Raw genomic sequence first — 70,645 nt, 5'->3', positions numbered from 1 at the left:
TAAATGACCTCTACTGTCTATGAATCCATTACAGTAATTTAATGCCATCGATTTTCTACATTCATTTTCCCCACCAATTAGTTTACATCACTAAATATAATGTATTTTCATAAGAGCAAAGTTCAACTCTGTCTGGAGTATCAAAACACTTTGTGCCTCACTTTAAACATATCATATTTGAACCGAGAGCTGCTAAGGTTCAGCTCAACTATGGAGTGGAGTTGGTTTTATTTAGGTGTAACACACAACAATCTGTTTCTAGCAGATAATGGCTTGCCTGATTACATTCCATTATTAAAATCAAAGTAAACTTTATTCTCATCTCTGCTACATAAAGTAGAGTATATAGAGAGATGAGACGACGAGGCTCCAGCTACATTCAGTGCAAAAAAAAACAACAATAAATATAAGAAGAGTAAGAAATAAATATACACTGTAAGACTAAGGGAAAAGTAAAAGGTATAAATATACACTTTAAATTAAAGTTAAAAGGATCAATAACAATCTAAATTTACAATTTACAGTTGAATGATTTAAAGTGACCTTGAAGTGGTTTAAAATGACCAGCGTAGCAGCGTCACAGTTTACTGTTATTATGAAAGGACACAGTTCAGACCACTTAAAGTTACCGAGCGAGGTCTTAGACTACATGAAGTCATCAACTCTCTGCAGAGTTGCAAACCTCCTCTGGCATTAACATCAGCACCAAAACTGTGAGCTGGGAGCTTCGTGGCGTGGGTTCCATGGCTGAGCAGCTTTTGTAGGTGGCCCACTAGATCTGCCCATATGGGGTAGTTTAGTATGCCATATCTGTTATAAAAGGATAGAAGGATGGACCCACATGCTGAGCACTGAAAGGTTTTTATGGGTTTATCTTCAGCTTAGGGAATGAGAAACAGGTTAGGACGGACGGACGGAACAGACTGCGGGCAAGCATGTTACCTGGCTGATGCAAGGATTTTTTGATAACTGAAGTCTGTGCTTCACTCTTAAATACTCTGCTTCCAGAGCTACTGATGAGTTTCAGGTGAGTTGACTACTGAATGCCGACAGGTGAGCGACTGACTGAGTGGCAGGGAAACCACGAGGAGCCGCCTTGGAAAAATTAGTAAATGACAAAGTGGGAAAGAGAGCAAACTATGATTGGCTTCACAGTGTTCATCTTTATATACAGTCTAAAGTTGATCTGCATTTTAAGTGTATTGAAAACCTTCATGAGCCATAATGTTGTTGTTATAAATTGACTGAGATGACAGGACATAACATGTCATATTTAAATAATCCTGTATTTATATGATCTCACGTTGGTAGTGATATTCGTGCTGTTTAACATTCATGTGAATTTGTGCTAACAAGCTCCAGTCTGGCTGTCATTACAAACCCACTGTGTGTGTGTGTGTGAGTGTCAGAGAGAGAGCGAGGGTGTTCACATGCTGAGGGATGAGCCTGGAGCACAGAGTGATGATGATGATAAAAGGAACTGGAAGGAAAAGACTAACATCTTAACATGTTTTTTTCTGGACACTATTGACATATTAGTGCCCATTTGAGCATAAAGGCCTTGAGTGTCCGTGTGTGTTTGTGTACGTATCATGGCTTCAATAAACCAGCTCCAACTTTCTCACCCTTGTTTTTGTTCTAGTTGTCATGGCAACCTCTTGGCCTTTTTTTAGCATAAGTTACATCGGGGGTCTCCGATGATGCTCATCGCCATAGTTACTGGAGCTTTGTTAATGAGATTCAAAGCTTCGGGCATTATGTAAGATGTGTGACATTACCTCTGATTACTCAGCTGCAGTGTGTATTCACTAATATATCGATGTGTATTGACGCACACAAAGAAGGGAGGAAATAACACCAACCTCATTGATTTCAAATATCAACAGTAGTGCGGCTGCCAGGAAAAGCCTCATGGGCTTGAGATGGATTAGGCTTCTGCATCAAGGTGTTACGGCGCTCTCTTTATGTGAACCCCTCCGGCACTGGAATTGATTTGCAGCGTGGCACAGGATTTAACTTGGCGACTGTCATATTACCACAATATTTAAATTTCAAATCATACTACCAAGTAAGGAGTAAGGAACAGGTTACTGAGCCTCTGACTTCTGAGTTCACAAATGACTTAACAGCACAAATGTGTCACTGAGAGATTTTCGCAGTGCTTTTTGTCTGATTGTGTCTTTGGGGGCACTACTGATGAGCAGAATTTTTTTTTTTTTTTTTTTTTTGCATCAACATGATGCAATGCCTTGGTTTGTCAGCTTTCTGACTAAGCTAAAAAAAGACCTCCCTGACAGTTATTTTGACACATACTCGACATATTTTTCTGAGTCACACTGCATATTATTTTCAAAGATTAATTTAAGTATATCTTTATGGGATCTCCACTGGCATTATTCACATTTTGAGAACACACAAGCCACCTCCACAGTCCAGTCTCAGTATTTGTGGCTTTTCGCTTGTTGCCTCAGTATCGCCGACAAACTGTGATTACAGTTTTGAGGCAGTGAACATCAGTTCCTGTGGAGCTGCAGAGGATTAAATTGCTCCTGCGTTGTGTATTAAAGACGCTGTTATGGAGGTGAAGCAAGGAAATGAACTGAGTGCAGTTTTCTTGTTGCCGACCATAAAACTGCACCGCGCTTTCACAAAGCGATATGTTTATGTAAAGACAAATTAGAAGTAAACCCTGAATACTTGACCCATTTAGTAAGGAGATCCAGTAACTCTGTCATGCAGTGGTTGGGATTTTATAACAACTTATTAAACCCTGTCACCTGTACCCTGATTTTATTATTTTGCATCGTGTCCTTCTGGTTGCAGACACTGTTATAACTTCCTTCCTTCTTTGATAAGAAAAATCCCCCAAATTACATCACCAAGCACTGTGGAGACAGCCGTTCATCAAAGCCCTTCTTTGATCTGTTTCAATTTTTGGTGTAGCTCCACTTTGTTATTTTCTTGCACTGATCAAACAGCTTTCCCATCCCGAACTTGATTATCCATGTTTTAGCGATGGAAACAGATGAAATCACATCGCTCAAATCATCCAGGCGTCGTCTTACCTGCCAGAGTGGAACATACATAGTCGGAGACTGTTACAACTTTGAGTCATGCAAGCTGAGCAGTCACCACTTTAGAAATACAGTGTAACAAAATCCAAAATACAAGCTCAGCCATTAGTTCGATGTTTACAACAATAATATTTGCTTTTACTGAAATGTCCGAGGGGGAGATTAATTCATGTCCAGTACTACACCACCGCTCACTACGACCTTGGTAACACCTCATGCACTGTATGCATGTACCTAATGGAGTCACCAGGGAGTGTACATTTGTTGTTTTTAATTTAAATCTCACACCGTACTGTACACACAGTCTGCTTTGCCTCTGGTTATTGATGACTGTTTTTCAGCCGAGTGTGAAAGAAGAAAAGAGCAGAGGCGAGCGGAGCAGGGTTTCGGAATTGAAAAGAGTGAAAGAAAATTGAGGCGAGTCAGCAGCAGTCAGACAAATAAAAAATAGTAAGAGCAAAGTCATGCAGGGTGATGGTTTTTCCGACAAATAACAGATACTGCAGCTATTCCTGCCAACGTGCACACACACACACCTACAGTCCAGGTCATTTCATTACTGCTCGGTCGCTCTTTTGTGTTTTGATGCTTCAATGTAACGGTGGCATGAAGGTATATTTCATAAGAATTAGTCTGCAGTTGGACAGACAGGTCCAAGGGAAATGCAAAAAAGAAGAACACGCTGAAAATTATTTCTTTTTTTTTTTAATATGGCAATGACCAGTAATGGGAAAGAGGATTGAGGAAGTGTGTCCAGAGAGATTAGATGTGCAGCACAGACTAATAGCAAGAAGAAAAAAAACCAAGAGGCGATGGTGGGTGGAAGTGTGAGACAGAGTGAGAGGAAGAAGTGATGGAAGTGAAAGAGGATGAAATGAACGACATGGAGAGAATATTTGGCATTTTATCTTCTGCTAATTTAATTTATTGCTTTGTCAGGCAGAGACGCTGAGAGACAAACACACAGTCATGGGGTGGGGGAACGAGAGAGAGACAGAAAACTGATGGAGGTAATTAATGTGTTTATTAGGCTGTTTTTTAAAAAGGGAAGTGATTGACAAGAGGAGAGACAGGAGGAGGAGTCAGAACAGGCTGGACCAGACAGCGAGGAAAGACTGGGAATGCGAGTGTTAGAGAGACTCGGTGGGTGGATGCAGGAGAGATGTGATGAAATAGACCCAAGGGAAAAAGAATTGGAGGAGGTAGGGGTGAGAGAAAACAATTGGAAGTGAGGAAAGTAGACTAGAGAGGAGGAGATGAGGCTGAGAGTGTACTCTCATACATCTTTTTAGTTTAGGGGAGCTCATTTAGATTGAATTAAAAGTGAGGAGAGAACAAAGGTGAGGACAGAGAGTAATAAAACAGAAGGAAAGCTCAAGAGAGGCTGACACCAACGACGGAAGCAGGAAGAGAAAACCATTGTATCAGCTAATCCTCACTACTGTTGATAATTTAGCATCAGGAGCAGCTTGAAAGTAACTAGTGTCCTTTATTATATTTACATGCGCAAACATGGAGGCGGTGACGCTCCTTATCAGCTCATTACCATTGTATTTCAACACACAAACACAAAAACACCTCAGAGCTGAGATAAAGTTAGAACTTCATATTTCCGACTTAATCCTATAAGCTTCACTTCGTAGACACAGAGCTGCAGCCTTCTAATCGCTGTGATTAATTACAGTTGTGGCGCAGATAAACGGATATAATATACCAGCTGGAAATGTGAAACAAAGGAAATATTGCCTCCGGGAGAGATGTGGAGGAGATATGTGTGTGTCTTAAATGGATCAACATGAGCTGACATGAGAAACTGCCCAATTGTGCTGCTGATCCATTGTTCCGTGTCCCTTCGATTGCTGAATTTATAAAAGTATTTTTACTGTATGAATAAGTATTAATGGCTCCTTTGTCACGTAAAGGTAACATGTATTACTCATTACTCGTTACCTTTTTTAATAGTAATACAGGACGTTCTGTTGAATGACCGGGATGTAACGTAATTATCAGTTAAGAATATAAACTTACAAGCTGCAGTTCCAAACACCAACACAAATCTCTATCCTAATAAGGACACAAATAGATATTTCTTTTAGTACTTACTTATGAATACAACGTGAACGTGAAATGAGACTTTAAAACTATCTCCATGGTGATGCTACTTAAAATCATGAACAGATAGAAACAGGCTGGAACCTGACCTCCCAACACTGCCTTTGTTACCTGATGAAGTTCAGGCTCTGGCTGCTGGGCTGGGATCTGCATACACTCAGCTTTAACATCACTCTGGGTTCTTTGCTTACTTTGCGTTAGCATGCTGTCTCTGCAGGTGCTTGTAATAAAGTTGTGTCATTAGTATAATGCAGCTGCTTTCATCCTGAATGGAGTTTGCACTTTAACCATTCCTCTCTTGTCTTTTTCTGTATGAAAAATAAAAGTCATGGTCATGCTTTAGACAGCTTCACCATTTTCCTCCTTCCGCGCACAAACCAAAATCAGCTGACTGTAGCACAGCCTTTGTAACGTGAGCAACACATAATTGTAACTGTACAGGGATTAGTTGTGTTACAGTTACAGTTACTGCAACTGTAAGTCTGCTAACGTCTGCTTGAGTCAAACTATGTGGTCAGTATTTTAATGGTGAGTTGCTGAGAAAGCTGAAGTACAGATTAGTTTTAATAAACGTTTTAGTTGATGAAAGGTGAACCTAATCTGATGGGCTGGGTTTAAGAATCTGATCAGGTGTCCTTAGTTAGCCACTGGGCAATCATGTACCTCCGTGTAATCCTAACATCCGCCCATACATTGTTGCACCACTACAGAGGCCTGTAATATGAAGGAGGTAACTTCAGGATAAACCCTTGGTTTTCAGTATCACAGTGGCGTTTCATTCTTACTGGGGTACATTGCCATGGTAACTCATGCTGCAGACCTATCCTGCTCCAGAGAAGGGTATGTTTGAGATTTTCGTTAAAAGATATGAAAACACTGCCTTCTGACCAATCAGTTCTCTGGAAAATGGCATCACCATCCCTAGAAAATCCCCTGACCTCAGTGCTGAGAAAGTAATAAGGTTTTAAGTGCATCTAAAATGTTTTTTTCTTTCCTGAAATAGCAATGAACATAGATTCTTAAACACAACTTTATTCCTTGATTTTGGTCCGTGGGCCACAAATAACTGCAACGTGTTTATTGTTACATAAGGATTAAAAAATTATTTCAAAACAGGAAATCTATCTGTGCTTGTGAACCTTATATTAAATTTGCATGTAGACTAAGCCTGGTGTTGAATTTTGTTTTTATATTGATTTTTTCACTTGCTTTCAGACTGTGAAACACCGCCATGGCTGCTGCTGAAAGAAGGCGTTGTGAGCTAAACATTAATTTAATGAAATAAGGATTGCAATCTATGAGATTGCCTTGTTTGTAAATCATAGTGCTGTTATAGATAAGTGTCACAGTTGACACCCCTTTCATAAACTGTACGCATGAAGCTAGATTTAGGGAAACCCTGGCCTGACTTCTCATGGTTTCCTAAATTTAGAAAGTTATTCTTTTCATATATTAAGTGGCAGCATGTGGAGAGTAATTGCAGGAGAACAAAGTTGTGCATAAATGGGTGTGTGTGCCCCTGTGAGACTTGAAAGGTTAACAAGGCATTTAGGTGTAAAGCAAAACGACTCGTGCTGCTTGCCAGAAACAAAGAAACAATAAGCTGCATTAAGGATTGCAGTAACTTTGATCTTTTTTTCTGACACAGCCACATTGACTGCCAAGAAGCCAAGAAGGCTCTTTATGGAGGAGAGGGAGGACACGGGTGAGATAGTGAGAGAAAAAACTTTTACTTACAAATTTTATGTAATATGCACGATCATTAATTCACCTCAGACAGCGAGAGAGCAGAGGTGCGTTGTAATTGAATTCTGTTGTATTAGTTACTCTGACATTTGAGTCTGCTGTACATTTATGCACACGCAGTGGGGCAGGAAGTGGATATACTGACTGAGAAGCGTGAGGGGGGTGGATGGAAACAGAAATACATAGACAAAGAGAGGATATGTGTGAGAGAGATTAAAAGGATGGACTAAAAGGTTATCTCATCCCCCTGATGATGCTCTTGTACTGAGTGGGGTCATTGAACCTCAGACAAAAGGGGGGGAGCGAGGGGTATTATGGGAGAGGAGGGAAGAGTTTCCCAGCTGAAGTGAGGAAGTTACAATGGTAGCAAGGAGAGATAAAGAGGGTGAGGAAAATGGAAATGGGTTTAGCGCGCAACTGTTTCAGTTTCACTTTCATTTGTTTCCCTGTCTCTTCTTATCCACCATTTGAGTCCCTGTTGTCCTTTTACCCCCTGCCTGTTTTACACTATGTTCATATTTGAAATTCATTTTATGCAACAACCACTGCAGGCGAGAACAGCTAGGGGGGCTGTGGAGCAATGGTTAGCACTGACTCGCAGCTTGTGGTGGATTGGCAATTTGTCCAGCATGACTTTGCCTTTGACACCATGTAAGCTTTGCTACGTTGAAGACTCAACGACAAGATGTTGGATAACGAGTTATGGATGATGTGGCAGCTATGCTTCCTTATTTTTTGTCATGTATATGCTATTAAACATGGTTAAAGTTTAAAACAAAAACTCTGGCTTCATACTGAATTACACACTTAGTTTCAGACAGTTTAATTATTCCTGGATCTGTATGATGTCAGTGAGAGTGGATATCTTTCATGTAGTCATCTCAGGGACACAGCTACGGGAAAGACCACAGAAGCCCGACCAGCCTGTTGTTAAAAGCCTGCTTACAAGAGGCAGCCAATCAGAAGATTGTTGGCTTAAAGGGAGGGGGGAAGAGAGCTAAAATGTCTTGACAAAGAGACTGGGTCAAGGCCCTGGAAAAGATAAATATGGATTATTCTGGACTATGAATATGCAAAGCTAGTGTACGGGAGGAAGATGGGAAATGTGGAGTTAGACATTAACATAACAGGCCCACTCTAAGATCAGTATGCTTACATGATCACAGCGATGATCGTGCTTTAAAAAAAGAGTTTATTGTTGTGTACAGCAAAATCAGGGTTCACAGACACCAGGAGAGAAGAAAAAGCTGGCATAAACAGGATGGAGCCATTTGAATCACTCCTGAACATATAACTTCCATCCATCCATCCATCCATCCATCCATCCATCCATCCATTTTCTACTGTTTATCTGAGTTCGAGTTGTGGGATGTAGCAATCTGAGCAGAAGCTCAATAGTTGTCAGCACATTTAATTAAAAACCAAAAATGTTAGCAGCTGACAGAAAGAGGCAAAAAGAGAGATTACTAAAATCATCAGGATCCATCCTCACCTAAACTATTTCAGGGGCAGGTTTAGATAATAATAGACAAAAGGTCTGTCTGTAGTGTCATGCATGTTTTAGCTGCTAAAATATAACTTATATGCAGTGGAGATGGGTAGGTTGATAGATAACGTCAGGCAGGAATCTTCCATGCACTATGATGTTTGCAGATGACACTGTGGTGAGTTAGGGAGCAGGTGGAAGACAGCCTGGAGAGTTGGAGGTATGCACTGGAGAGAAAGTGAATGAAAGTCTGTTTAAGTAAGAGAGAAAAGATGTGTGTGAATGAGAGAGAGAGATAGGTGAAAAGTTGAAGTTGCAAGGAGAACATGTAATAATGGTTGATGAGTTTAAATATCTGGGATTATCCAGAGATCAAAGCAACAGAAAGTGCACAAGAGAGGTTAAGAAATGAGTGGAGGGAGGGTTGATAGGGTGGAGATGAGTACCTGGGGAGGTCTATGAATGAAAGAGAAAACAGCAAAAGTGAAAGGGAAGGTTTATAAGACAGTACAGAGACTTGCTATGATGTGAGATTTTTATTGGGAGTGACCAGAATGAACTGGATTTGAAATGAGGACATCAGAGAGACAGTCAGGTTCAGTGATTTGGAGACAAAGTGAGAGAGGCAAGGTAGAGATGGTTTGGATGTGTACAAGAAAGAGATGGTGGATAATTTGGGAAAATGATGTTGAAGATGGAGCTGCCGACAGAAGGAAAAAAGGAAGACTACAAAGGGGGTTTATAGATTTAATGAAGGAGGACATGAGGAGGATTGGTGTGACAGAAGAAGATAAGAAAAAGGTGAAATGAAAGCAGATGATCTGCTGTAATGATCTTATAAAGGAAGAAGCTAAAAAACAAGAAGAAGTTTAAAGAAAAGTGCAAAAGACATGTGTGGACAAACATGAGTCTCTGTAGCTCATACATTCTGGAACTGCCCAAACATTTCAAGCTTTTGGACTAATTCATACTAGTTCAACATTTGAGACCTTTTCTGAGGTTCTTTAGAAGCAGATTGTTTTGGACCTGGTCCTGGCCCTATTTGGGGTAAAAGCAGCCACACAAAAATTGTCAAACAATCAGTACATGTTGGTCTGATTTGTGTTAATGCTGGCACGATGACTCATTTTGTTGAACTGGAAACAAAAGAAACCACCAGCTCATCGAGTGAATAAACCACTTACAGAAAAGATCAAATTCTCATCAAGAAGAAATAAAATTGATTTATTTTATGCAAGATGGGAACCCTTTATTGATTATTATAATAGATCCAAGTCAGGAAAGACTCCTATCTACAGTGGGACATCTTCGTTTCCTTTCTTCCTCCTTGTCATTTCATGTTTGAGTTGCTATATTTCACCAAAAATAAATGAATAAATACAAAACATTAAAACATTATGGGAGTCTACTATTGTACATTAAGTATCATGAAACTTTGCACATGTAAGGGCCATAAACAGATGTTAACAGATGTTAGATGTTCCTGTTTGAACTTATTTGGATGTTAAACAGATGAGTTATGTTGTTATTGTTTTAGTAATGATGTCTTTTAATCATAGGATGACATCATGTTTGTTGATACTATGGTAAGACATATGTTTCTCTGCTGAGGTCCACGACGTGCTGAGACGATGAGGCCAACGAGTGAAATATCAACAACTTTCCACGCACGCATTATTTTAATGAATCACGGCTTCTTTGAAAGCGTACAATCGCTCTTTTTGCGTGTACGCGTCATTACTCCTCTCATTGCTTACATCCCCTTGGTATCGTTAAGTCAGTAGAAACCAGGTGGTTTTCCAAGTAGCTGTCTCTGATTTCTCTTTGGAAACGTGCGTGAAATGTGGCTTTGTGTAGCTGTAACTGCAAACACTTAAATGATGAAGCATCCGGTGAACCGCTGTGGTTGAATTTAAACCATATTGTGCAAGTTCAAAAACACACACGCACCTCAGTTGTCCTTCATTTTTTTCCCCTCTTTTTTTTTGAAAACTGATTTCTTACGTTTAACCTTTGAAATGGAAAGCTTTGGAAACATCCCCCTAATGAAGGTACCCCTTTAAGAATAAATTGAGGATTAAACAGAGGATCACAGTGTCTCTAATCCTCTGTTTCAGTTATTACTAATTTGGGAGAGGATTTACAGAGGGGTGCTAGAGGATTTTTAGGAATAAAGGAGATGAGAGAGAAGGAAGGACGCTTAAATGCAGAGACCAGAGAAGCAGACGGAGTGGGAAGATGAAGCGGGTGAAAAGGAGAGCAGCAAAAACAAGGAAGCTCTTCTTTGAACGTTGTGATCATCTGTGAAGATGAAAGGCCAAGATGATGTATAAGTAACAAGGTAGAGCGACAGATATGAGAATGGAGAATCTGTTATGAGTCTCATCTGAGTTTAGCATGTTAGCATATTAACTCTCCAATCTAAGCTACTGAAAACATTACAGCAGTGAATATATGTCATCTACTATTGTTTAGCACAGCCTCACACAGCATCCAGCATGGCTATAAACTCCTTGTCTTGTTACAAATTTCAGTCTGGTGAAAATGGATCATATGTGGCGTACGCTTCATGTCCATAGGTTGTATGTATGAATTTTACTCAACAGCTGCTTCAACCATTTAGCAGTTTTATATTGGGGAACATTTTGTTCAATGTTCAAATTAAAACTAAGATGCATGTTTTTGTATGTTAAAATTTCACCATTAATTGTTTGGGTCAATAATATGAATTCAGTTATTCCCTTTATCTGTGTCTGAGAAATCTGACCCCTATGAAACACTATAATTCAGCAACAGTTTGCCCCAAAGCTGCGAAACCAACGCAAAACGATTTCCCTCGTTTTGGTGGGGAGATTTTTAAATATAGTATGTATCGAGTTTCTTCTTCCCTTCAATAATTTGTCTTTGTCTGCACAAACCTTTACTTTTACTAAAAAGTAAACGTTTTTTAAACACAAGTTGATTAAGGTCATGAGATGACATGTTAGTACCTAGCAGTTAACACAATGGTCTAAAATATCTGTTACCTGGCAACCCTGTAAAAGTTGGGTAACAGGGTTGCCAGTGTGTTTCAGGGTTTAGGCCTGTTATCATAGATTATACATACATTGTTTTTAATTAAAAACATTAACTATTATTATTATTATCATCATAATTTGTAGTATTATCATTATACAAAAAGTATATGGTAAACTATCCAAAAGCACACTTGCATAGTATTAAATAAAAGCGTGTGATTCACATGATACGTTTAGAAAGGATTGATGGAGCTGATATAAACACCATTATATTGTCTAGGCACCGTAGAGATTCTACTGAATAGATAAATCCATTCATACTAGACTTTCCTACCTCATTAAGGAGCATTTGCTTTCAACATCATCTGTATTACCTTAAGCAATACTTGTATCAATGAAACAGCGATTTTGATATAAGTCAGATGTTTTGAAAGGATGGGTTCCTGCTGATATTTGCGTAATTCGATCCACAAAAAAATGCTTGAAAACCGCAGAGCGCTCATTTAAATCGTTACATTCACCCGTAGTGCTCTGTACACTATTAAACAAAGTGTTTTATGTTTTAGGGAGATGAGGTTATGCTTTACTGAGAAGCAGCACCAGATCTTGATTCTGAGCACGAAGAGGAAATAAAATGTGTTTATCTTAAATAAAGGTTTCTTTTTTTCCGCCTAGCGACTCTGTTACCTGTTATCTTTGTGTCATGATTCTTTAAAAAATATTAGCTCAACTGCAGTGAATAATGTTGTATTTCTTGAGAGGGAAGTGTCAGATAAAGGTGTTGAACATCACTGTAATGTGGATTTTTTTTTGTTGAAGAAATATCCAGCATGATGATATCAGCCCACAGAAAATCTATTGCTGAGCTCAGATGTCTTATTTTAAAAGCAGTTAGACAGAAAACCTCCAAGCCCCTTATGAATAGACCAAAGAACGTTCAAAAAACATACTTTTTAAAATATGTATTTCATGTATTTCACAAAATCATGACGTCACCATTTGTTTTCATTTAAACGTTTAAAAAATCATTTACCATTATAGCTTAAGCTCAGCCATAAATTGAGTTCTCTCGTTATTGGGACATGTTTTAGGAATTTTTATTTTTATTTATTGTTTTTTACTTTGGTTGATGTGAATTGTAGCCCTAATGACGGAATCACATATGCTTCATCTTGGATTTTCAAATTGAGCCATATGTTTAATGAAATTGGGTTTTAATGGTGAACATACTTCATACTTCAAATAATTTACCTTCAGATAATGTATTTTAAATACGCTGTCTTCTTTTTTTTTTTTTTTTTTTTTTGCTGTTGGTGAGTAAAAATATGGAGAAAAAGAACAAAATGATCAACAGACATTTTTTAACAAGAGATTTTAAGTTTTAAAGTTTGCTGTACTGAGCATGCTTATGGTTGGTTTCTACTCGCTATTCTCACCTTTGCGATGCTCATCAAAAGCAGATTTAGGTCAATTAATCAAAAACATCACACATTACGTGTTAGTTTTCTGTATGAACATTGCCTGGCTGGGTACAAATGTACAACTCTGTTGGTTTTTATCACCATTTCAATGAGTCAGTGCAGAAGCTCAGATTTTACAGATTATATGCATGGAAAATGATGACACTTTCTGGAAAGAACTGTACTGTGATGGGGGTCTATGTATACTTTTGACCCTGTGTACATTAGAGAAAATCCATGATAAATGATCAAATTCAAAATTGTGCATCTAATCCTTGTTTTTATTCACTAAAGATGTTTGCTATACTAATTAACTCAATTCAGTTCAGTTTTATTTATATAACGTCCAATCACAACAAGAGTTGCCTCGAGGTGCTTTATATTGTAAGGTAAAGACCCCACAGAAAAAACCCCAACAATCATATGCCCTCTTTTGGTGACAGCGGGAACTAAAACCTCCTTTTACAAGGAAAAAACGTCTGGCAGAAGCACACTCAGGGAAGGGCCGCCATCTACCACAACGGGTTGAGGTGAGGGAGGAAGATAGGATGCAATCATTCCACCCTGGAAAACTGTTCAAAGAAATCGTTAAAAGCCCAAACTTACCACGACATTCATGGCCATGATGTGTGGATATAAACTTCTGACCCCAGCTGGATTTCAGTTGCGATTATACTTTGCGCGTCTGTGAATCCACAAGGGTCTGCTGGTGTCTGCTTGGTTCTGAGTGGTGTCTAAGTCATTAGACAATGAGCACAAGGGTCTGTGTGGAAATGCCTGCTAATTATTGAAATTGTTCAGGCTTGTCTCAGATACTTCATAATACGCTGCATCAACTGTGCAGCAGATTTCAAAGAAGTATAACAGCAATGTTACCTTGTTTCCACAGTAACATCCAGGGTAGTACTTTTTTAATTGTTATCGTCATTGCCTCAGCTTGCTGCTATCACTACGTTTCTTTATAGTGGTTATTAATAATAGTGTGTTGTTGTAACCTCACTCTATTTGTGCAAAGTGCTTTCTCTATTCTCACATGTAATTTTATTGTGATCATTTTGCTCACGGCTGTCTTATGTACAAATCAAGTTATCCTTCGTGATCGTGTGCATTGCATGTTCACTCATTTTCCTGTTATTGCTTTTAATGAAAAGCCAGCAGAGGCAGGAAAAGAAGCAGAACAAGATCGAATAATGAGTCAGCTTAAGGGAGGATTATAGAGTCGAGTTCATTAAAAAAAAGAAAATTTGGATTTATGTCTTTGTGAAATATTTTAATATAAGTGTCATATCTATTTTTTTTTAAATTAATAAGCAAGTAAATGAATAGAAATAACATTTTTAACACAAATGACATTTAATCTAACGATTAATGTGCACTTTTCTCTGCGCAAACACAGAATATTTTGGAGCATATTGTCAGAGGAGCATATTGCAGAGACAGAACATACGTCTGATTACTATACCAACCAGTGAATATACATGTGTTTCAAAGTTGTGCTGGCTGGAACAAATATGTAATACTAACATAACAAAAATCATTCATTTTTGGTCCTATTTTGTCTCACTGACAAGCAGCAGTTTTAAGAATGTCTTATGTGCACATGTGTGAACAGTTTTTTTTAAACTGATCCACAGTCTGTAGATTTAACAGCCCCTTTCTACCTCAGAGTACTATTAGCATCTGTGTATCTATCTGAATGTCTTCACATCTGTATGGAACCTTTGGGCGAATTTTCGTTATAATTTGAGACAAAGGGTGGTGTGGCAGTATGCTGATTGAAAATGATACACCTGGGCTGTTGATCCTGCCAGTTAGAGCAATTTTCCTCGCCAAAACCCTGCACGTGCTTTTATTCCTGCTGTTGTATTTTAAGACATGATGTGATTTGAACTTGGATGTTGTCCTTGGATGAACTTAACCTGGATTGGCTGAGCTGACAGGAGGCTTACACCCAGAATCAAAGACTTGATCCTGCTGCGTGTGTATATGTCAGTTTCTCTCTTTATTCCTGTCTCCCAAACACACACACACACACACACACACACACACACACACACACACACACACACACACACACACACACAGAGCGCAGCTTTTAAGTTCTTTGTAGGTTGACGTGTGTATAATTCATAACTCAAAGTGGACTCGTGTGTGTTTATCAGAGAGAGACATGCAGACAAGAAAGGGGAAAAACGTTGATGTTAGCATGTTTGTATGCATCACACACGAGGAGTGAAGTACTTTTTCTTTTTATATTGACCTTTTACGTCTTTCCAACTGTTCTTTTTTTTTGCGTGTTTTTGTTTTTTACTTTGCAGGTAAATGCACTTTATCTACTTTAGTCATACCCACATAAGCTGTGACATAATTATCAACATTTCTCAACAGTGTTGTGTGGAGAGATCGCTAAATCTATCTGAATTATATATTAATAATTTATCAAGGAAAATGCACTACAGATATGTCTGTGAAGGTTCTCAGTCATCCAGGTCATCGTAGTCTAAGGAGCTTGGAAAGAAAAGCGTCTGGGCTTCTTTGAGTTGCTTGAAGACGTTTCACCTCTCATCCGAGAAGCTTCTTTCTAATTACATTACTGGTACTTTCCCGTAAGCACAATTTTTTTTTTCAGTAGTAATCCTTTACTTTACTTGAAAAAGTAATCGGTTTACAGTAACGCGTTACTTCTGATCTCTGCTCCTAATTCTCCTCCATCAATTATGCCAAGTTGTCCAAATCCTGAAGTAGTAAATCAGCCCCAGGCCATCACACTATCACCACCATGACTGTTGGTATGAGATTATCTTTATCAAAGGGTGTGTATTAGTTTTATACCAGACATAATGGGACTCAAACCTTCCAAAAAGTTCAGCTTTTGTCTCATCAGACCACAGAATATTTTCCCAAAAGTCTTGGGGATCATCAAGATGTTTTTTTGGTGAATGTGAGACGAGCCTTATGTGTTGTTTTTGGTCAGCAGTGGTTTTCTCCTTGTTCTCTAACATAGAAGACATTTTTTCCTTCTTATTGTTAAATTATGACCTTAACTGAGGCAAGTGAGGCCTGCAGTTATTTAGTTGTTGTTCTGGGTTCTTCTGTGACCTCCTGGATTAGTTGTTTATGTGCTCTTGGAGTAATTTGGGTAGAGTGGCCACTCCAGAGAAGCTTCACCGCTGCTCCAATTTGTGGATAGTGGCTTTAACTGAGGTTCGCTGAAGTCGGCAAACCTTAAAATTGGCCCTTTAACCCTTTCTAGAGCGACAGATGTCAGTGATTTTGTTTCTCGGGTGTTTCTTGAGATTGTGGCATAATGTCTTGCTTTTTCAGATCTTTTAGCTGCTTCACTTTGAGACATGTTCTATTTATGTGATTTCTCGATTCGACAGATCTGGCAGTAATCAGGCCACCATGTGGCTACTGAAGTTGAACTCAACTTTCCAATAATGTGGTTAATCACAGTTAATTCATGATTTAACAGTGCGGGCAAATACTTTTTCACGCAGTGTCAGTATGGTTTGCACAGCCTTTTTTCCCGAATAAATGAAACCATCATTTAAAAACTGCATTTTGTATATATTTATGTTATCTTTGTCTAATATTAGAGTTTGTTAATGATCTGAAAGATTTAACAAAATACAAAAAGACTAAACGTAAACAGGAAGGGGGTAAATAGTTTTTCACAGGACTATATGCGCATTGATTGATCCTCTTTGTGACTTTTCCTTTAAGAGTTTTTCCAGTCTAATAGATCATCCTGTTTTCATGCAATCAACAGCGCTGGTATCCCAAAGTATGCACAAGGTGTCCTTTGGTGTCAGTAGAGGATTTGTGACAATAAGAGAAGGGCTGGTGAAGTGAAAAGTACGTCTTGTAACCCAAGCCATGTTCCTTCCATGTAGACTTGGTTATAGAGACTTTTTGGCCTTTTATAAACACACTGTTATCTCTTGGGGTCCAATACTGCTGCAAACAGTGTGTCAAGACCCTGAAGCTCCGGGACCTTTTGTACATATCTCTGTCACGCCAGCAGCATCTGACAAAAAAAAACATACTCATAACCGTGAGGCAAGGATGCATTTGAAAGATTGCATTTACTGCTATATTGTGCACAAACTGCTTTGTAACATTTTCCCCATTGCATTTGTCTCCATGTTAAACATGTGTTTTGTATTTTGGTTTTAATGTCACATCTGCCTCTAGTATTATTGCCCTCTCATGGTTCTGTTGTTGTTTTGTCGGTTATCATGGATTCCACCTCTCACTGTAAACACTTAACATGCCATTGTGTGTGATTTTTAGTAATTTTGTCCTGTAGATAAGTGGTAACTGTGGCAACTAAACGACTACAGAGAACACACCGGCGTACATGCAGCGTGCACCGTGCCTGTGTATATGAGGCATATCTTACAAAGCCAATTGTTGCTTTCAACAACAGTGGACATTTCTGTTAACTGTTAGAGCCAATTGTCGTAATGGTAATATGTGTGTGTGTGTGTGTGTGTGTGTGTGTGTGTGCACGCACAGTATCTGCAGCATCATTGTCCCAAGTGAAGCAATTATCCCAGGCAACTGGAAACAATACTGATCTCTCCTCTGTCTCTATCTCTGACAAATTGAGACAATTTGTATCCAATTTCTGTTTGTACAAAGACAAACGTAGTTTTGGTCCTCCAGCTATCCTAAATCATATCACATATGCATTATTCATATTTCCACACATAATAGAAACAAGATTGTCACGCTCTAATCACAAAATATTACATTTCTCTGTGATCTTTTGAGGAAAGAAACGACACCATATGAGCTCACCCACCTCTTACTTTCTAACTTTGGTCAAAAGAGGGTAACAGTGTTTTATTGTAGCAGCGTGCACATTTCTAACAAGTGGAAGATCCCTGCTTTGTTTCCAGGAGGAGACACAAATCCCATGGCGACTGTGTCAGAAAAGGTCCTCCTGGTGTAAAAATCTGCAGAGCAAATCGAACATGCAGAGCTGCTATGGGTAGAGATGGCACGATACCACTTTTTTATGTCCGATACCGATACCGATATCATAAATTTGGATATCTGCCGATACCGATATGAATCCGATATAGTGTTTTTTAATCAACAAAACTGTTTTTTAAATATCTTGCTGCATTTTGTATAAGTTCATACTCAAGTTTAAAACAACAACTACACTAAAGCTATTCTGTTATACCTGTATGCAAAAAAAAAAATTTCATAGTTCAGCAATACTGATCAATCTAATAAACTTAAACCTACACCATCCTCCCTATTCTGGTATTTTAAAGAGTACTTAGCGTAAATATTAAGCAACCTAACTAATAGGGTTCCAACTCCCAGCAACAACAAAAATAAATAAATAAAAAATAGGGAACCACCCTCCACCTCATGATGCTTAATCGACGTAATCAACTTTAATTTGATGCAGTGTGAAAAAAAATGCACAGAAATCAATTCTTTTTCAAGAAATATTAAATAGATTCAACATCTTTCTTCAACAAAATTGCAGACTGCACAGATGGTACCTCCCCAAAGGAAAAAGTACTATAGCTTACTAGGGTATATTAGACTGAATAGTCACTATATACAGTAATTGACTTCTATTCATTTTACATCAAATTAAAACTTTGGGTGTAAGATTTGGATAATTATTTATTAAAAGCTAGACATTTTAAATGAGAATAAGAAAGAAAAGTATGTCTTTGTGCCCCCTTTTCCCTGTTCATGCCCTATCGGCCCCCCTAGCTAAACTTTGCTAGATCCGCCCCTGCACAGTTACCAGCCGTCAGCTACATAGAAAAAGATCCTCGAGTAGAAAGTAATATTAAATACATTCTAACAACAGCTGATCAAGCTTAAACGTGCTGCGGTTGTTCAGCCGCTGGTTTCCTCTTTCTGGTGCAAAGTGGGCCAAAAACAAAGAAGAGAGACGGAGTCCCGACAGAAAAGCCGATCAGCTGATCATTAATCAGTTTCATGATTGAAGTAGCAGCGAGAAGAGGCAGTCGCTTGTTAAGCTTAACGCAGGAATGCTTTACAAACATTCAGAGATGGACTTACACACTTGCTTTACTTCTCTCGGGGATAACTTTGTCGGAGATGAAATGCCGGGTTGCTAGCGAAGCTCCAAATGCTATCCAGACCACTGACAGGTCCCGCATGCCACAGCCGCTCTATCACGTGATGCATACTGCTCCAACGTGCTAACGTTCTGAGGTGAGTTACGGCGTGTTGCAAGTTTTGTGAGGTGCTTTCGTGATATTTAATGGATCGGATTACATTTTTTATTTTTCTCCGATATCTGATCCAGTAATTTAGGTCAGTATCGGACCGATACCGATACGTAATATCGGATCGGTCCATCTCTACTATGGTGACCCTTTGAACACAGTTCAACCCATTAACTGCATATTCATGCATATTTATGTTTAAAGGTGAGATTTTCTTAGGTCTGCATTCTTCCCTGAGAGAAAAGTCAAACTTACTACAGATTACTCATCTGATTTGTGACCTTAATAGACACATTCCTGGTGAGTGTAGTTTCTCAGTTGTTAGTTGAATAAAACACCATTTTTGTTTTATAAGCATGGCCCATTTGGAAAAAAAGAGAAAACAAATAAATGAGGGTATGCTGACAATTCAATACCATAAGAACTCGCAGTGTACTGAAGTTTCTAAGTCAGATCCATGCCAACATCTTCACATTGAGTCTGAAAACACAATGATGCGATGGCTAAAATGCTCAGGATGGCACATCACTAACCACTGTGTGACAAAACACTGGTTTTTATTTATGTAAAAAGGCCAATGAGGCATTCAGATTACTTCAGTTTAAATACACACATTGGTTCTCAGATCTATGGCACAACATTTCATCTGGATACCTGTTATGGGATTAGAGCAAATTTGATATCTTGCTTGTGTGTGTTTTTTTTATGTGGTTTATATTTATAGACTTTGGTTGTTTTGTATTTTGTATTGTTGTATGTGCATGCTCATGTTCCTATTCATGACTTGCCAGTCGAGGAAATTATAAACACCTGATCAGACATCCAGTATAGAAGAAGGAAGATCAGGAGCTTCAGAAACACTACAGATGCTTTTTTGCATGTTGAAGGGGAATTAATTTAGCAGCAGATTTCTTGGAAATTCTTCAATCTGTTTGATGAGTATAAACATAGGAAGGACACCATCATCATCATAGGGATTGTGTTTTTTTAAGCTGCAAACTCTACCAGGAATTCTTCAAGCTCTTCCAACATCATTTTTCTACTTTGATCTATTTCCCATCTGTAGGCTATAACTCATACACGATTGATTACTTCATTCTCCCTTTTTTAAACTTTCAGGTTTTTTTTAACTTTAGCTGAAACTTCTTGGACAACAGTGTGAACTCGCCAATACTGTAATATAGTAAGTAGGTTGAATGCAGTGACTTGAATGGTCACATGAGGCTGTTTTTATGTGCATGCTCATGTTCCTATCCATGTCTTGGCAGTCGAGGAAATTATAAACACCTGATCAGACATCCAGTATAGAAGAAGGAAGATCAGGAGCTTCAGAAACACTACAGATGCTTTTTCGCATGTTGAAGGGGAATTAATTTAGCAGCAGATTTCTTGGAAATTCTCCAATCGTAGTTATTTAAACAAAACCATTTAAATATCTATAAAACCACTATGGACTAAAGGTCAATAATAGGTTGTTTCAAAAGCATCTTAGACACACTCCCACTTAGTTTCTATCAGGAGAACTCCACAACTCCTCGATTGTTAACAGCGTGCGATGTTCACCCAACTCACAGCAGATTTTTGGTTGTGGTTATTTATGCCAATTTCTCAACCCACCATCAGCATGTGAGAACAGAAACCAGGATTCATTAGTCAGCATGGACCTTCAGTCATCTGACTGTGATGGTCATTTTTTTGTTGTTGTCTCATTACTGCATTTTATCCCGTGCTTGGTCTTCTGTTGCGTTCCATCTGCTTCAGTGTTGGAAGAGCTGTTTGCTCTGAGTTGCAAGCATGAAGCAATACATGAAACACAAACTGTAAATGTCCTGTATATCATGCTAAGTCGTTAAAGTACAAAGCAGGTTACAGCTGTTTATGAATATAATTATCAATACACAAAGCATGAAAGCTCACCAAATGTTTGATGAATATAAACATAGGTTCACCAGGGTTTTATTGAACTCTGCAAACTCTACCAGGAATTCTTCAAGCTCTTCCAACATCATTTTTCTACTTTGATCTATTTCCCATCTGTAGGCTATAACTCATACACGATTGATTACTTCATTCTCCCTTTTTTAAACTTTCAGGTTTTTTTAACTTTAGCTGAAACTTCTTGGACAACAGTGTGAACTCGCCAATACTGTAATATAGTAAGTAGGTTGAATGCAGAGTGAATGCAATGTCTAAGTATCAGAAAGTGCAGTGACTTGAATGGTCACATGAGGCTGACTCCAAAAGCAAGTAAATCTCTGGAAAGTTAAAATAACTTCACTTTGCAACATATTTATAGCCACAAATATAGACAAAAACCCTATTTCGATCCACTGATTACATGTTTGACGCTTAGCACAGCTAATAGGTAGATGACCTATACTTAGCGCTGTGTGCCCTGAATGCACACTGTGCGGACACAGCCACAATTGCACTGTTTGTATTTCCTGTGGCCAATTTAGCAGCTCTGTAACAAGGTACATGACTGATAACTACAATTAGGCGAGTAGTAAGAACAGACAAACGAGGACAATAGCTGGCATTAGAACGGAGGGGAACGTGGGGCCAGAAAGAGAGAAGTGCATAGAAGAATATAGAAAGAAGCAAAAATGATGAATGAAGGAAATAAGAGAAACAGCGAGGGGGCTGCAGTGGGGAAGATGCTGGAGAGAGGGAATAGCAATTAAGATAGAGAAAGAGAGAGAGAAAGCTGGAAGAGGAGAAAACAAGAGGAGCATCAGGAGGAGGGGGTGTGAGAGCCCCGAGGCTGTTCCTTTCAGTAGCACTAATTTAATCGCCTCGTTAAGACAGATGTGGGTTGCTTCCTCTTGATTGGTTGATTAGGCAGATCAAGCCTGGAAAGAAAGGAAATACAGGGGTTTCACAGTGTAAGCACACACACACTGACCTCTGCACACATATTCACTTCCACATAAACGTATGAATGTGTGTGCATTTTTGTAAAAGCGTAAGTCAGTATAGGATGGTCTCATACATGCTCATGAATGCATGTGTAAAAGTACTTTTAACAGCCTCATTCACAGACATGTACGCTTACACACACAGATTAGCTCATTCATGCATCCACTGTAGGTTATTAATGAGAACAGAGACTGCAAATCCTCCTGCAACAGCTGGGCGTCCCTGTGTGTGTGTGTGTGTGTGTGTGTGTGTGTGTGTGTGTGTGTGTGTGTGTGTGTGTGTGTGTGTGTGTGTGTGTGTGTTTTGCATGCAGTGTACACTAACAGTACACTGCATGTCTTATGTAGACGTAGAGGTGAGCATTGCGTGGCAAAGCTTTTAGTTTGCTGACTTGTAAGAGTCATTCCAGTCCCTCACGGAGACCACAAACATTCACACAAAGAACAAAACACACACACTCACAAGAACGGTTAGTTATGTGACCTCTCTGTCAGTCCACCCACACTGGCTCACTCTATACCCATGGATGTGTCCATTACAAACCTTCACAAAGCATTAATTTCCCACGAGTCTCTTTCTCTCTGCTCCTTGTGTCCACTACTGTTCATCGACTTCAGACACTTAAAAAGCGAGTCCAATCAAATATATTGCGCTGTATCCCTCATTACCCATTTAATATTCGTACTGATGTTTGCTTGATTAAAACTGAAATGTGAGTACAAGCTACTTCAGGGAAACCTCATTAAAAGAAATACACTGTACCTAAACATTTATGTTTAGCAGGAAAACCTGACGTGATTATCTCAAAATGTCATGTAATGATATCACATCCTGTTGTTTGGAATAAGAGACAGCAGACGGGACTGTCCAGAGCAACAAATAACTGAGATAGTGGCACTCGGGCAGATTTATCTATTTCTCTCATTTGTACCATTATAGTCTCAAAGGTTTTCTCATTAGTGGCTCTCTCCACCTGCCTGTCTGAGTAGCACTCACTGAAGAGTGTGTGAAATATTACCACACTCAGGCCCTTAGTCAACAGCTTATGTTGGAGCTCTCTGCTAGTTTCTGCTGTCATGTCCATGGAAAGGAGAGAGAGTACAGTGAGAACGGAGGACAGCGGTGGAAAGCAGGGGATCAGAGACATACAGTAGAGGCAGAAGGCGGGAAGTGGAGGGAGTATGGGAGAATACAAGAACAGGGGAGGGAGAAGGAATAATTGAAAGGCAGGTAGGAAGAGAGGAGAAGCGATGGTGAAGGTGGCGGGTGAGTGTGGGGGAAATGAGGAGGTAAGAAACAGGAAACCACAAGAGAGAGAAGAAACAGATGGGAGGAGAACTAGAAAGGCAGAGACTGTATTTAGAAAGTAATATGAAACAGATGCAAAGCCCACTAGTGACTCACCTGGTATTGGCACAGTGTGTGTGTGTGTGTGTGTGTGTGTGTGCGTGCGTGTTCTCTCTAATGAGCTTTGCTGCAGAGGCATCAAAGTATTTTTAGATATCCTTATATCACTGTCAAATTAATTTGATTCTCGGGCATAGCTGATGTGTAGATGTGGACCATACACAGCTGTTTGTCTTTGTCTCACTCCAGAGGTATTGTCCTGATGCACAGTTTAGTTTAAATGTTTTACTGGAAGCAACAACATGTGACTGAATTTTTGGTTCTTAGCATTTGCACAGGATAGAAACGACTTCCTTCCCTCCCGGTACCAACCAACACGTGTTTATTTGGGTTGAAAAGGTGAATAGAAAACTAATACTAAGCAGTAAAAAACAGCATTTTCAATCCAAGAAAATCAGATTTTGAAGATATTATGCTGGATTTTGATTAATAATCATGAGCATGCTAATAGAGTAGGTTATTTTACTCTTTAGCTCATCTGCTTTCAGAAAAATGCACCAAACGTCACCAAAGGTGAGCGTAACCTTGGTAGTTATTCACGCTGACACAGAATGACAGCAGCTATAAATATGCTATATGGACAAAAGTATTGGGCCACACCTCCAAATCTTTAAATTCAAGTGTTGCCAGTCCCATTGCCACAGGTGTAAAAAACAAACAAACCAAACAAAACATGCACTTAGCCCTACACTGAGGTCGAGTGCTGAGGTGCATTAACATCAAAAAAGTATATGGTTCAGCATTTTTAGGTATATAGATTTTTCTTAAACGTCTTAACTACAATTCTCTCACACAAGCTGAGAAATGACATCAACAAGCTCCAAAGTAACACCACTGTAACGTAGTTCCTCTTAGTTTTAATCTTGCATAAGTTAGACATCATGTACGTGTCACTGGGAGCTTTTTTATAAAGCTTTCTTGGTCCAAGATACATAAAATATACATGTTGTGGGTTTTCTTTGTACCCGAAATCCTCCTGAATGATGAACAACCCTCCACCAAAACGAACTGCATTTAGCTCCCTTCATTGTGACACATAAAAAAGCAAAATGTCATAAACCCTTTCTAACTTTAGACGCTAAAACAACATGTGAGGATGAAGCTGGAAAGGTCAAAGCCAGTTTTAGAAGTTGAAAGCCATAATGCTGCTATTAGTAAATTTTGATCTCTGCTGCAGTAAAGAGGGGTGCGCACCCCTGCAGCTTTTCAGAACAGCTCCTCTTGAGACTTTTGGCTTACCAAAGCAGCACTGGAACAGATATGGGAATAAGGGGGCTTGTCTCTGCCTATATTTAGAATGCATTTCTTTCATTTATTTATAAAGTGTACTTCATCGGTTTACTCTATCAGCTGTGCTTCGACACATTCAGGTCAAGCACACGTAAACCTTTCAGGCCTTACCTGATCTGCCTGTTATCACTGTGGGACAGTACAGGAGCCTATTGGATCGAGCCACAGGATTAAAACTCTATTTAACTCTTATAATTTATATTTTGGCTTCATTAAATGACTGGTTGTTGGGGGGTTATTATGTTTTTATAAAAAGCTCAGTTTGCGTTCATTTCTGTGAGTGAGTTTACTCCTCAGGCAGGGGTCCAGAGCACATCTTGGGCTGCTATGGCAACAAGGCTGGCACCCCTACTGCTGCTTCGTGGCAAGCGCACAAACCCACAGAAAGACGCACAAACACACACTAGCACACTGGAACTGTAGCCACAAGGCTCTTTCAATGACACGCGGCAGGGAAACTCCGTTTTCTGTCTAATTACTCGGGATTCGGCGCAAAGGGATCGGGAACAACTGGAAGAGGCTTCAGCGTGATATAATGACAACACGCAGTGAGGTTTCTTTAAACACCGTGACAGCCACCAAAACATGTGGCCGTATTTAGGGAAGGAACTGGCCTTTGATATTCTTCAAACACATAAAGGCACCATTATAAAGCTGCATCTGAAAGTGAAAATCTGCAACATCCAGTTTAGGATTTTGTCTGGATAAAAAAACAATTTTAAAAAAAGTCCTTTGCTTTTTTTTAACCTTATAAAAAAAAAATCCAGTCCGGTATTCACCGCTCCAGAAACCAACATGCTTCTGAACGGATGAGTCACTTCCATTACTAATTCAGCATGGCTCATCCCAATACACGATGCGTTGCTATTATCCGTGACAGCTGTGTTAACGCTGTTCACCCTCCTGGCAGCCGTTCCTACTCTGCTAATCTGCAAACCATTCAATTTACCCTCCAGATGTGTCGTGGTAATTAGTCTGTTTATTAGATGATTATGTCAGTAAACTGCCCACATCACTGCTGTTGTTGCTGGCAAAAACACAAGAGAGTAGCACTGAGCGGACATGCTGCTAATGTCTGATTTTTAATGCAATAAAATACACAGAAACGCCCCCAAATTAAGCCCTGTTGAAATGGGGTTAATCTGTTGACGTGGATACATGTGAATAAAGCAGATTAAGTAATTGATGATCTGTATGTGTTTGTGCAGCCCTATCTGCACGTTAGTTCCACATTGATACCTTTATTACAGAGTTATACCTTCTGTCAATCACTGTTCAAGCGAACATGACAAAGAAAAAGAGATTAATATGTTTTACTTCCTTGTCTGTACTTTTTATGAAGTATGAACTTCAGTTCTATTTGCCTCCACTCTGTCATTTGTGCAGCTTTGGTGGCTTTTTTTTCAATTTTTTATTCCGTGTATTGCAAAATGCCATTGCTGCTCTGGGGACCTTGGAAAGTTTACAGACGGGTCTGAAAGTACAGAGTGACAGAATATGACTAACAATGTGTTAATCTTTCAGTGCTTTCAGACCATAGCGCATATAAGCTCAGTCTTTTATACATATTAATCCTTAAAAATATAGGTATAGCCATGCCCTCAGTTCATCGCTTCATTTTGACACTTGTATCTTTGAGTTCTGTAGGTTGCAAATTTCCATTTCTATCCTTTCATTCCATTCCTAACAGATCACCCCAGTCCATATCAGTATAGTATAAATATAGATCTGTTTCATTGTTTCCCCCAATGAGTTCTGATGTGTTTTCATAGTGTTCCTTTCATTGTTTTGAACAGTATATATTGATACTCGTGAAGTCTAGTACAGTTATTGTTCAGCCTGCACTATAATAGCCACCCATCAATCCACCCATTCATTCTCTTCCACTTATCTAATTTAGGAGGGCTGGAACTTATCCCAGCTACCATTAGGCGAGAGGCAGGGCTACACCAATGTTTTTGATCTGGGTTTATTTCATTATGCATCAGTAACCATGCAGCTACTCAAGAAATCACTTAAGTTCAGTCCAGCAATTGAAGTAAACTGCTGCAAAGTAAGCAAAGCTATAGCAGTACATAAATCGACTGAAACGTTGAAAGGCTGGGAGATTAAAAGCCCGAGCTCCTCAGCAAGCTGAAGTGTGTGGCACAGCCGAGGAGGTGAGAAGGCGCGAGCTGTCTCGCTCCGTAACACATCAGCTGCACAGCTGATGAGGGATCGCACGTGTGCCCTGCTCTGGTTGATCACAGTTACACACACAGAAAAAAAAGGGATTTGGCCACACGACCTGTTGATGCACTAAGGATTTATTTCTATATCTATGTGAAACAGTTGGAGCACTTCTTGAGCAACTTTCACCAGTCAACCATCTGGCTTAAGGGGCAAGGTAAATGTTGCTGTTAGCAACTAAAACACATTTAGTGGAAGTTTGGTTTACCTGTGTGCCACTACGTTGACACTACTTTCGGAGAAACATGACTTGTTTTTTATTTAAACCGTAAGGTAAGGAGGGACATGCAGGTCTAAATATTAGGGATAGTTACTGGACCACAGTCTTACAAAGCCAGTACGTGGCCTAACTGGCTATATCTACGCTGAAACAGCCAAGTGCCCCGAGGTGTATCAACTCAACTCAGTGGAAAAAACAGAAATTGCAAAATAATCTTATAGTGCCTGATCGAAATAAGATGATATTTAGATATTTACCAATATTTGGTGATACTTTTTTGTCTTTCAGATACACGAAATTGAAACATATTTCCTTAACATTTGTTATATGTAGGTGTTTATTTACTTATTTGTTTGTTTATGCTCTTCCCAACTCTTCTAGGAGCAGCTGATTGTGTTTGTGGCTTCCAAACATGTGTTGCCAAAAGGGAAATTGCAAAGTGCCCTCAGGGTGACAAACTATATTTAAGTTTTAGTTATAAATGTCAATACTGATAGTACAGCAAAAAGTTAATATAGTGGTCGCCCCATGATCGGAAGGCCAGGGGTTCGAATCCACTGAACGGCTACCCTGAGGTACCCCCGAGCAAGGTACTGTCCCAACATACTGCTCCCCGGGTGCTGGATTGGTGGCAGCCCACTGCTTCACTGAGTAAATGGGTTAAATGCAGAGGACTCATTTCCCTAAGGGGATTAATACAAGTATACATTATATTACGTTGTTAGCGGTTAAACTGTTAAAATAGCTAGATAACATGATAAACAAGAAGCACTCCAAGAATGCAGACCTCTGCCAATGCAGCTGACTCTCTGTGTGAATTACCTTTTTAAGGAATAGTATCATTGTTTTTTGTATACACTGATTTTGTACCCCATGCCAACATGTTCTCATTAAACATACTTTATAGTGCAGTAAAAACAAGCACAAAGGGCAGGATTTTGTTATTTGCCCTGTTGAATCCATTTTAACATACCTGACACAGTTTTGAGTATAATTATTTTGTATGAAATGTGCAGCATTTATTTCATTTTTTAAAAATGAAAAAAAGTCTTTAAATGCTTAGTAATGAATATCAAATGATATATTAAATATTTTAGCTTATTTATAATATTTTCTTAGTTTAGTAAATTATTCAAGAACATTGTAAATGTATTCAAATTGCTATGTATTTAAACTTCAAAATTCATAATAAAATTAATCAACTATTCTCAAATAGTATCCCAAGACAACTTGTTCTTGACAAATCAGTCTATTGACCTTGAAGGAGAGGTCAGAGGTCACGTGTGTCATGATATTTTAAATCTCACAATATTTTTATATGTTGACAATATATCAGTTTCTAAGTTATAAGGCTTTTTGTCTATTTTTGACCGATAAATTATTACGTTGACCTTGAAGACCTCGGTGGATATGGGTCAAATTTTAATGGATTGTTAACATGACCCCACTCTACACCCCTACAAGTTTTATTAGAATTAATTCTAAACCTTTCGAGGTATTGTGTTTACAAACAGGCTGACACAGGCATCTGCTACCAAAAACATAAGCTATAATGAAACGTTCGCTAAAATGAAAGGAGAAAGAAGGGTATTATTGACTGAAATTGCAAGCTACTAGTTGTGAATAAACAGCTGAGGCATTTATTAAACATAATTGATGAATGTTATTTAAATGCTAAGCATGCACAATAACCTGAACTTTGTCCAGGTTCAGTTTAAAATGAGCTCAAATGACATTATTAGAATGTAGTAAGTTGTACCGACAAATGGTTTCTTGAGTCCATCTGATCAGATTTTGGTACAGGCAGCGAACCCACAACAAGATGCTTAGCTTAGATTTAGCTTTAGTTGACTTTTTGACGTATTTGGGCTAAAATGACATCGTCATCATCCTTCTGCTTTTGAATTCCATTGTAAATGCATTTACATTTGCGTGTGCTCATGTGTCTGCGTGCTTTGCTTGATGCATTTTAGAAAAAATATGTTTGCATGCTCTGATGTAAATAGTCCTTGGTCCTTGCGAGGGTGTTGCGCAAGTTTGTGTGTGTTATCCCACAGAGCCACAGACTGATAATTGGTGATGACTCATCCAGACCTTTGTTTGTTATTTTGCATGCAGCGAAGGAGAAGGAGTGAGTGAAAGAGGCAGAGAATGGAAATTAGAGGTATATTTGGACAGCTTAAGTGAGGGGGGGGTCAGATGGTATGTTGGTGCACGGTGTGTGTGCACGTGTGTGTTTGTGTGCTGGCCTAAGCGACGTTTTTGCCTCCCACAATCCATGAAAAAGGCGACAGAAGAGCTATTATGTGTAAATCCATGCATAATTGGAATTGCTTTAAATACATCCAATAGGACAAAACAGATATCAGTAAAAATACAGTTTATTTAGTGAAGCTAAAATTCGACAGTGACCCATAGACTGTGGGGGACCATTAAAGCTCTCTGAAAAGATTTCTGCACTTTTAAAAGGGGTTCCTCTTTAACACTCATACAGTATGTGGCACTGAGTGGGAGGGTACATCATGTTAGATCTCAAAATAAGGTGTGTTACTCATTACACACATTACAAGTTTCCTAAAAAGATTTACACAAGTGTTCAGAGGGATCAAAGGTCACTAACAAACCAAAACCATTGAACAATATGAATGCAAATTCATGTAAACTCAATTAGATATCCAAGAACAGGAATTCCTCAAAACAAACCATCATAAAAATGTGATCAAATAAAAGGAAACAACACTTGAATGATACAGATCTCTGGTTTTATAAAGACAGCACAAGATAAATAAATGTGGGTTCAAGTTTCTAATACTCAGAACTATTTTTTATACAGGTTCAAACATTTATTCAATAATAAATCAGATACAGAAAGAGTCAAATTGTCTCTGTTATCCTAATTAGAGATTTTTAGATATAGACAAACACTAACTTATTTTTGATTGTTGATCAGAAATAACTAATGGTTGTTATAAATATACCTTCTGTTTTGACTAAAAAAAATACTGTGGCTGATGCACCAGATGAACCATGGTTTTCTCATACACTCAGTTTTATGATAGTACACAGAAAGATAACTGTATGACTGAATATCCTGAATGATATCCATTACATTAATTTTGTAAAAATAACCTTGAAATGCCTGTAGCAGAGCCATAGACTGAGGTTTTTATTTCTAGTTTAGAGATGGACTGTAATACTGCAGGACATCATGACTTCTTTGTTGTATTTCCCAGGCTACTATCTTTATTTGATTTATATCTCTGTTGCAGAGCCCACTGGCATTGTAGTAACTTCCTTCGTCTTATGGGACCCTTTGTGCAACAGGTGATTTATATGTAAAAAACCTTATGTAGCAGTGCTGGTTATATTGTCTCAGTGATGGTAAAACTTCAGAAATGATTTCTGAATATGATATTAAGCAGACTGATGTGATGTATTTTATTAGAATAAACCTTTATTATCCCACGGATGAGAAATTTGGGTGTTAAACAGCTCTTATAGCAAGGGGAATATAAAATATATAAAAAAATTATTAATCCCTTGAGGAGGACTTTGTAATTAATAAGTGGTCATGAGCAATTCTCATTTCTTTGGACATTGGCTGCTTTTTATTTTTTAGTCCAGTCCTTGTACCTGACCATTACTTCTTGGTTGTAAGTTAAGCTGCTTAACACCGACCTATGAATAATTTAAGCATAAAAAAGGCACCTAACTCAAGGGAGTAGTCAGTGTTGTTTCCATACATAACAAACAACTTAGCAAAGAACCAATTTCACATTGTATCGCTAGCACCCTGTCACACAAACGCATCATTTGTTCCCATTCCTTTAGTCTATGAGGAATGTCAAAGATATCACAGTTTGACAGGCATAAAATAGTATTTGTGCAGAAATATTAATAGTATTAGCTAGAAACTCGGCATATCTCAGCATGGTGTGCAGTATATCTTTAAAGAATTCTTGGAAACTGGACAAGAGGAAGACAAATCAATGGTAACAGGTCTTATGGAGTAGTTAAGACATATGTAAAATGTGCTGCTTCAAATTGTCATCAGCATGCAGAACAGTGAACGTCTACAGCCATCTGTACACAATTGAGGGTCTGTTTTGGTTTGGGGCTGCATTTCTGCCAGTGGAGTTGGGATCTCGTCAACACTGATTGATTTAAGAATTCAGAAAAGTATGATCCGATTTAGATCCACCATGCAATGCCTTCGGGAAAGCATCTGATTGGCAACAGCTTAAGTTTTCAGCATGACAATGACCCCAAACACACTGCCAATGCAGTGCTCTTAAAGCATATATGGATGGAAAAATACACAGTGAAACACTATCAGTCATGGATTGGCCTCCCCAGAGCCCGGACATCAACATTATTGAAACAGAGCGGGATCATCTTGACAAAGAGCACAATGAAAGGCAGCCAACATCCAAAGAAGATCTTTGAATATCCCTAAAGGAGCCTGGAGAACTATTCCTGAACACAACTTAAAGATATAATAACAAAACATGCCTAAAAGAGTTCAGGCTGTGTGATGAATAATGGTGCTCATACCAAATATAGACTTTCAAGCTCATTAATGCAAATGAGCTTTTTTCATTTATCCAACCTTTTTCATCTTACATATCCCAACAGTCCTGAGGAGTATACTACACAGGATGTTCAACCCAGTCAGGCTTTCTTTGCCTTAGCTGTCCTAACAAAACAAAATAAGTTTTGTGTTCAGCATAAGTAACCATGGTGATTTAGCACAAGTAACCATGGTGATTTATCCAGGTAAAAGTCATGACACAGAATACTCTGACTTTTATCTTAACATCGCTTGCTAACCCATTAATCTCACATTGTAGTTCACCCCTCTGGACTGAAAAAACTCTTCCTTGGTTAAACCCTTCATGTTCAAATTTCTCAATGATTAGTCCAGGACTATTAGATGACTATTTTAATCATTTATCCAGTATTTTCACAGACAATTGACCAATTTCCCCTATTTATTTATATGGCTAGCAATCTTACTTTTATGTTAAGGTAACAATTCAAATTCTTTCAGCCTACTTTTGTATTGATATTTCATTGGATTAATCAATACTGAAAGATGAGAATTTAGTAGCATCAGCAAAATAATTGACAACATTTATGAATTTAGCTAGCTACTGTACAGTATTTCAGCTTGTTATCCATCCTGTTTAGCTCATAACATCATTTCTTTGTGCATGCTGTCGGCTAATAGTTCCAACTATTAGTTATACACTTAGCGAGTTATCCACTTTCAATCACTTTTAACCATTTTATCTTTTGTAAACATTTCTGCTTATCCGAAGTTTTCACTTCACTGCCTAAAGTTCCTCAGGTCCACTAATTCTTTTATTTAATGGTAACAGCTGAGCTAGTCTTTTCATATACTCCTTGGCTAACCTACCGCAGATGTGCCCTGGATTAGGAATCACTGTCGTAGATCAACTAATGTCACCCTAATGCAGTAGACCCATTGTGTCTGACTGACAATAGACCTGAACTCTTTCACAGTGCAAGTTGTTCCATTACTCTACAACCTGCTGCTCATAAAAACAGGCTTTCTTGAAACTGCTTGAGTTTCCTCTCTGCACAGTGTAGCCATTAAACTTGTCAGTTTCCTCCAGCACAAGCTGTACATTCATACTGTGTGGAGGGCAATTTACAGAACAGGACAGAACTGTCATCAACCTCTAGTTCAGTGCGATCAGAACCGAGTCTCAGAGCTGCCTCTCTTCAGTGTGCTGCTATTAAACTCATCATGCTCAAAGCTCAGGTTATTATGCGACCTGGATATCATTAGCAGCTTCTCGCGCTTACTATAGTCGCGCCTCTCTGCCACAGACTGTGACACCTCCAAGATCCGATCTCCTTGTTCTTCTCTGTCCTCCAGCCGCTTGTAGCCTTTGGTGCTGCCCCGACTGCCGCTGTTACTACGGCTGCTGTTGCTGCGGTCAAGTCGGGGCCAGCTGGGGTGCTTCCGCTGCTCTGGGTTTACGCTAAGCATACTCGGTCTGCGCTCCAAGTCCAGAGATTTGGAATGGCTGTTGAGCATGTGCAGAGAGGAGTTGGAGCCAAAGTCACTCTTTGCTGCTCCCGGGGAAAGCCAGCAGCCTGAGGTAGAGGAGGGAGCAGGGGAGAGGGAGGACGAGGATAAGGAGGAGCAGCGGGATGAGGAGGAGGCGGAGTTACTCCTGTGTAGGCCCGGTGGTTTGGAGGCCTTGGCAACGGATGCCACGGGAACCACCAGAGACTCCACAGAGGTCAGAGGCTGCGACCTCTCTCCTTCTCTTCTCTCTCCTCCTCTGTCCTCTTCAGTTATTGCCTCCATCTCCGGCTCATCAATAACACAGTTGTTGAGTTTTATAACAGGGAGTGTAAATGCAGAGATAGAGGAGGAGACAATAGAGCGTGCATGGTGTCCTCCCCTCTCTCCATCTCCATCCGCTGACCACTGGTGACGCATGGAATCCGAATGAACCAGCCCGACCCCGGGGCCACAAAATGGGCGATCCTTATAGAGGGGTGCCAATAGCCCTGCAAAGTTACAATCCATCTTAGCCTGTTCTCTACGTCTGTGATACTCCTCATCCCCTAACAACACCTCCTCCTCTTCTGTAGAACCTCTCCCTCCTCCGGCAATGCTTCCAGCACGAGAGAAAGCTAGGAGAGAGTTGCTGGCTAACCGTGCGGCAGTATCGCAGCCGAAGACTCGAAGATCTCCGACTTCTCTCACACAGGTGCTGTTCCGGTGTTGGTGTTGCTTTTGCTCTTTCTGCCTGAGGCGGTGGATATCGATGACTGTGGAGTACATGTCTCTCATATGGATGATCTACAGCAAATGAAAATCGTATTAGCAGAAGTAGCAGCAGCAGCATTTATTTTAGATTACCTGAAAATATTTGAAGCGTTTCATTAAAACACATTATCTCCCTGTAGTTTTAAATTTGTGCACGTTGCCACCGTGTGGCCTTGGGGGACATGTTTCTCACAAGGATTACCAGTAAAGGGAAGGGAGAAGGAGAGGGATAATTGAATCAAAGGAGAGAAGAAGAGAGCATGGAAACAGAGTGAATTTAATCAGAGGGAAAATTGCAGAGCTAAAGGTGGAAGGAGACTGGGAGAAGTCTGATTTGCATGTTATGGAGATGATGAATATGGATGACTAGAGTGTACATGCCCTTTATTTTGTAGAGAGTGGAGGAGGGACAGAAACAAGAATCAGTGACAGGGAAGAAATATTAACTACAAGTTCTGGCTTTTAAATTTAGAAACATTTGATGGAAATATTGCTAAAGAACCTACTTTTGAAGCAGATTATGCAAAAACTAAAGTTGCATTACCCACAAAAACCTTCCAACTTCTTTGTTTCCCATACAGTGTTTGAGTATTTCGACTGTGCGCATCCTGAAGCGATGATTTCAGCCTTACCTTGGTTTCCCTGTCTCTGTTTTCGTGAAGTATTGCATTAGCACAGATGAAAATAAAAATCCCAATGCCCATGGTGAAGGGCCCAAGCATCTTCATCCTCTCAGAGTGAAGATGCTGTTCTAGGAATCGCATCAGAGCGCTCTCAGTCTCCTTGGAAGGCGTACCTAAAACCACAAAACAGCGAGATGAGCCATGAGAGGAACAAACTTTTGCCAGCAGGTTTCTAGTCACCCTTCTTCACCTTGCCCATTGTGGCTCGCATTGGCTGCATCCTTTTCTGTCTTGACTCCAGTTCCTCCTCCAGCGAGTATGGCTTTACTGTGAGGCCAGTAACCTAGCGTCGCCATGCCAATCCCTATGGCCAAGATGATTAGTCCCAGAAGGAGGAAAAACCCAGATGCAGAGTAGAGACGGAGTCTACCTCGCACCACTACGACATCGGTGCGCCTCTTCCTCTTCCTAAATGAAAAAGGATGGCAAGAAAACAAACGGATTTTTGGAGGTAACAGTTTAACAGCAATGGGTAACAAATACAGCAAATTTTCAGAGACTGCAGAAGCAATTTCACCAACACACATAAGCTTTTGTGACAATATCCTCTTTCCTGCTGCAGAGGCAGCAATTTAAAAGGCTAATTTATAGTTCTGTCTACTGTGTTAAAATGAATGCACATGACAATCACCTAGGAGCGGCCTCGGGGGCGGCGTGTCCCAGGCCCGGCGATGTCGGTGGTACGGGCCGATGCTGAGAGCGAGCAGAGTCCTGGCGCTTTAGTTTGGCCAAGCCTGTTAGCACACCTGCCGCTGCAGTCATTCTTCACCTGCAGACACAAATTAGGAGTTAATGACTTTTAAATTCTACTGCCTAATCAGCATCCACATTACTGGTTTACAGTTTGTTGCTAAGAGATTGTTAGGGCCTTGGTGCATACAATTACAAGATGCTGCTGCTAAAAAAAGATGTATTTGGCATAGGTATGCACAGTCACAGTGAGGAAAAAACACAACTGTATCAAAACACAGATGCACATGTGTTTCAGCATAGTCACAGTCTCCCAGGTAGTCCTAATATATGATGTGTAAGACACGTAATAGTCAGTAGCACACCGTCTCCCACAGTTGTGCAGATCACAGCTGTGTTTGTGTGATTTAAAGCTGATGTGTCACCTCATGCACTTTTTCAAAGCTGTTTTATTTATTTTTTTGCTAACGGGGAAAGTGTGTCATGACGAAAGCGTGTTTTAGCATCTTTCCAAGTCCCAGAAATACTCTTTAGAGCCAAGCAGTGATACAGATGTAAGCACACCAAGCAGCACAACAGCCTGCTCTGCTCATGTTTTGTTCGGCTGCCTGTTGTCAGTCTTCAGGACGATCATGGGGACAAGTGTGCATGCACATGAAGCTGTACATTCAGGCCTGCAGGATGCTTGTAGGATGTAAAGGAAACAAACCCCAAAAGCATACTTGGCTTGTGATTTGAGTCTTGGGTAGTGTGTTTCATTCTGATTCACATCCTGTATTTATTGCTTTTGCATGTTTATTGTTTTTTCTCCTGTCGTTATTTGCATTTTTTTAAAAAGCTGTTATAGATTTTAATAAAATACATCGCCTCAATTCTGTCATAACATTCGAATGAATCATGGTCTCTGGGCTCACCAGCTGCTCATACATCTATTATTGTTATTAAAGGAAGGGGGCTTAAACAAACACAGGTTTATTTTGAAAGCACTCATTTGGGTCTAAATGACTGTTAATCTGACCTCACATGAACATTAGCATTGTCCTGTTGCGCATGAAGAGGATTACACTGACTGAATTTGTTGCTGAGTGACCTTGGTACTGAATTTAAATGCAAATTTCAGATGAAAATGTGAAAACAGCTCAGCAGTTCAGAGCGAGCCCTGTAAAAATTAGCAGCGAACAACCGCTGGTTTTCTCCTGCTAATTTTATTTGTGATGTTTATAGGGTTTTCTATCAGACTACAGCCCCCAAAGGTAATCAGTAGATCAATCACCCAGTTTATGTGAAGTATGATCAAAGTTCTGAGTATCATCCTGCCCTCTCAAGCGCCTCCAGACTGCTTTCAGGAACTCACATCCTCAAACTTGCACAGAGAAAAAAAAAAAGCATCAACTTCTCTTTCAAACTGACCCATGCTTAGTATGGAGGCCCACTGCTGCTGCTCATAATTAAGTCTCCCTGCAAGACCCAACGTTTTCACTAGGGGTGCAACAATACTCGTATCGATATTGAACCGTTCGATACAGTGCTTTCGGTTCTGTACGCATGTGTATCGAACAATACAAAATTTTGTGTTGAGCGCTCAGTGGATCTGCATTCGACTACTCCGCCTAGGCTGCTCTGTCGAGCGCAGATCCACTGAGCGCAGCGCAAGCTAGCAAGACAGAAGCTAAGCTCGTTGCAACATGGCAAATTGAACCTCCCCCACCCTCATTCAGATGTGGCCTTTGGAACTATCTTGGTTTTCATGTGAAGAATGACCCTGATGGTAAGCGCGTCATGGACAAAAGTAAAACAGTATGTCGGATGTGCCACGCAATGCTCAATTGGTGGGAACTAGTGCGTTAGCGCAGTTAGCTTGTTAACGTGTTGACGCCGTCCAGTCCTACACACGGGGCGATTCGCGGTAACTCGTTAATGGAGATTTGCCGCGTTATGGGGTTAATGTCATTTTAACGAGATTAACGCTGACAGCACTAGTGGGAACACAATGAATATGACTGCACATTTACGCCGACATCATCGTAGTGCAAAGACAAGTGGAAGCAGACAAAAACAACAAGCACACATGCTACAAACTTTACCCGAGTCATTTAGACAGCCGTTAGCACATGATTCTCCTTATGGGGACCTGATATGTTTAATATGCTGCTGAGAATATACCCCAGAAGAAGCGTATAGTGTAGCTTTTATTTTGGAAAGAGCCATTTCTCTGTAATAAACTCTCTTTTCCAAAGATGAGTGATTTCTCGATCAGATAGATTTATTATTTTGTTGTTTACATTAAATTTAAAAACTGTACTTTTGAGTTAAAATATATATTTATAATTTTAATAAATGACAAATTAAAAAGGCATGAACATTTTTTTGTATTGAAAAAATATTGAACCGTGACACCAAAGTATCGAACCGAGCCGTGAATTTTGTGTATCGTTGCACCCCTAGTTTTCACCACTTTTTACTTGAAGAGGACAGATAGTCCACGCCTGAAGGAAGCACATAAGGTCAAGAGCAGGATCAGGAGCATACTCGCCTTTCCCACAAGGTTGTGCGATGTGAATTTGTGAAGCTATTAATGCAGAGCTCTGCTGTAACATCCTGACGTTTGAAGAACAACATCCAGAACCTGCGCTACTGTTCATGCCATAATGTGTCGGCACTTAAAACAGAAAGAAAAAAAGAACCTGCTTTTTGTTTCTTTGGCCACACAGGTTTGACTCCTCGCTTCTCCACGACAACGTAACAAAGTTGTACTCCAATTGAGTGATCTAAAACTAGCAGCTGTGCTGGAAGTATGCGACGGTCCATGAGAAGATAATTCCAAACAGGGCTTTTTAAAAATTCTGCATCACATACTTCTTTTTCCTGACTCTTATGTACTCCGTTTACATCGCTGAGTCCTCACTTTGGGTTTTGGACTTTCCCCCAGTTAGCTGCATTTTGGTTTTCTCTTTTTCTGGAACCTTTAAACAGGAGAAACAACAGCTGTGATACTGCTGACTGATGATCTTGTTGTGCAACACAATCATTTAAAGCTACGGTAGATTATCTTATGGTGTAGAGGTTAACACATTTGATTGGCAGGCATATGGCTCTTTGTTCAATTCCAGCTAGACACACACAAATCCCCTTAAGGGATGGTTCAGGAAGCTAGCTGCTGTGGTGACCCTTTGCAGCAAGGGAGCAGTCAAAAGTAGCTTTAGTAATATAAACTTTCATTTCACAAACAAGCTTACCAGCAAATAACTTGAGGCCAAATGTCTAGTGTAAACGTATAAAGCACTGAGTAGATTGTACTAATAACGGTGCACTTGAAACACTTCTACCCCCAAAGGCAGGGAGTATGCAACCAGTTCCATTTGCCTGTTTGTCAGCAGTCTAGTGTCCACAGTTTTCAAGATATAATTTTCCAATTTTGTGTGACGATAGACCAATAACAGCTCCAGCTGACGTCATCGTATTATAATAAGACAAATGTCATGAAATGTCAGTTTTAGCATGGCCCTCTCTCTCTGCTTTCTGAGTGCTATCAGACATGCTCGCTTATGTATTTATTATTTCATGATCACAGGCATATTCAGAAGAATATAAAGAATACTTTAATGACCCATTGCCTGACTTAGAACAAATGTGATGTCATTCTTTCTGTATTACTTACTTTTATGTACCATAGGCACATGTTCTGTGTAGTCATGTGTTACAAAGTTATTTGGTTCCCAGGTTTGTAAACAGTATGTCAGCCTTCGGGCATGTGCACATGTCTGTATATATAAAGGATCACACAGATTTAGCATGGGAATGATAATACACCAATGACCTTCCCTTTTCTTTTTTTTTTTGCTTCCACGTGTCCATCCTGTCTTCCTTTTTCTTCCAAGAAGGCACAATCTGTAAATCTCCCCCTCTCGCTTCCATTCTCACCCGCTGTCTGTGTGCTAATGCATTCTGGTTGTGACCCTGAATAATGTTTGCTTTCTCCTACTTTCATTCTTTCTCCACCCCAGCTTACTTTCTCATCTTATCGCTCTCTTTGTTTGTCTCTCTCTTCCCTCCCACCCTCTGTCCTCTTCGATCTATTTTTAATCTGTATCTAATTTTAATTGAATTTTATTCGGTCACTTTCCTGTTTCGCTCTATCCCTCCCTCCCTCCTTTCCTTCCTTCCTTTCTTTTCTTCTGCATATCTGAAAGCAATGAAGTCAGATTTAATATTCAAAATCAGACAAAGCTTTTAGTATTCAAAGTAACTGTGAATCACACACAAGACCAGACGTTCTCTCCTCCTACCCTCTTTTCTCCTTCTCACATTTTAATGTATTTTTCATGTCAATCATCTTATTGGTTGAAAAAAAAAACTGCTGTAAGAGAGCGCTCTCCACCACAGATGGTGAATCACACAAGGACAAACACAACCAGCCACTTTTCTCAGGTTTTCTGTGCTCCCCCTCACTCTGCCTCTCTCTCTCTCCCTGATTCTCTCCCCTTCGCTCCTCGGTGTGCGTCAAACAGGAACCCACACAAATGTTTCAAGAGCAACGGGAGAGATTTCCTCGGTTTACCGAACCAGGAGGAAAAAGGATGGACGGCGGTGGCAAAGAAGAAGGGTAGCGAGAGTTGGAGTTAGGAGTAGAAAGTAGAGGATAGATGACAAAAGGAATGCAAGAACAGAAAAAGAATGAGGATGGAGTATATTTATTTACATCAGTTCATGTAAGGTGCAACACTGAGTCATGCTTTCACCACAGAGGGACAAAAAAAAGGGAACAACTGTTCTGGGACAAAGTGGGGGTGATGAGTGATCGAAAGAGCATTAAAAAAAAAGCCTGACGAAAACAAGAGGAGGGTAAAAATGCTTTTCCTGACAGCCGTGAAAAGACCGCAAAAGAAAACAAGCTGAGTGCATCCATAGTTTTAACAAGACTGGAGTAAAAAAAAAAAAAAACCAACATCAACAAAAAAAAAAACAAGTGGAGCAGAAAAGAAGAAGTGCTGTCACACAGATAACACCAGCGGCCTAATGAGAATGCACTCAGGCTCTGACACATAAAGGCTTTCCATGTGCAGTGACCAAAAGAGATGAAAGTTAGCATTCAGTAATCGAGCTCGCCACATGCATTCAGTTCATGTCCTCCTTCTTCTTCTATTTTAAAGACTTACTGTGATCTTGTTGCTTAAACAGTGATGAAACACACAAAACTTGTGCAAAAACCCGCTGCTTCGTTTCCAGTCCGCTGCCTTGCTGGGCAGTTCTCTAAATCGGTCTAAAATGAATAATAAATCAGGCCTCGTGTGATCACCTTAGTAATTGCTAAATTGCTGCAGCAGGTTTATCTTTGCGTGCTTTCGGTAAGGCACGAAAACATATTAAAGCAATTTGCCCCACCCTTTCAGGAAGCGAACTCATTCTCTGTGAAGTTATTTGAGCATTTGGAGACGTTTTAAATAGATGCATCACATCTCTCAGGGCAGAGAGTTCCCTCGGCACATTGTAACACCTCCTTTTTTTGTAGTGTGATAATGTCGATAACAGCTAATCTATAGGTGACGCCACGTGATATATTGTCCCTATAGCAACTATATGCTGCTGCTAGGTGACACGTTTCCATAGCAACTGCCAGCTGTGTGCACTGGGATGACAGGTGCATCATTAGCATGTGTACTATCAACACAGGGGCATTCCCCATGCATTATTTTAAGCCAGTTTTGACTTGTTGACCTTTAAGTTGTTTCCACCTCTACCTCTGCGTGAAAGAGGTTTGATTAAGAGGGGGAGGGAAGGAAAGGATGCTGGAGACTTTTAAATCTGAAAGGGACACACCGGAGACCTATATTTCTTTTTTTTTTTTTCACAGCTACCTTCAGGGTTTCAGTTACATCTTGTTTATGCGATTTGTACTAAGGCTCTACAACCCAGCTTTCTCTAAATCCTCACATTAGAGAGGAAATGATGCAGCGTGGAAGAGGAACGAGAACATGACAGGTGGGATACAAGGAGAAACGGAGAAGCTGAAGGGAGAGTAAAGATGTGAGACTGGAAAGAGACACAGCCAGAGGAAGGAGACAGGGAGTAAGCGACTACAGGAGACACTTTGATCTACATTTAACAAACTCCAGAGACTTTTTATTTTTTGTACTCTGAGCATGCTGAGGAAAGTTTGTTTCAAATGACTCACTGCAGTGAAGTGTGCGCTGACATGTCATGGAGAAAGAACTTGAATATGGACACAGATGGAGTACGAAGGAAAGAGGCAAGGAGAGATGTAATGAGAGAGGAATGAGCAGGAGGATAAAAATGGAGCTTGCTAGGGAGGGAAAATCTGGCATCCAATGTTGCATGTCTCCTGTTACAATTATAGTGGGTCATTTGTTTTTGTTTATGCCGTGAAGTTCTCTGCTGAGGTTAACTGAGGCCATGAAAATGCAGAGACAGACAAAGCCCCCCCCCCCCTGCTGCTGAAGTTAAGGTCATCTGCCATAATCGCATGGAGCTGAGAGTCTAACATGGAAACAACACACCAGCACGACTTAATAGCGTGGTTTTATTTTAATTCAGTGAATATAATTATGACTTTTTAATAGTTTTGCAAGTATTCAGAATATTAAAATGTAGTTCACTTAATGCTCTCGAGCCAGTCGTGATGGAAATTAACTTGCAGGAGTTAAGAACAAAAAAAAAGTGAACAAAATCAGATCTTTGTGTTCTGTCCTTTTAGCTTAAAAAGCTTAAACAATTATACCATCAAGCTTTTTTTGTAGTTTTTTTTTTTATTCCCATGTCAAAATAAAGCACTTCAGATTCATTGTACACCTACGCTAATGGTGACAATAATGTAATTCATGAAAGAGTGAAAAAGACTGACTTAATTTGATAAGAATGAATTTACTGCTTGCCAATTTATTTGCTTCTCTCGTAGCTCTGCCCATTCAAGTTAGATCCTCCTCTGCTCTCGAGCAGAGTCAATAGGCTGTTATCATAAACTGTATATAACACAGATATCAGCCGATTAGCGCTAAGCAACAGATTAATAAAACACAATAAGGATCACTCACTAAATAGAAGCCAAAACGTCTTGGACTGGATGAAGATGGGTATAAACTTAGCAAAAAAGTAAGGAAATGTTGCGTTTGGTTGATGTAACAATGCTGTAACAATGTTTCTTGGCGATAAATCTTATACAAACAGTATAAAATGCATGAGCAGAGTTGAGTATAGGGGTTGCACCCATTAAAAATGTGCCAAATTTTCTGTGCCAAAGCCAAACAGATTGTTCTGCTATTAACTCTTGTTTGGTGCCATTTATTTGATTGGATGATTTAAGTGTGAAGAAACACGACATATTAGCAGTTTACACAATTTATTAATTTAACAAACAGGTGCCTCGGGAGGTGGAAGAACGATGCACAACTATAACAAATTTTCCACTTGAGGTTGGCTCCACAGACTCTCAATGTCCAAAATTATAGATCTACAAAGCACATTTACAGCCGGGTGCAAAATATGAATTCCCTCCTCATAACTCATAACAACTCTGACTGAGGGGAAGTTTTGTTTTTGTCACCTGGATAATTGACATAGGTTCATGGCTGCCTTGACTGATAGGTGTCCCGGCACGGGCTCTGGAGCCAGTTAGTTTCTGCTAGGCTTCGTCCACTACTGCCAGTCATTAAACTGCACCTCTTCAGTGTATGTGTGTGTGTGTGTGTGTGCGCGCGCATGCTCTTTAAGCCTGTTGGAGCATTTTTAATGGATTGTCTGTCAAAACATTATGGCTTGCTGTGCAGTACAGACCATCCCAGAAATTTGCACGCATCACTTGGTGAGTGGAATTTTGCACTAAATAGTTGATATGTGTGTGTCTGTGTGTTGCACTCTTTTATTTTCTGAATGGTGTTTACTAATCAAGCTGCCTAGTATAAATGTCACCTTCACATTCATATAAGATAATATTTGGCTCCAAAAACGAACACATTGGCAGTCAAAACACTGACTGACTGTAATTGTAAGAGCTTGCATTGTGTCTGAAGGCCGCCAAATGACGATAGATGTGGTTGCAAAAAAGATTTCTGGTTCTATTTAAGTGGGAGAATGTCTTATGTTTATGGGCTCAATCATACGTTTGGGTCATTTTGAATAAAAAATGCATCCAGTTTGTAAATCTTGATGATACCATGTTTCAAAAAAACTGAATTATCTGTGCTATACCTCACATACAATGGCCACGGAATTGGCAATCACAAGTCATATTGGCTAAATAAGCGTGTAGCTTCACAGTCAGACCTGCCCCCTTCATCACATCCTATTGTTTGCAACCACGATAGCAAAAAAAACCAAAACACTCATGTCGAGGTTTCAAAATGTGGCTTAAGAAACTCATGTTGAGGGTGATGTCACAGTCACTACATCCACCTTTTATGCTAGCTATGGTAGGAGCACATAGTAGTATTTTATAGAACACTGTACAAGTGTAATATGGACTAGCTAGTGTGATCCCTCACAGATGACTTCTCTGCTTCTCCAGGCATTTAGTGACTGTGAAAGTGAAGACACATGGATTATACATGCTGTGCCCTGCATACACACCTGGGAACAAATCTCTTTCATGCAGCCAGATGTTTCAGTAATCCACTTTGTTCACTCCTGACATGTTCTCTAGTTGCCTTTCCAGAAAGTTCAGAGGTCACACTCAGCTCCAGAAACACACCCCACATCTGCTCGATCAGCTGCAGATCTAAAAAAAATTGTGCTGGTGCACGTCCTACAAAATATTTGTTTTTGTCTGCTGCTTTTCACCTACCTTGAAAAGCTCATGCTGTCCAACTCAGAACCCGCTACATGGCACTTTGGCCAATTAGTAGGTGTAAGTAACAAGAGCAGTGACAACGACATGAACCCTGACAAGATCAGCATTATGTGAGAAAAGGAAAAAAACTGGCGACATGATCATTTTTTTAACCACTTCAGCGTCACATACTCTGCTTGTTGTAACATTTCTACAACGATTGGATATAGTGCAGAAAAATACAGCACAGGTTGTAGATGAGAATACGTTATGCAGTAATTGGCAACTCTTACGCTTCTCATCAATATGAATATAACATTGTACTGCTGAAAATTTAAAGTGAACAAGCCTGGTTGGGAGTCACCAAGCTCCAAAAGGTAGTAAAAATTAAATGATGTAAGTTTCCTAGCCTAACAAGTACAACAGAGCACGCTGGAGTGTGATCTGTGTGGGTTAAGTCAGTCTGTGCACGCAGAGGTCTAATCAGCCAGAGGTGACTTTGTGCAGACCCTGTTGAATCGTATTAACCTTATCGCATCTGGCGCTGCTGCTTTCCAATGTAAAGGACCGCTGTGATTTATGTCTGTTTCCTTGGCGCTCTTAAGGGAACAGATAAGACTATCAGAAGTAAAAGAAGAAGAGAAAAAAAGAGGAAAACAGATAGAAACGAGTGTTTGTGTAGTGCCACACTCCTACAGACTCATGGTCAGGGGGTGAGTCATCTGTCTGGAGAATATGTCCCTTTATGTTTTCCCGCTGACCTTTTGGCAGTGCATTTTCTGAAGCGAGTGCTGGAGTGTCAAATCATCCACCCCCTTCAACATCTTGTTTTTTTCCCCTCGTTATTTTGATGATACATACTCCTTTTATTTTATAAAATCTTTTTTTGCACATATCCTTCACGCTGACTCAGTATCATTGCCTCCTGTGATAAATTCTCTACTTAATTGAATTAAGTTTTGCATTGAATCATCAGATGCTTATGCCAGGCGTAAGAACGTGCATGTTTGTGTGTTTATGAACTGGAGTGAGCCCCCTGTTGATTCCATTAAAATGACTCATTCTGTCTTCCTCACAGCTCTGAGTGTCAGTCAGTCACCCACACTCATCCTGGGATGCGAGCTGGCCCCAGCAGCCCTGCAGCAGTGGTGGACAAACTGGACTGAAACATGAAATAATTCATTTGTGATGTTGCTTTCCTTAATTTGATTACTAACAGTTTTTTCCAACCCCAAACCAGAATTTGTTCTTCTCCACACACACAAAAAGATCTTATTATTTCATCAAGGAGGTCTTTGGAGTGAAAAAACTGAAGGAACCGCTGACCTACCAAAGGGGGTATTTAAACAGGATTATCCGGTTAGCACGATATCTGTGACGGAGGATTAACCAACACATCACTCGACTTCCTAATTATTCCCAAATTAAACCCAGATCCAGTTCTCTGCAAAGTGTTTGGCAGCTAAATTTGTCTTATTATGAGCCATTTGGCTGAGTGAGTTACCCTAGTTCTTCAAACGGCCCTCAAGGTGAGGCTGACTCTTAATTCAAAATCATTTCATTCACGCTGCACAATAAAACCAGTGACGGTGCACCTCCTGTTAAAGTGCTCCACATTCTTCTTCTTTTGAATCTTTAGAAATGTGCCCACGAAAAGGCAATCATCACATTTCTCTATGTTCACCTCAAAGTCGAGTTTAACGTGCGTATAGATGAGACGACTCTGTAAAATCATAACTAGAAGCCAGTCGTGGTCTGTATTCCACCTACTCAAGTGTGATGTGGAAACAAGAAGCCTCTGGTGCACATGCACTGTGCAGCACTGAGCTAGTTTATTGCATAAATGTTTGTAAAGACATTAAAAGTCATATATTACTGTTACATCTTTCTGTGCTCCTAATATTGCTTGAAGGTTTCTGACAATAGGCTCACTAAAATTGTTTGACCTTTAATGATCTTTAATCCATCTTTGGAGGCTTACATGCATGCCATCACGTTTTCTTGGCTACCAGTTGGCCAATGATAATCAAGAGACAGCAGGCTGGCCTAAACAAAGGATCATCTCAGCCTTGGCACAGTAAAATGATCAGAGGATTCCCTCCAAGATAAAACAGCAAATAAACAAACCACACAAAGATTAGCACAGCTCATAAAAATGATAATAGTAAGATGACACGTATGCCCACTCATCAGTCTTTCAGATGGCTTGTGGCTGATGTTAAACCTTTTTATTCTTCAAATATTAACACTGAGCGTTGTAAAATATGCATGTAAATAAAAGGGAGACTGTAAAACTGTCAGCTTAAATCTGCTTGAATACGTCTCCCCTTGAAGAGTTTAAACCACAACTAAGCTCTTACCTTTTTACAAAAGCCGAGTTTTCACCGTCAGTGTGCCATTAGGCATGCGGAGGGATTAGGCTACAACCTAGGGACAGTAAAAAGCCATCTTCCACTTTGAAGGCTACTTTCAGTGAGATGCCATGCTGGAGAAAATGAAGATGACAGGAGACGGTTCCACTCCCAAGCGGCAGTACTATTTGCTGACATCCAAGCTCCTTATTAACGGAGACGACGATGGTCGTTAGGCTTCTGTGGTTCGCCAAGTGAGACTGAAATATTACAAAGTGCCAGTTCTGATGACTTTATCCTGAGCGAGGCACGTTTTACGCCATATGGAGAGTACGCGCGCTCGAGACAAGGAGGGTGGCGAGGCACGCTAATTACGACTGAAGGAAAATCCTTTCTGCCTATTTAAAGTCCTAAACGAAGTGGTTGTAATTCCCCAGCGGAGAACTCTGTTTTATTTGTGAGAAAAGACAGCAAAGGAAGCTGATATGATACCCGTCCTTCGACTGGCTCGATGTAATGCGTAAAACTCCCGGTATCCTTGTTTTCGAAAAAAAGAACTTCAATTTGCGTAAAGAGGGAGAAGGAAAATATATTTTTTTAAAAAACAACAAAAAACAACAAAAAACGTCTTAGAAGCAAGGAGTTTCGTGTAAAGAAAATTGTGAAAAGTGTAGAGCGCGTTTTATTCCGCTGACTTGCAGAGAGAAGGGGCAGCTCCAACCATTTCTTCTAAAAGCGCTATAGGCTTGTGAGAATGTGTGAGCGAGTGAGAGAGGAAGAGGAGGGAGAGGGAGAGAGAGAGGTAGATGGGGGTGAATGTGTTGTACGCGCGCTGTAGCACTTTTATATGCATGTGTGCGCTTCGGGCGTGTGCGTGTTTACGAAAGGAAAGCAGGCAGGCTTCCACGCGGGGCACTTTCTTGCATGTGTAGGGCGCAGAAGACAAGAAGCGAGACTGATTTCTGAGGGGAAACAGATGGACATGTCATTGCTTTCTAAGCAAAGACAAACATGGATCCGCTTGCAGTAGTTTTACAGATCTTTGTGGGCGCAGTAAGCAGCAGGAGTCTAAAAACTGGGTAACCATAAAAGGCCGAGGAAGAGTAAGCATGCTTTTATGTCTAAGTGCGGCACTGGCACGTTTAATTCTCCGGGTTTTCATGTAAATAGACATCAGATGTTCAGATGCAGCTCTCGGCGCTGTGTCTTTGTCAACTTCTCAGCTTTTCTTTCTACACACACACACACACACACACACACACACACACACACACACACACACACACACACACACACACACACACAGAGAGAGAGAGAGAGAGAGAGAGCAGCAAAAACGTTACAGATGTTGGCATGTGTGTCATTTCCTGTGTTTACAAGCTGGAAGAGTTTCAGGGAAGTATAGCAGCTGGGTGGAGCTGAAGAAGAGAATTTAAGGCATTTGGGCAGATATCTAACAATAAGCAGTAGGTGTGTGTCTGTGTGTGAGAGAAAATGTAAGAAATACAGAGAGCCCATTATTTGTTCAGATGGCTCAGATTAAGTTGGTGAGAAATGAAACCTCAAGAGCAGCTGAACATACACATGCAGAGGAGGCGATAGTCTTTGTGCTGGTATGTAGGCATCATTTTTGACCCTGAATGTGACCCTTACATACCATCTTTACCCCAATCCATCTCATGCCAATAACAAGTGTAAATGACTAATTATTATGTAATTATTATGTAATTAATGATTGATCAATATTATTTACTCCCTCTTGATCGCAAAATTTTTGTATTATTTTATGAGCTACTGATTGGTGGGTTTGTTCTTATACCCAGAGCCTTGAATACTGCTGAATAGTCAAAGCTGGTAGTGTCCCAGGTACTCACACCGTGTCTTTAGTGCCAGTTGTAAGAACAGCATTGCTCCAAGCTCATCTCTTCTTAACCCAAAACACAATCCTTTCCTAATCCCAACTTTCACAAAATAGTTTGGCGGTTAAACTAAGAGCCATCAAAGCAAAAGTAAACAATAAAAAGTGGAGCAAAACAGGACACAAACTGCTGTCTAAGAGTTCACAGTATTTAAGCCACCAACAGTTCACACAAGAAAAGTGCTACATCAGTACCTGACATGTCTACTGTGCTTAAACGTTTTACATTTTTTAAAGTCTTGAGCCACATTTTTTTTTATACTTCTATATTTTGCTTCTAAGGAGCAGAATTGCTTGTAGTCTTGAGCAATAGCTCTCCAGGCTTTCTGAAAATGTACCGACCATTGTTGTTTTTTTAAAAAACATTTTTATATTTATCTTTAGGCATTAAAAAAAAAGAATGCCAATGATAACTCAGTTTGACAGACAAAGAGTATTTTTTGAACCTACAAAGGAATTTTCAATGCACTATTAGCCAGAAATGTGTGCAATTAATCTTCAGAACATTTGAAGAAATTGCACAACTGAAGGAGAAATTACAAAGGAACTGGGCATTGCATCAGTAGCTACAAGTGTTATGGATCCAAATTTAAAATTTGTGGTACAAATCATAGTTGGTATGTATGGAGGAGGTCAGGGTAGAAGTTCAACACTAAGTGTTCAACACTGTGGAGGCTCTGTCATGGTTTGGGGATCTTTTTTAAATTGGTGGAATTATGACTGCAGAAAAGTACCATCAGGTTTTGATCCACCATGCAATACCATCTGGAAAACATCTTCATTTTTCACGACTACAGGGATCATGGACACACTGCTAATGTAGTGAAAAGCATACCTGATAGAAAAACCCACAATAGAAGATAATCGGTCATGGATTGGCTTCCCCGGAGCCTGGACCTCATTATTATTGAAGCAGTGTGGGACAGACAATGAAACAAAAGGGAGTCAACATCCAAATAAGGGCTCTGAAGTTCCTTCAGGAAGCCTGGAGAACTATTTCTGGAGGCTACTTAAAGAAATGACAAGTAATCTGCGTAAGAGAGTTCAGGCTGTGTTGAAGAATAAAGGTTATCATACCAAATACTGACTTTGAAGCTTATTAGAATATAAATCTTTTTTTTTTAATATATTATATTTTAGTGTGTTTTTACCTATTTCAGTAATTTGCTCCATCTATTTCACATTTCGCAGTAACATCCCGACAGTCTTTGTAAACTGTTTGTTAACCAGTCAGTAAACATTATTGTTTAGTTGCTTATTAGCCGTAAAAAGTTTAAACAGGTCCCAGTTAACCATAAATTCACTAATTATGAACGACAGCTCATAGCGTTTTCTTGAGCCACATGCACATACACCCTCCCAGTGACAGACGTGGCCTATTTAAATCCTCAAACACGCAGCTTTGCAGCTTTTTCTGATTTTTTGTGGAAACATCTGGATCCTATAACATACCAAAAACTCTCATCTGGAAATACAAACCGATACATGCTCCAGGCGATATCCACAGTTATCCATGAAGCCCCATCTCCGACACGGTGGTCAGTCAGTTGCTCTGTTTATATTTCATAACGGACTGAAAGGAAAACATACTGTAGAGGGGTGGGCGAGAACCAGAATAAGATGTGGGGAGAGCGTGGGAGTTAGAGGGGAAAAACAAAGCCTTACATTGTTTACCGGTACACTTCTTGTTTACAAGCCCTCTTGAGATTATGTGATTTACAAAATGTGTTGACTTTTTGGTGTTACACTTATTGTAAGCAGCTGTGGACGAGAGTCTGCAGCTAAATAATTAATGGGAAAATGTAATTGAGAGGAGAGGAGATTTGGAAAAAGGGGGTGGAGAGAAAATGTTGATGAAGGAGAGGTAGAGGGAAGAAGAGAAAGAAAGACAGCAGAGAATTTTTCAAATTCCTTTCACTGTTTATCATTTCAAATGAGGATATTTGCAAGGATGAAATAAAGACTGACAGACAGCGAGGGAGCTAGAAGCCAGAGGACAGTATTCACAGATCATTTCACATGCCATGATTGGAGGATTGGCTAAAGGAGAAAGAAACAAGCTGACGAATGATTTAAAGCAGCCACTAATGATTTTTCCCCCATTATTGACTGATCATTTGTTCATGCTTTCCTCTCTTTCCTCCTGCTGCGTGTTTATCTTAAACAAATTAAGATGCAAACCACGTCTGTGTGTCGTTATGTGCTATTCAGACACACAGCATGGATAGTACAGCCTCTCGGCTCCCACATAGAGCATATTGACATGTAGGTCAATGAGCCCAAGTGAGCTCATGAGTATCCCTCCCTATTGGTCTGTTTTGAAATGATTTTCAGAGACCTTAAAAACAGAGCAGGGACAAAAAGCTGAGACGCAGCATGTTCATCTCTGCTCCTCGGTGGATGCAGCACAGATTGTTTAAGCTCACTCGTGTGGTGTAAACAGTCCCTTTGGTTGCAGGAGCACGCTGCTGAACTGAGTCATCGCTCCCATTTTTCACACTCGTATCATATCAGGTCTGGAGCTGCTGTTTCATTTGTTATGACTGGATCGCAAGCAAAGGCCACCAGCTTTACGGTTTGTTACATTTTGTAAGAGAACATCCTGTTGTTTGCCTTTTGAGGTTTTAGTTTTAGTGCCGGCTTAATAATTCATAATGCCTTGAAATGCATCTAAAATGCCGTTGGGCTTCAAAGGTTTTACTGTGCTTATGTCACCACTGATAGCCTGAGCTGAGTTGGGTTGAAACACAGATTCATTGTCACATGTTTTAATTTGTTATATATTTCCCCTGACCTGTGAGCTTGGTAGGCTGGCGACTTGTCCAGGGTGGACCTGGCCTTTCACCCTATGGCAGCTGGGATAGCTTCTATCCCTTCCTAACAGCCCTGAACTGGATAAGCAGTTAAGAAAATGGATGAATGAATTGCTATTGAGGCTTTCTGAAAGTCAAAGACAAGTTTTAACTCATGGCAATGATGCTTTTGTCTCTCACACAGTGCAACAAGTGATACACTGTCAAAATGAATAGATCAACTTGATAGATATTCTCATTGACTTCTCAGCTGAGGGTTAGATTAAGATGACTGACAGCTACCTCAATTCTTCTCCAAGGCATAGAAATAACTGATAAAAGTAATAATGTCTCTATAATTAAGACTTCAGCAGTAGATCCTTTCATTTGTGTAAGTCAAAAGGTGATGCCTGCTTGATTGCATTAAGTCCCCTCTTTATTGTGCTCGCCAAGTTATATGTGAACAATTTTTGTGTGGAAAAGGTCATATAAAAGAAAAGCAAAGGGTAAACGTAAAGAATAAGAAATGCTTCGTCAATCATCCAACTGACTTCTTCAGTCTCAGCTGACTGCAGGTTTGCCCAACCTTTAAACAGTACATTTGCATAATGACAGAAACCAGCTCCATTGCAGAGAGAAACGTGCAATTTCACCCAATGTGGCCAGTTTGTATATGGAAGATGTGGAAAACAGGGCTCTGTTATCGTATCTTGGAAGACCACTGAGCCTTTGGTTGAGGTTTGTAGATAACTCGGTGGACAAACACATCACGTTCATCGGGGAGGATATTAAAAATGACAAGCTAGCCTTCTTAGACTGTGAGATTTCCATCAGTAATCTGGAACATTTAAAAGTTGATGTGTAGCGTAAAACAGCACATACGGATCAGTATTTAAGGTTTGACTCTCATTATCCACTTGGAGCACAAACTGAGAGCGAACACCATCCACACAGATACAGCGACCAGGGAAGCAGAAAAACATATCAAGAAGGCCCTGAGTAAATGTGGTTATCCCAGCTGGGCATTTGTTAACGTTGGGAAGGCACCTAAAGAAAGCCCCGGGCAATTCAGGAGAGAAGAAGGACAACTGCTGCCTGAGCGAAAACCTTTAGTGATCCCTTATATGTCAGGAGTATTGGAACAGCTGAGATGCATATTCTTTGTAGAACAGAGCCTCTGTGGCTTTTAAACCCCCCAAAATTGGTCTACCCTGAGGATCCGGTCCTCCGACGCAAACAGAGTAATAAGGTGTACGCTGTTAAGTGCCAGGAGGACTCCCGTGATTTATACATCAAGGAAACCAAGCAACCTCCGGCGAAGCAAATGGCACAACGGAGAAGAACTAACTCGTCAGGTCAAGACTTGGCAGTCTATTTCTACCTACAGGCCAGTGGCCACTCTTTCAATCACGAGGATGTACAGATCCTGCACAGGGAGGAATGCTGGTTTAAGCAGAGAGTCAAGGAGGCATATCTGTGTGAAAATGGAACAACCATGTCTGAACCAAGAGGAGGGCACATGAGGGGACGTCTAAATCATTCCCCAACTCTCTGTGAGCAGTACCCGTGGCCATTGGTCATGACATTTTGGTTATTAAGGATCATGAAACTGACCTCATTATTAGTGAATGGTGCTGGTTTCAGTGATCAAGCAAATGCACTGTTTATGAAGTTGGAGAAAAGAGACTGATGAGTGACAAAACTTGTTCTACTGAAAGTGTTACATCCAGGTGAATAGAATCAACTTTCTGGGACAGTAAAACAACATCCACATGAATACCAGGTTCATGTTTGCTTACTATTTATCTTCAACATAACCTGTAACCATTTCTTCTCTATGTAAAGACTTCACAGAGACATATGATTTAGAGGGAGAAGTCACGCACCAGATCAGTCACCTTCTTCAGATGCTTTACAGTGCTGTTCTGATGTTCACATAAACATTATAAGGATTTTGAGCAGTTAACCAGGTTCAGGATAGGCACTGTGATCGGTCTGTGGCAAACCAAAACATACTCTCCAGTCTGTGATGTATTGTGTGTTGTGACACTAATGACCTTGATGACTGTTCACCAGTCTTTCCTTAGATCACCTTTCATAGGTACTAAATATCACTTCACACTTCGCAAGACAAGTTTTGAAGATGCTCCGGCCCAGTGGTTAAGCCATCACAATGTGGCCCCTGTTGAATCGATCGTATTGTTATGCTTGGGCATTTTTTCCTGCTTTCAACACATCAGTTTCGAGAACTGACTGTTCTCTTGCTGTGTTGTATATCCCCACCACTTGACAGGTGCCACTGATGCAAGATAATCAATGTCATTTAATCACTGCGTCAATGGTTTTAATGCTGTTGCTAACTGGTGAAAGCAATATGTAAATAATGTGTTAACTGGTAAGCTTTAGCTTTGCTGGCAGGTAGATTGTTATCTCCCTCCTCATTCTAAACAAAGCTGATGGCTGTGGCTTCATATTTAGCATGCGTGCCATTTGTCATTCACTGAAATGTTCTGCCAGGAAGCAAAATGGTGTGTTTTTGCAAAATGACAGATTGTTCTTTTAATCCCAGCTGCCGAATGCGGGGGTGATTACAATTTTTTTTTTAACTTTTAGCCCTCATTACAGCAGTCACAAACATACAATCATCCAAACACCTTAACTTCAAGGTAAAATACAGTCACACATTCAGTTCCCATCCTGCTGATTTCTGAATGTTTAGCAGAGAAGCACAGACGAGTGTGAGAAGTTTCCTGAGAGCTTCAGAGTAATAAAATGTACCAGCACACAAACCGCTTGCAGAGGGACAGCTAGTTATGACGCCCACCTTACTCTTCATGCAACCCCCCCTCCTACTCCCCTGCTCACCATCACCATGGTTACAATGATGCAGGTTACCGTGGCAGCCAAGTCAACTCCACACTCCACACAAAGGCGCACGTGCATGTGCTTTACCGCTCACTCAAAGGGGGATACGCATGTTGTGACGCTGAGGAGTTGAATATAGTTTCCTGCGTAATTTCTGGAGGATACGAGGACACGGAGCTGTTGTCATTTCTCTGTCTCCTGTCTGACACTCTCGCTTCTGTTCATGACAGATGATGGATGGTCAGCAGCTGGCAGCCCCCAGTCCCCCCTCCAGATTTCCCCAATCTGTTCTTTTTTTTTCTTTTTCTTCTCTACGCCAAAAATAGACACGTAGAAAAACAATTTGTGACACACACAACACAAATATATACATATGAATGGTCAACATCTTATCTGTTGCTGCCAGACCCTTGCATGCGCCTCTTATCATCTCTTCCAGTGTGTGTTTGTGTGTGTGTGTGTGTGTTGGTTAAGTTCATTTGAGGCTATGCTGCCACCCAGTGTTCACATTACAAACTGCAGAATAAAAGTTTTAATATTCTCCCCAACCTCCACCCCCGAAAAACGAATTCAAGGATGATTTACACATTTAGACTGAGCAAGAGTCACTCATTCAAAACAGGTGTTGTTTAACGGTTATATTTATATTATATTATAAAGACCCAACAATATTAGAAAGAAAAAAAATCACACGACCCTCTATGAGCAAGCACTCGGCGACCGTGGGAAAGAAAAACTCCCTTTTAACAGGAAGAAACCTCTGACCAGACCAGTCTCAGGGAGAGGCAACCAGTCATTTTCATCAGTGATTTTATTATTCAGTGAACCATTTTGCCTTTATAATGTAAGGGCATTATAATTTGAACACACATAAAAAAAATAACGAAAGCCTGTGAGTGATAAACTAAATTAAGTTTACTACACTGTCACATAAATTTTTGTCTGTAGCACTTCCTGAAGTCTGAAAATCAACATCCTTCCTCTAGCTTACGTGTAAGTGTTCAAAGCTATACTGACTACATGTATATGTTTGTCTTCATCCGCTTTGGGATTGACTCAGTCTTCTTAGTAGTAATCTCATTTCTTCTAATCCAGCCCTCCTTCCTTTCTTCCCTCAACATGCTCTCACACACACTCGGATATACACATGCTGCCTCTCTCATGTAGACCAGCAACCATTCATGTTGTTGGACTACTGCTGTCGCTGCTGTGGAGTCACGCTCATAAAACGCCATGGACCCATCTCCCTCAAAACTACACCCAGTGATACCTGGGTAAGGACACACTCTGGTACTGTATGTAGAAAATGGTTAGAATACAGTTAGACTACTGTATGTGGAGGGTCAAAAATGTTTAGCCAACTTGGTAATAATTTTCTTACTGAAAATTACAATTACTGACAATCATTTGAATTATAGCACCTCATTACACACATAATTAACATTTAGCTAGCAGTGGTTTCGTATAATGTCATATTTTCTAATCCATAAGTGTATGTGGCACTGCACATCTGGTTGTAGGCTTGCATTCCTAGAAATCAAAGCTAATTTCCATGCTAATTTTCATGCTTTTAAAACATAATCTGTAATCAGGAGATGGCAATAAGATGGCAAACAGACAGCTAGCCAAAGTGTTTAGTTGTCTCTGATGGTATTAGCATGAGCTCAGCTACTTTAATGGTTTTGGACAGACTCACACTGTGATCCAAACCGTTGAAATATACAGTGAGAAGTAATCATAGACAGTATCTAAGGTCTAAACATCCCAGTGAGCTCAGAATATATTGTGAAATGCAATCGAGAAATACTGGAAGATGAGAAAACATTGTACATTAATGTACCTTAACGCCACATATCAGGTGCAGAGTCTGTAAAGTATTCATATATTAAACTGTTAAGCATTTTTCCATTTTTGTGCTGATGTAAAAACTGCTAACACTATCTTACAGTCCTGTGCAAAAGTCTTGAGCCACACCTCTTTTCTTTATAGTCTGCTTCCAAGGAGTTAGTTACTTTTAATTTTTGTTTTTAAAGTGTTGTTGAGCAATAGTTCTCCAGGTCTTTCAAAGTCTGTCTTTGGACATTGGCTGCCTTTCATTTTCAGTCAAGTCCTTGCACCTGTCAGCTGGATATTTTTCTTTTTGTTTGTTTGTTTTTGTTGAGCCAGTTAAGACCTTATGAGCTATGAATCATTCAAGCAAAAAAAAACAGGACTTGAGAGATGCATCTGGCCCTTCAGTTGATCCATCTACTGTTTACTAAAGCCTCATCAGAAATGATCTCAGTGGAAGTGGGGGCATAATAATCTCTCACACACTGCCAGTGCTGTTAAAGCATATATGAATGGAAAAACACACACTATCAGTCATGGATTGCCCTCCCTAGAGCCCAGACCTCAACTTTATTGAAGCATTGTGGCATCACTGTAACAGTCATATTGACTTACAGGTTCATTAGAATTGTACAATTGCTATTTTTGCCTTATATACTATATTTCAATTTCTTTTTGCACTTTTCAATAAATTACTGAACCAATATCCCAATTTCTTGGCAAAATATAAATAAATGAGGGGTGGCACGAGACTTTTGTACAGAACAGCATATGCCTGAGGTGCCTATTTACATGTTTTTTAGAGAGTTAGTTTAGTAATCGTAAGAGAAATTACAGCAAATGTCTTACATTTTATATATTAAAACATCAGTCTGCCAGTCACAGAAACAAAATGTTTCCAATGTCTTGTCCAAGGGAGACCTGAGAAAATGAAAACGCATCACACAAGAACACGATCAGAACAGAGAAACAGTCGTACAACAATAAACAAAGGTTAAATGAAAACAAGAAATAATAACTGAATTGAGAAAATGTTGGAAGAGTTATAAAAAATCATCAGATACTGAAGCTGTCGGAGCTTGTTTGCAGCTCATTCTATTTGAGCGGTGCGCAGTACCTGAAAGCAGTTCTTCTAACATTAGTGTACACATGGAGAATATATGAGGCTTATTAAACTGTGTGGTGTAATTACTAGATTTAAATGAGAAAAGAGATCTGAGGTAATGAACAACATAAGAGTTTCATTCTGGATATAGAAAGAGAGTGCATATTTACAAACAGGGGCAGAATGAAATATAGAGAAAGATCAAACTGAAAGTAAGAGCAGTATGACATTGATGAAGAAAATAGGAATTTGCTTTGTATCTGCCAGATTACTAAATGTGGATGAACTCAGCAGTAGGTACAGCTGTATGCTGGTATTATGAAATGCACCACTGCTCACTCGATTTTGATTGATTTATTACTAGTGAATGAAAAACCCTACTCAAATCCCAGATTCTTGGCATTATCGCTAGAGTTTGAGTTTCTAACATTCTTAGGTAGGATGTTCCAGAGTTTGGGGGCATAAACTGCAAAAAGCTGCACTTTTCTCTGTCGGAAATACTGGATATCTAACATTTATCATTGGTGATGAAGAAATGAGTCCAAAAAAACACATGAGCAGCTTGACTCGTCATCATGTATCCTGTTACCTTCGAAACCAGAAGTGCCTGTTTATTTTACCCGAAAGTGCAGTGAAAGTTGTTATTCATCTTATTTGCAGACGTTTGACTTGTCACAACAATAACTAATAAGATTAACGATGACCCCATTCCATTAAAGTATGCCAGCAAGCCAGTGAGCCGTTGTGCTGGCACCTGCACACCTGACTGGAATGGAACCAGCTTTTAATGTAATTAGTTTTACCTGTGTCTGACAAGCCAAACTGTCAGCCCTGAGGGGTGTTATCAGCCCTCCTAGGGTGTTATATAACTGATTTTCTGAAAAGGTTGCAGTCAGTCATCTATAAAAGGATGCCTTAGGGAGCACTCATTGACTGTCTGCTGTCAGGAGTTTTCTGGGTCACGTAAGAAGAAGATGGAGGAGAGGAGCAGTGATTTTCTGTCAGCTTCAGGAGCCAAGCAATATATCAGATAACCCGTGTCTTTTCCGGTAAACATCTCCAGATGAGTTTTCTCAGAAAAATGTGAAAATAAAGCCATAACGCTTGGTATTTCTGTCCTGCCCTCTCTGTCATAAACAGTTAGAAATGAGGCAAAAATGCTGCCAGTAAGGTGCAGCATTATAAATAAGTAGTATTTCATCACAGAATCTTAGTTACTGTTTGTTCTTTATGCTCCTTCAGAAAGAGATTTTTTTTCAGGACAGGAAACTTGGACTACAGCAGGTTTTATAGCTTCTTCATTAGCTTTAATGGTTTAGTCTTCCTTCGCCCCTCCTCAGGTTGTTCTGCAGAATCTGTTGATGTGCATGGTGTGCTTCTACTCTCTCTACTACATCGCGGTCAGTCTCTGCATTGGACTGCTCAGGTAAACTCAGACTCACACGATAATGAGACCCAGTGGGATAAGAGAGACAGATAAGCAGGTTGCAATAGACTTGTTATTGTTCGTGCTCACGTCATTATCTTTTCTTGCTTCATGTCTTCAGGGTTCATGAAATCAACAGCTTGTTGGCTCCATTCGACTACACCGCGCAACCGTCATGGCAGAACCCCAAATACCTGGGTGAGTTACAGTTGTGAAGTAAAACTAGAGGAGCACATCATTTTCATGACCTCTGTTACTTACATTCTGCTGTATTTCAGAGGCCAGTATTTTACAAAATGCTGAATTTATTCAGCTCTGAGGTTATCAGTTACTTTTAAGGTTAAATCCAAAACATATGAGACATATGCTGTCCTCCTCCACAGTGAGTACCTTTAGTCCAATAGTTACACATTTCGTGGTAATAGATTACTTCTATTTCCATTTAACTATAAAGCTAAAATATAGGGTTTTCTTTGTTTTGTTTTTTTACAGAAAGAGATGTAAATGACTATGATAGGTAGCCTTTAAGTGTTTTTAGTGCATTAAAGCCTGAACGGAAATCAGAAAAACTTTAATAACCCCTGCGGGGGAACTGCTTCATAACAGTTGCTCAAGACTGTAGAAATTGTAAAATTATACTACTTCATCAGAAAGAGGAGGAACTGTGTAACTTGACAGCCACAAGAAGGAAGCAAGGACGTCCTGTGACTTTCAGTGCTGCAGTGAATCATGTTTAGTATATAATTCTCCTCTGACTAACCAGAACACTGTGCTGAGGGGGGAGTTCTGATAGCAGCTTCTTTTGCATGACTACATGCAGCTCCAGCCGACAGACCGAGCTAGCCCTTTCTATATTTGTTTGCTTTTGCCCCAACAGAGAGACTCATAAAGCATCTTCTGGCACATTGCAGCATTCATCGAAAGACAGAAGCTACAGTCATTCGTTTTTACACAGAATTATCTTGGAATTTACACACTATTTAAAATGACTTGTGCTGTATACAGTATAATTTAGCTCCTTTCCAGTTTTTCAGAAGCTAAAAATGAAATAAATAAATACGTTTTAATTCAAAATAAAACACATTGACCATATTTTGATTATATGATCTAGAACAGCGGTCCCCAACCCCCGGGCCTGGGACCGGTACCGTCGTGAGTTGTTGGTACGGGCCGCGAAAGTGACAGCTCAGGTGTTGTTGGTTTTCGGGTCACATCAGCGTTATGTCTCGTTTTATCGTTTTTATCAACCGGTTTTCCCTGGTCCACGTGTGGATAAATCTTTTTTTTTCCGTACCGGACAGTTTTATTGTGATTATCAGGAACCTGGCCGTCGGAAATATTCGGCATATCCGTGCCGCAAAAAAGTTGGATACCCTGAAAAAAAAATGTGATTCCAGCTGTTTTCACAATGTCTGCTCAAAGCCCCTGTGGCAACCGCTTGTGAAGAAGCGGGCACCTGAAAGTGGCTCTGATTTAATTACTGCATATAATGCGCACATAACTGAGAACTTGGGACAAGGAAACTGTTAAATTTGAGGGACACGTGGATTCTTGTGTTTAAATATATATATAAAGGGCTTGAACCTATCACAGCTGTCATAGGGCGAGCCCACCCTGGATAGACTGCCAGTCTATCACACAGCTAACACAGAGAGACAGATTCTCAGATACTCACATTCAGGCCTACGGGCTCTTTCGTTCTTTCTTTCTTTCTTTTGTTCGTTTTTTCTTTCTTCGAATTATTAAAATTTAAAAAATCAAAAAAACAAAAACAAACAAACACAGGAAACTGAAATAAAAAATTCCCAACATAATGATCTATAAACCCAAACAAAAGGCGAGCAAAAAGAAGCAGTGGATCACCCAGTCCTGCCCCTAAATTTGCATATAATCTCTTAATCAAAATGGTAACAGTATACATAGCTACATACAAATGCATACATACATAAACACATACATAAATAAATACATACTTACATACCTATACATATCCATATGCACATGCATAGATGCACACAGGTTTGTCACTCTACAGATGCCATATTAAATAGTTTGGGACCCAATACTGAACCTTGTGGGACACCACAGGTAAAATATTCAAGCACACAGATTTGACTGACCAATTTGTACAAATTGCTGTCTGTCATCAAGATAACTTTTTAACCAGCTGTTTTTGGCCCCTCTCACATCATATCTTTCCATTTTTTGTAACAATATTTTATTGTCAATTGTATCAAAAGCCTCTTACAGGTCAATAAATATCCCCACTGCATATTTTTTTATTATGTATATGTTCGGTAATATTTTACACTAACTCCATCATTACCATAGATGTTGATCTAGTTGTTCTGAGTGATAAATTACATATACATGTAATTGGACACATAATTTCATGAATTACTTTCTTCAGTATAGTCATATCAATGTCATCACTATCTGTTGAAAATAATTTTTTTACATTTCTATAATCTCTCTTTCTTGTATAATCTCTGCAACTTTCAGAAGTATTGAATTTGGACTTTCTAGTCCACAGTTCTCACCTACATTGTTCTATAGACTCTGTCATGTTGTCAACAAACTTTGGACTGTTGGACAAAGTGAGAGTACCCAGAGAGAACCCACGCAGACACTGGGTGAACATGCAAACTCCACACAGAAAGACTCCGGGCAGATGGTGGATTGAAGCTCAAGATAGTAAAGCAGGAAAATTCTGAAATCAGAATAATGCAACCCTTTTTTCTCTCATGTCCTTTTTGCATATTTAGGTTGTTAAGGATGAAACTTGACCCATGAACACAGTGAAAGAACTCCTCGTGTTTCTCTTATTATTCTCCAAATAATCAAGGTTATTTTTCCTAAATAGGCTTACTTAGGAGAGAAAGGTCAGCTTCAAATAAGATGATTTATTTCTCATTAATCCAAGAAAAGACTGCTGTGAACTTTAAGTCTCAAGCTTGCAGCTCAAAGAGGAAAGTAAACAGGTCGCGGTGTACTGTGTTGTTCCAGTCCTGCTCAAAAATGGGAATTACTCATAGAATCTGGTAAAGTAATCTATGATCCAGGACACCACTGCAGTAACCTACATAGGAGTCATCTTTTTTAAAGGTGTTGGAGAAATCAGAGAATATGAATCTGATAGTGTACCCTGGTATGTATGTGTGTGTGTGTTTTGCAAGCAGTTAGCCTTCATGATGTGTGAACTAAGAGGCTACCAGACTGCAATCGCTGAGTTGCTGGCATTGGGATGGGCCCTCGTGGTATCGGAACAGGGACCTTCTCCAGACATGTCTCCGGAGGTGGTGGCAGCATTGCTAGTTAATGCAAGGCGGTGTGCCATATCTTCCAAATAAACATTTAAGCCTGTTGGCCCTCTTGATGTCCCCATCTAGCATTTGACTGCTGGGCCTGCAGCCAGCGATCATCCTCATGCCTCTCCGGACATCCCTGGTGTCACTGCGCTGCAGCCCTGGCTCCAGCTTCATCCTGTCAGGCCTCTGATTTTCATTGGTTGTTGTTTCTGGAATCTCCTGACCTGAACAAAAGATTGAAGGGCTCCTGCTCAGTATCAGGAGTGCTGATAACAGTCTGAAAATGTCATTTTATAGTGGCTCAGCATTTTCACAGTCGCATGTGACTGGACATAGCAGTTTATTGTTAAAGCAAAAGCAGCTCTGTAAGGTGATGTGCCACTTTTTTGCTTTCTTCCTGCAGTCGGAGTAATTTCCACAGAAGTGACCTATATTTTGGGAGGACTGGTGTTTGCCTGGATTGTGGAGGAGTGGGTTTGGGACTATGCCATAACTGTCACACTTCTCCACATTGCAATGACTGTAGCAGGTATATACACACACACACACACGCACGCAGAAACACAAAGTGGATCAATTGAGCGGAACAGCTGATAGGATTGGAGGCCTGGTTATGTAACTGGATATAGAGGCTGCAGCTCAGCGTATAAACCCACGGACACTATTTCATTTGAATGTTCACCGCTAAACTGGAATCAGTTTATCCAAGCATAAAGCTTTCATATTTATCTTTTTCCCCGAGGTCACAGTCAGTATTCATTAGTTTGATAGTAATTGTTGTCACAAAATTTAAATTGTATTCTGGTGTGTTTTGCAGTCATGTCAGACTTCCCTTCAGCTGAGCACTGGTGGATGGCTCTGGGTAAGATTTGTACTCCTTCATTGTTCTGTCCGTGCCTCTGTCTGACTCCAATCTCATTTGCAGAAGACAAAAAAAATATCCACTTTGTTTTTCAAGCTTCCAATCTATTTCAAGATATTACATTTCTTCTATCTAGACATACTATAGCTCACTTACATCATGCCTGCAGATTCAGCTGCTCTTGCAGTCATTTAACTCTTCTCTCCACAGGTACAGGCCTGGTGATGATGATATTTGGAGGACAGCTAATGGCCTACAAATTTTTCAGAAGCAACTTTGTCTATCCGGCTGAACTGCAGAATTTTTGATGAAAATGAAGCATTTCACTGCAGACAGTGTTACTACTGGTATTAGCAACTAAAGTATGTCAATAAAGTTATTTATACTGTACATATTCTAAAGAGAACCACAAGACTGACTTTGTTTCCTTACCAGCTTAGTTCAGTTCAAGTAATAGTCTGATCCCACTTTGTACAAATGGCCTACTTTTGTCAATTTAACATCTTTTTTTTTTTTACCTTTTCTGTACAGTTTATTATATTTCAGTTTTGTATTATTTGTTTACACACTTAAAACTTTAAACATAAGCTTAAAGCAACAGATGTTACAGTTGGAAAAACTGTGAATTATATACTACCTGTAATCTATTGACTGATATGTGTGCATAGATAGTTTTTGTCTTTTTTTTATAATTATCATTATTTCTTATGTTAGTGTAAGCTTCAGAATTTGTTACATATATTCACATATAATTTGTTGCTCAACTGTGGCCACACAGTTTTGTCTAAATAAACTCAGTGCACATCTACACAAAAATAACTTTAATGTTTGTTATATTTACAATATTTAAAATCTGTTTGGAATTTGAATTAAAAGTTTTGTGAACAAGGACATTTTTATTGTTTCTTTTTTTTTTTATCTGTGTGTCTCTATTTGTAGTCTGTCTTTTTTTTTTTATATCAACGGGCAGTTAAAGTAGGATGGCGATTTCTGTCTGTTAAAACAACACAGACCCCAGTTTCAAAATAGTCAATAGTTCAAAAGGCTCGTTAAGGGCGGAATTTGCAGACTGATGATGATACAGTGCTCTTCCCAAATAAACTGAATTTATAGGCTAAAAGTTTCAGTATTGGGATTGGTAATACCAGCCCCGTGTATAGTTGGCATTGGCTCACCTAAATGTGCAGACAAAATTGCACAGACGCGTTTCCTGGACCCATCTTCTGCGCACAGTTTGGGCCGCTCGTCAAGGTCACGTGGTGTAATTAACCCAAGCCTGAGCGCCAGAACAAACTAGGGAACTGGCTTTACAGAGTTATCTGTGTAACATCGCTGTTTACAACAGTTTTAACTCATACTACCGAGTAAATGTCAAGGAACGGGTTAATATCGAGTTTGCGGAGGCTAATAAACGACGAGGAGCCGCTCGAAACGAGGTCTCCGGTAAGTAAACGTGTCCGCAAGCCTGAAAGTTGCTAGCTCAGCTAACTGACCAAATGCTAGCAAAGTTTGAATTTTTGCTAAAAAAAAATATAACCACTATAATATAATATTACAGCTAGTCTAGAAAAAACATATATTCTTTATGTAGGCTATTATTTTTAAATAGTGCCCAGGTTTGAAATGACACAACTAGCTTGGTAAAATTAGGTACAGGTCACCGTTAGCCTTAAGTGTCAGCTGGTTATGTACTTCACTGCCAGTTCAACACAATGATTTTACATGCAAGAGAATTCTGATTAGTGTCAACAGTATTTACTCTAAATACCTCACATACATAGCTGTGCAAAGGTTTTTATTAAAATTTCTTCATATTTTGCTAGTAAAAGTTGCAGCAATTTATTGAAACGTGCAAAAAACAGAGTTTGCACGATTGTAACGAGTGAGTATTTGGTAAGACCACGTTTTTTCAACAACACAACCAAGCTTTCTATTCATTTCTTTAAGTAGTCTTCAGAAATTGTTCTCCAGGCTTCTTGGAGGACGGTCAAAGCTCTTCTTTGGATGTTGGCTGCTGTTTGTTCTATTCTCTATCAAGATACGCCCACACTGTTTCAGTAAAGTTGAGCTGTGAGCTCTGGGGAGGCCAGTCCATGGCTGTGGGTGTTTTGGGGTGTTTGGGATCATTGCCATGCTGAAAAATAAAGGTTTTTCTAACTACTATTGTATGAGGTATCACAATCAGATCGTCATCTATAAAACATCCCAGAGCCTCACTGTTCTACCTCCTTCCTTCCTGACATTTCTTTGTACATACCTACCAATTTGAACCGACAATGTCAGACTGGGATTAATCTCTAAGGCCATAAGACCATGTCACTGATTTTCATTTCAGTTGTGTAACAGCTTATTAGAAAATACACTGCTCCTCACTGTCTTCGTTTACAGGCACAATATTGTGCTAGAAAAAGCTAGATGGGACGGAGCCTTGTCTCCTACTACAACTACGCTTTGTTTTTTCACTGTCGCTGTGTGCTAAAAAGCAGTAAGATTTATTTTTTTGTAAGAATTTTATTTATTATTATTTTTTAACTACCAGCCTATTTTATTGTGTCATTATTTGCTGCCTATTATGCCATTTAATATTGGTATATATTTTACTCTTTGTGTGTGTGTGTGTGTGTGTGTGTGTGTGTGTGTGTACAGCCCTTTGTGACCCTTACCTGGTCTACCACTATTTTCCTCTATTTGTTCACTTTTCTTTTTTTGAGGACACAGGGATATTTTTGTTGTATTATTTTTTTATTTTATTTTTTTCAACTAAAGAAAACAACTATGCCGTGCCGTGTTCTTGTGATTAGCTGCTCGTAACAAAGATAAAGATACAATTTTAAAATCAGTTCTTTGTTAAGTTGTTTGTTATGTGTATACCCAACACTTTCATGCCTTGAGTTAGGGGATTTTTTTATGCTTGAATGATTAATTGGTCAGTTTTAAGTGGCTAAACAAACAAACAAATAATAACTTTGAAAATAGTTAGGTACAAGGACCGGACTAAAATGTGTAAAATAGCAGAGCAGCAAAGAAAACCTTTGAAGACCTCCATAAAGTCTGGGGATCCACTTAAAAAATGATGAGAAATTCTTGCTCCTTGTAAACAAAATATAACGAAATGAAGGGTGCTATAGACATTTGCACAATTCTGTTATGTGAAGGTCATGAATCATTCCATATGAAATCACACTTGGCTCAAAAACATTTTTACACTCACACTATGAACATTTTTGGTCCTTGAAGTACACATAAATTTCAGTAGCAAATCTATACCAACTTTGTGTCACACATAAGAATGCAGCGGTCGGTGTTTGAGTATAAAATGTGTGTTTGCCAAGTGTCATTTAATCTTCTTTCCATCGTAGAGTCCTTTTGAGCAGCTACGTCCGCGGATGAACGACATCATAGGAGATGGAGGAATCCTGAAGGAGGTGGTCCAGCCAGGAGAGGGCCCGCCTGTCCCCGAAAACGCTTCAGTACTGAGTATGTATGAGTACACATTTCTTGTTAAAGCCTCTTACAGTTGTTAATTATCATATACGTGAGGTCAGGATTTTTAGTTTGTCTAGCCACAATTCACAAAAATCTCTACTTCTTGTAGAGTGTTGTTCAGATTGTCATGAACTTTGCACCCAGTTGTCTCCTGAAGGTCACGTTTGCCATTTTATGGGCAATAACCTGTGAATTGTGTGAGCTGGTTGAGCTGCTACATCACTGATGGTCTGGTTTTACTTCCACACAGTCCATTACTCAGGATTCCTGGAATATTCTGATCAGCCTTTTGAAACCACCACTCACCTCAAATACCCCCGGATGATGAAGTTGGGGAGAGGTGAGAAACGCTCTACAATGGCTGAACCGTGAGTTTTTTGTTTTCCTGCCTGAAATATACCAGTTTTAAAAGTCATTCTTCAAACAGATGTGACACTGGCCGGGCTGGAGCTGGGTCTGTTGACCATGAAGAAAGGAGAGTTCTCTCGGTTCCTCCTCCAGCCTCAGTATGCTTACGGGGAAATGGGATGCCCTCCATTTATCCCCGCAGCAGCTGTGGTTCTGTATGAGGTTCAGATCCTCGACTACCTTGACTCAGGACAAGTGGATGACTTTATTGCAATGAGTCTGGTAGGGAGGCTGCAGGTGCTCTGTTTAGTACTACCAACCTCAGACAGATCTGCATCTTTACCACACATACTTAAAAGCCTCTACTTTTTTGCTTTTATAGCACAGATCAGAAACAGTCTTTGATTTCTGTTCTCCTCCTCAGGAGCAGCAGAACACCGTTCCTATGTCCACACTTCTTGAAGTTGTCAACACACTGCGGAGCTTTGGCAACCGTTTCTTCAACCAGAACCGATATTACAATGCCAAAGATCGCTATAAACAGGTACATTTTGAAGTATGTTAATTGTTTTTATTTTTAATTACGTTTTACTGCGATGGCTAATATCATGCCAAGTTGTTCTTGGTGAAAGTGTTTTTTTTATTATATTTCTCTGCTTTGCCTGCAGGCTATGACGCTGCTGGGAAACAGGGAAACGCAGAGTGATTTAGAGAAGGAGAGGATCAAGACGGCTCTGCTTCCTCTCTACCTGAATATTTCTCTCGCTGAGCTTCGCCTGGAAAGGCCGCACAAAGCCCTGAAATATGGAAACAAAGCCTTGGAGATAGACTCTGCCAACACAAAGGCTCTCTTCCGCTGCGGACAGGTAGGACGGGGCTTTTGTTTGTCTTCCAGACTGTCAGATAAATAATCCTCACTATCTCTGGGGGGTTTAAAAAAACAAACAAAAAAGGGGGGTGAGGACACAGGAAAAACGGGAAACAAAATCATTTTTATTCACGCTTTCGTGTTTCAAGTCTCCCAAAACATATTAACTTAGTTAAAGATGCAGTTTGATACACTAATCGCATTTCTTTTAGGCTTACCTGGAGCTGCATGAGTATGCGAGTGCTCAGTGTTGCCTCACATCTGCTCAAGCACAGAAGCCCTTTGACAGTGACATCAACAACCTTCTGAGGAAAGTGACAATGTAAGATGATTTTAATGACTTTAGAATAAATGCTGCTTCCGCTGTTTCTCCTGGCCTGTGCGCAGCAGTATGCACAGCAGTGCGCTGAAACTGTAACAGCTACCTGACCTAGAGCCCTCTGTCTGTCCACACAACCGTGACTATTACATTAATTTTATATTAATGCCTCCACTCACCCACCACTTTTTAGGTGCACTGTGTAACTGCTTCAACAGCTCGTTAAGGTCTATCAAACGTCTAATCAGTCAATCACATGGCAGAAACTGGATTATACATAGTCAAGACTACCTGCTAAACTTTAAACTGTGCATCAGAATGGGGAAGAAAGGTGATTTAGGTGACTGTGAACGTGCCATGATTGTTGGTGCCAGACAGGCTGATCTGAGTATTTTGGGAACTGCTGAGTTACTGGAATTTTACCACACGGCCATCTCTGGGGTTTAAAAGGAAATGATCCAAAAAAGGGAAAATGAACAGTAAGCAGTGGTTTTCTGCCTCATTGGCCAGAGTGCTACAAGCTGCTAAAAAGACGACAGTAACTCGAATAACCAGTTGTTACTCAGCCAATGTGTGCAGAAGAGCATATCTGAATCCACAACTTCCCGCAGGATATCATACCATGTCACAAAGCTCACACAAGGCAAAAAGAGGTACAGCCCAGTACAAGCAAGGTGTTCCTCATAGTGGATCATAACTGTCTTTTGTAACATTTGTGAAACCACTCGGAGGATATTCACGTGTCATTTTCTTGTCCCAGGTGCTATAAAGACAGCCTGGACAAAGAGAAAGACTTGTACTCAAAGATGTTTAGAGAGCTGAAGGGCTCAGTGAAAATGTGAGGACCAGCAGCAGGAGGAGGAGGTGAGAAATCCTGTTCATTCATTCTGTCTGGTTTTCATATATTTTAATCTCATCTCCATGGGAGGGTTAACATTTTAAAATGACTTCCGTGTGATGTGCCAGTAACTGTCCTTTTCCCTTAAACCTGCTACACCCGTCGTCACAAATAAATTATAATAAATACACTCTGTATAATAACTTTTAATGAAGCCATGAAAAAAAAAAAATACTAGACTGTGTTTCAAAGTAAAACCTTGTTGGTTAGTTTCCTTCTACTGATCTGGATCTCATCATTTAACCAAACATTAACTGTATGATCTGACACAAACTACAGCTCTCATGAGTCTTTGCCATTTGCACGGACAAATTGTCCTTGACTTCGTCTTTGACTCAGGTATTGCACTGTTTGTTGTTGCAGGTTTCAAGATTCACCATGTTTTCCTTTCATAATTTGTTTTCTACTTACGAAGGGAGTTGGGTTGTAATCATTGTTTCAATTCTTTCAAAATTATCTCAAATTAAGTGTTGTTTTGATATTTTGTTAAATAATGTTTCTCATTAGTACCCTTTCTCTCCTTTGGACTCCTGCTGTACATATTCCTTGCATGTTTGCTGGAGTATTAAGCATTTGCTTGGGATCTTGAGATGATGATAATAAAAAATACAATGTTCACTTCTAGAAGAGTTTGTCTTTGTTGACTAACTGGAAACTAAGGTTTTCTCATCTTGAATTTCATCTTCAGTTTATTAGCTCACAACCTAATCTGTTGTAGGCAGATATTATGGATGTAATTCTAATATTAAAACGGCTGTTTGGCTTGTTTGGTTTTTTTTTTTCCATCATGGCAGTCCAGACAGGATTCATTTCCTCTTACTGAAGCAGATGGGGTAGGGGGCTTACAGGAGTGGGGAGATGAGCTACATTAAGGGTTTGCGCTTAATTGTTAGCTTTACTTGACCTAATTACCTGAGAAAGGATCTCCAGTGACAGCAGGGGGTGCCCTTTCTGATACTACTGCTGGAGTGTAGCAGGTACCAGGGTCATAACTGAGCAATGTTTGTAACAAACCTGTGATGATATTGGACTATTTGAGCTATTAGGAGTGTAAAAAAAAAATTACAAAATTACCAATTTTATCTCATTTTTCAAAACTTATTTGAAAGATTTACTGTTATAGATGCCCTTTGTACCGCCTTTGGCCGCCAGTACTCTAGGCCCAAATGAAAGTGATCTCAAAGTGGACGTAGCGTGAGGGATACTGGGAAGAAACAAAGCAGGAAGTAAGTGAATGATAAATAAAACTGAAGTCATGGAGAGACTGAGTTGAGCGGTGGCATGACCTCAGAGGTGGGGAGGTGCACAAAAATCTAATTTACTTCTCTGGCTAATCCAATTTTCACTGTGTGGGTGGGTCAGTTTTACTATCAACTCCCACCACATGGTGAGTACAGTAGGTTGTGCTTTATGAAACAAAGCTTTACTGAATTCAATCAGGCAACAAAACAATGGCCTCCAGATTCCCATACTACCTCCAGCTCAGGTAAGGAATTAGTAATGTTTTTGTGTTTGTACACCGGTGTGTGCATATGGGTATGTAACCCTTTTTATTTTTAAACATAGGTCACGTGCTATGTGATGTGTGTTACCTGTAAGTGCTCAAAATTTAGGATCAAATGTGTAATTTACCTGCTGTGCATGTGCTGTGATCAGCTCTGACTGACTCTGGGCCTTTGAAATATGATACAGTTATAAGCATGTAGTATACACTGCATATATAACAGCATACACAGAAAAAAAGTAGTCAGTTTACCTTTTATATTGTAGTTGTGCATATTGAACAGTAATGTGACAAGTAGCTTTTTTTAGTTATTCACATATTAAAAGCTATCGTTTAGAATTTGTGGTTACTGGAAATGTTATGTTATCCAAAAATGATCCAAGCAATTTTCCTGGGGGTGCCAGTATAAACTTGCAGGATATTAATATAATGCAGGCTCAGGTCAGTGTGTGAACACCCTCAAGTATTTGCAAAGCTGCATATTAGAAACACTACTTCATTTCAAAGGCAAAGCAGCTGCCCACGAACATGAACCCTAGGCTGTATTTTAAAACAACAGCTGCAAAACTGTAAGATGACAATAAAGAACCCTTAAGCTGTATGGCTGAA

The 70,645-nt window shown here is 39.8% G+C and overlaps 3 protein-coding genes across 4 annotated transcripts; 2 read left to right on the top strand and 1 right to left on the bottom strand.

Annotated features, from left to right (window-relative positions):
• Window positions 1-31,810: 31,810 nt before the first annotated feature.
• Window positions 31,811-47,610, bottom strand: LOC120724922 (transmembrane protein 200A-like). The gene is made up of 5 exons (XM_040017446.1): window positions 46,517-47,610; window positions 35,319-35,456; window positions 34,878-35,095; window positions 34,637-34,800; window positions 31,811-34,037 (listed from the first exon to the last, which is right to left on the bottom strand). The coding sequence occupies exons 2-5, from the start codon at window positions 35,447-35,449 to the stop codon at window positions 32,913-32,915; spliced, it is 1,638 nt and encodes a 545-aa protein (XP_039873380.1). The 5' UTR covers window positions 35,450-35,456; window positions 46,517-47,610; the 3' UTR covers window positions 31,811-32,912.
• Window positions 47,611-49,524: 1,914 nt separating this feature from the next.
• On the top strand, window positions 49,525-63,504 carry tmem244 (transmembrane protein 244). Its single transcript, XM_040017485.1, has 6 exons — window positions 49,525-55,356; window positions 58,358-58,443; window positions 58,565-58,641; window positions 62,155-62,280; window positions 62,569-62,613; window positions 62,824-63,504. Exons 1-6 carry the CDS (start codon window positions 55,264-55,266, stop codon window positions 62,919-62,921), a joined length of 525 nt encoding a protein of 174 aa, XP_039873419.1. The 5' UTR covers window positions 49,525-55,263; the 3' UTR covers window positions 62,922-63,504.
• A 312-nt stretch (window positions 63,505-63,816) lies between these two features.
• Window positions 63,817-69,154, top strand: fkbp6 (FKBP prolyl isomerase 6). 2 transcript variants are annotated; one of them, XM_040017471.1, is made up of 9 exons: window positions 63,817-64,056; window positions 65,973-66,090; window positions 66,350-66,439; window positions 66,527-66,744; window positions 66,872-66,991; window positions 67,116-67,313; window positions 67,528-67,637; window positions 68,395-68,498; window positions 68,896-69,154. In XM_040017471.1, exons 1-8 carry the CDS (start codon window positions 63,982-63,984, stop codon window positions 68,474-68,476), a joined length of 1,011 nt encoding a protein of 336 aa, XP_039873405.1. In that variant the 5' UTR covers window positions 63,817-63,981; the 3' UTR covers window positions 68,477-68,498; window positions 68,896-69,154. The 2 variants fall into 2 exon arrangements, with proteins under 2 accessions (XP_039873405.1, XP_039873406.1); XM_040017472.1 differs by having other exon boundaries at window positions 63,822-64,056; window positions 66,527-66,729.
• The last annotated feature ends 1,491 nt before the right edge of the window (window positions 69,155-70,645 follow it).

The sequence above is a fragment of the Simochromis diagramma genome, unplaced genomic scaffold (genome assembly GCF_900408965.1).
Source record: "Simochromis diagramma unplaced genomic scaffold, fSimDia1.1 OVJJ01000802.1, whole genome shotgun sequence".
NCBI classification, from domain to species: Eukaryota; Metazoa; Chordata; class Actinopteri; order Cichliformes; family Cichlidae; genus Simochromis; species Simochromis diagramma.
The sequence above is the reverse complement of the archived record's forward strand: the minus strand, read 5'-3'. Positions and strand labels throughout refer to the sequence as shown.

Bases quoted from the DNA above. Each gene is read 5' to 3' on its own strand.
- tmem244 (XM_040017485.1), top strand. From the start codon at position 55,264: ATGTTGTTGGACTACTGCTGTCGCTGCTGTGGAGTCACGCTCATAAAA. The intron at 55,357-58,357 runs GTAAGGACACAC...GCCCCTCCTCAG, and splicing joins CTACACCCAGTGATACCTGG to GTTGTTCTGCAGAATCTGTT. The intron at 62,614-62,823 runs GTAAGATTTGTA...TTCTCTCCACAG, and splicing joins GCACTGGTGGATGGCTCTGG to GTACAGGCCTGGTGATGATG.
- LOC120724922 (XM_040017446.1), bottom strand. From the start codon at position 35,449: ATGACTGCAGCGGCAGGTGTGCTAACAGGCTTGGCCAAACTAAAGCGC. The intron at 35,096-35,318 runs GTGATTGTCATG...TTTTTCATTTAG, and splicing joins GCCCCCGAGGCCGCTCCTAG to GAAGAGGAAGAGGCGCACCG. The intron at 34,801-34,877 runs GTGAAGAAGGGT...TTGTGGTTTTAG, and splicing joins TGCGAGCCACAATGGGCAAG to GTACGCCTTCCAAGGAGACT.
- fkbp6 (XM_040017471.1), top strand. From the start codon at position 63,982: ATGTCAAGGAACGGGTTAATATCGAGTTTGCGGAGGCTAATAAACGAC. The intron at 66,440-66,526 runs GTGAGAAACGCT...TTCTTCAAACAG, and splicing joins GATGATGAAGTTGGGGAGAG to ATGTGACACTGGCCGGGCTG. The intron at 66,992-67,115 runs GTACATTTTGAA...CTTTGCCTGCAG, and splicing joins CCAAAGATCGCTATAAACAG to GCTATGACGCTGCTGGGAAA.